The sequence below is a fragment of the Hordeum vulgare genome, chromosome 1H (assembly GCF_904849725.1).
Source record: "Hordeum vulgare subsp. vulgare chromosome 1H, MorexV3_pseudomolecules_assembly, whole genome shotgun sequence".
Classification (NCBI taxonomy): domain Eukaryota; kingdom Viridiplantae; phylum Streptophyta; class Magnoliopsida; order Poales; family Poaceae; genus Hordeum; species Hordeum vulgare.
Window position 1 is genome coordinate 515,356,661 of NC_058518.1, and position 72,089 is coordinate 515,428,749.

Consider the following 72,089-nt stretch of genomic DNA (forward strand, 5'->3'; position numbering starts at 1 on the left):
ATGGGTTTTCTTTTTTATCGAATGGAAACACTCGTACCCTACTAGCACATTATCAGTGATTAACCTGTGTGGTACAAAAGCACTCTTAGTGGGGGAAATTACCTTAGGTAGGATTTTATTCATTCTGTTGGCTAGCATCTTCGAAATTATTTTGTAAACCATGTTACATAAACTGATGGGTCTGAACTGAGTTATTACCTCCGGGCTCTCCACTTTTGGGATTAGCACCACTTTTGTGGAAGTCCGCCCATCCTGGATCTTCTTATTGTTGATTGCATCAAGCACTTCCTTTGTAAATTCATCCCATACAATATCCCAGAACCGTTTAAAGAAAATCGCATGGAGCCCGTCAGGTCCTGGGGCCTTCAAATCGCATATCTCGAAAAGAGCTTTCTTCACTTCATCCTTTGTATAAAGTGCAATCAACAATGTGTTCATTTGCGATGTAACCCCCGGCTTGATAGTGGATTGAAGAGACTCTAAACAACTAGTTAGCATGCCCCCGACAATCAACAATGCCTTCATCAATCATCCTTGTGTTAGAATTAAAGAGACTCTAAAAGTAATCAAAAATCAAGGGCTTGAGGTTATTACCCTCAACCCAATCATTATTATTATTTTTAAACTTCTTGATCAAGTTTCAGCGTCTACGGGCCGAGGCAAACTGGTTAAAAAAATTGGTGTTACGATCGCCATGACACAACTAGTTTGCATGACCGCACTGGGCCTAGTATCTCCTCATGCTGTAGGAGATTCTCTATCAACATCGAGATATCCTGCTGTTTTGCCTTCACCCCTGAACTATATGGCTCTCTCATGAGCGTATCTAGCTCCCGCTGAGCTGAACGTAACCTGTGTCGTGGTCCCTTCAAAAACCTTGCGATCCCACGTGTGAAGTTCTTTATGGACAACAACAAGTTTATCGCTGGTCGTAGGACAATGCCCACGAGTAACTGCCTTTAGCCATGCAGTTTTAACCACTTCCTCAACCGCTTCTTATGCTAGCCATCTTGCTTTGAACTTGCAACCGGCACTAGGGCTCGATGAAGCTACACCTGCCAAATACTCGGTATCCAAGAAGATAGGTTTGTGATCCAACTTGCCCATTTTCAAGTTACTCAAACCGCATAAAGGGTGAGCCATTCCCTTAGTCTTCCTCTGAAAAAGTGAACTTGTCACTATGGTAGCTGATGACGAGATGATATATATACTTATCGCTCCTCGTTGGTTACCCCAAGTGGAAGGTTGAGATGTAGTCAGCAGCAAGTTTTCCCTTACACGAAGACTGTAAGGTTTATCGAACCACGAGGACTCCTAGGATCAACAAGTAGGTGTCTCCCACCCTGGTGCTAGCAGAAGACGTGGACCTGCACACACACAAAAAACTTTGCTCCCAACGAGTAAAGAGAGGTTGTCAATCTCTCCGGCCTTGTAGTTTGCAAAGGATCGAAACACAAGCAGGAAAAGTAATAATGATTGCAACGGAAAAGTAAATGAAAACGGTAAATGATGGAGGTGTAAAAAATGATGGTGATATGGACCGGAGTCACATGATGTTCACTAGTGATGTCTCTCTCCCAAAAGACGATAAACAACTATGCTTGGGTAAACAAATTACAGCTTGGCAATTGACAGAATTATGAACGCACGACAATGCTAATTATGCTAGTAGAAAGTTAGAGGCTCAATAGTAATGGGCAGTACGCCAAGACAAGTAGACTGTTTATTCATCAACATCTACTTACTAATCATCCACCTTGAGATATCTATCCAGAACATCTCGCTGGTATTAAGTTGTGAGCCCCACCCAAAGTGTAAATTCAAAGCAACGGACAACTGCATTAACGAACTATGCGTAAGTTAAACAATCCTTGGAACTGTGGTCACAAGCACCGTTGTTTTCTCCCTGGTGGCAACAACACATCCCCTAGTCTCATGTTTCTGTCACTCAAGCTAGACATCGAGGGGCATGAACCCACAATCATGCATAACACTCTCTCTTGGAGTTACAATCTACTACTCGGCCAAAGCAATAAATAGCAATGGAGAACATGCATGAATCACTAAGGAACATAATATAAAAGGATAATAAAATATATAACTCATAACAATCTGAACATAATCTCATAATCCATCGAATCCCAACAAGCCGAGCATAGCAATAGCAAGAGAACTACATAGATGCCTTGATCATGTAGGGCAGCTCACAAGGACTAACCATTTAAGCATAAGATTGGAGAGAAGACATCACATAGCTACTGGTCATGGACCCATGGTCCAAGAAGGACTACTCACGGCACGTCCGGGAAACATCCATGGCGGTGGAGAAGCTCACGGAGGTCAATCCTCCCTCCGGCAGGGTGCCGGGAAGAGGTCTCCTGACGCTCCCAATCTCGGAAGCGCTGCGGCGGCGGAACGATGGAGAAATTCGCGATTCTGGATCCCCTATAGGGTTTTTCCTCGTCAAGGGGTAAATATAGGCGCAAGGAGGGCACCAGAGGGCGTGGGCCCCACCCAAGCGGCCTCTTGGCGCGACATAGGGGTGGGTCGGGCCCACAGGTCGCCTGGGCGGCCCCTGGCCCCCTTTCGTGCTTCGTGAAGCTTCTGGTGCGCTGATTTTTATATATTTTCTCGGGATTTTTGGGGCTTCGGAAAATTGGGTAAAAGCCAGTGCGAAAAAGACATCAGGAGATAGAAACTGGCACTGGGTGCACTAAGTTAATAGGTTAGTCCAAATATGTGTAAAAAGATATAAAAGTGTAGCAAAATATATAACAATGCCACTTAAAAGATCATGGAACAAGTAAAAATTATAGATACGTTTGAGACGTATGAGTAGCCAATATCCTCGAGGGAACAATTCCATGAGCTCATCCTGAAAAGCTTGCATCTGACTGTGTTGCCGAGGGGCTCCTCCCTCCTTTTTCACAAGAATAGAATCTCGTTAAAATCACCAATCTCCACACCCACGGGAGAGTGGACTGAGCATGGAGATCACGCAAGAGTTGGTATGCCCTCTCCTTGTTATCCCAGTTTGGTTCACCATACTCGCTTGTTAACCTCCACATTCTTCCACCACTTTCCTCCACCGACACATTAATGCAGCTAAAGGTAGTAGTCTGGGAGTAGATCCTCACCTCCTTCTTCTAGGCTAATAGAAAACCACCATTCCTACCATCGAGACATGGTGCCACAATCTTGTGATCCATTCCCATGCTCTTTATCGGAGCATCTGACTTATCCTCGTCCGGGTGCGTCTCAGACAGAAAAAACGCATTTGAATTATTTACCTCTGGATATCCAGAAGCGAGCGAACTGTCGGGGCACCGAGGAGGCCCCGACAATTCCAACTTAACGAGCTTCATTGTTTCCGGAACTAGTTGATTTAGCGAGCGAACAAACCTGTCGTAATCTGACTGATACGGAGGGACAGAAAACCGATCACAGCACCTTGCAAGGCAATGGAGTTGCGCCAGGACAGACTACTGGCTTGGCGAGACGCGCGCCGGGACAGAGAATCAGCTTCACCATACTATGCAAGCTACTAATCCTTCAAAGCAGCCATGTAGCAGACCGCAAGAAGAAACAACCAGGCTAACCCAACTCTTCTTCTTATTCTCTCATGAGAACAACACGCTCGCAATCAAAACAGCCCTGCGTCGTTAGACGATGGGCAGGTGCCTGAGCAAGCGGCACGTGCAAGCTTCTCTTTGGTTGTACACGAGGGCAGATGGAAAGCCCTAGATCGCTTGCTAATCACCCTCCAGAGAAAAAAAATGCTTCGACTTTTCTGTGAAGCCCTAGATTGCGTGCTATTCGATAGGGGTCGAATCCCAATTAATTGACGCAATTCTAATACAACTTCCCAGCATGTCTTGTTGGTTTTGCTTTTATGTATGATTTTGAGCATGTTAAAACATGTTGTACCACTGGGCTTGAAGCCTGGTAGGTTACACCCGGGAAGTATCGCAGCTTGAAGTTGCACAATCGTTATATACTTTGGTTTTGTACTAGTACATTGCTCGTGCGTTGCCATGGGGTATAAATATTCTAGTTGTCCAACTTCAATTGTATTCTAGTGGTCCAACTTCAATTATGTGAAATATATATGTCGTGGGTATAAGTCTGACAGTAGAAGTACGGGGTACGAAAGTATATGGGCAGAGACTTAGCTACGGCGAGGATGTAGGAGTTCTGGCCCCTCTACGGTGGAGGTAAAAGCCCTACGTCCCAGTGCTCTTGGGAGCTTTGTGTCGAGTGTATTAAGGGATTACAGCAAGTGCCAAACCCTGTACCGGTGGTGAAGGGCGACTTATATAGAGTGCACTGCCCTTCATAATGGTCCGGTGGATAGGGGTGGAGTAGTGGCGAGTAAACGCTGGCGTTACTGGTAACGTAAGCCTTAAATGCTAGTTATGGTGTATGAAAACGTATGACCGTTGCCCTCCTGGGAGGTTACGATGTACAGAGTGGATTCCAGTCAGTACGTTAGATATGCTCCGAGTGGATCGTCGCCGACTGGATGATGGGGGCGTCCTTAGTTCAGTCGGAACTGTCTAAGGGCCTTGTCCCCTATGAAGGGTAGTCCTTGGGTAGGACCTATAGGGCAGACCTATGACCCTACCCTCGGACTATAACCCCATCATTAGTCCCCGAATGGATCGGTGCTGGAACGATGAAGTGATGTCCGGAGTTTGGAGCCGACTGGTATTGAGGTGATCTTAGCGTTGTCTGCCTCGATCCATTTTATCTTTGCGGCTAGTGATCCGAGTGAATATGCAAGTGAAACGAACCGTGAGGGACCGATTGCTTCCGCGGAATCTTTCGACGTTACCGGTCATACTGACAGCGCCGGATTTTCCGGGATTCTCAAATTTCGGTTGCCGCGCGCTCAGCGGGGATGACGTCATCGCCATTGAGTAGATTTTGCCTCCTCGATTACTACGCCGCGATCTTCTCCACTAATCTTGCAGCGGCCGGTTGGGAGGATAAGATCTTGGGCCTGTTGGAATTATGCCCTAGAGGCAATAATAAATATAGTTATTATTATAATTCCTGTATCAAGATAATCGTTTATTATCCATGCTATAATTGTATTGAATGAAGACTTATATACATGTGTGGATACATAAACAAAACACTGTCCCTAGCAAGCCTCTAGTTGGCTAGCCAGTTGATCAAGGATAGTCAGGGTCTTCTGATTATGTACAAGGTGTTGTTGCTTGATAACTGGATCACGTCATTAGGAGAATCACGTGATGGACTAGACCCAAACTAATAGACGTAGCATGTTGATCGTGTCATTTTGTTGCTACTGTTTTCTGCGTGTCAAGTATTTGTTCCTATGACCATGAGATCATATAACTCACTGACACCGGAGGAATGCTTTGTGTGTATGAAACATCGCAACGTAACTGGGTGACTATAAAGATGCTCTACAGGTATATTTGAAGGTGTTCGTTGAGTTAGTATGGATCGAGACTGGGATTTGTTACTCCGTGTGACGGAGAGGTATCTCGGGGCCCACTCGGTAATACAACATCACACACAAGCCTTGCAAGCAATGTGACTTAGTGTAAGTTGCGGGATCTTGTATTACGGAACGAGTAAAGAGACTTGCCGGTAAACGAGATTGAAATAGGTATGCGGATACTGACGATCGAATCTCGGGCAAGTAACATACCAAAGGACAAAGGGAATGACATACGGGATTATATGAATCCTTGGCACTGAGGTTCAAATGATAAGATCTTCGTAGAATATGTGGGATCCAATATGGGCATCCAGGTCCCACTATTGGATATTGACCGAGGAGTCACTTGGGTCATGTGTGCATAGTTCTCGAACCCGCGGGGTCTGCACACTTAAGGTTCGACGTTGTTTTATACGTATTTGAGTTATATGGTTGGTTACCGAATGTTGTTCGGAGTCCCGGATGAGATCACGGACGTCACGAGGGTTTCCGGATTGGTCGGAAACGAAGATTGATATATAGGATGACCTCATTTGATTACCGGAAGGTTTTCGGAGTTACCGGGAATGTACCGGGAATGACGAATGGGTTCCGGGTGTTCACCGGGGGGGGGGGGGGGCAACCCACCCCAGGGAAGCCCATAGGCCTTGGGGGTGGCGCACCAGCCCTTGGTGGGCTGGTGGGACAGCCCAAGAAGGCCCTATGCGCCAAGGATAGAAAATCAAAGAGAAAGAAAAAAAAAGGAGGTGGGAAAGGAGAGAAGGACTCCACTTTCCAATCCTAGTTGGACTAGGATTGGAGGAGGACTCCTCCTCCCTTCGTGGCGCAGCCCTTGGGGCTCCTTGAGCCTCAAGGCAAGCCTCCCCTCCCTCCTCCTATATATATGGAGCAATTAGGGCTGATTTGAGACAACTTTTCAAAGGCAGCCCGACCACATACCTCCACGGTTTTACCTCTAGATCGCGTTTCTGCGGAGCTCGGGCGGAGCCCTGCCGAGATCAGATCACCACCAACCTCCGGAGCGCCACCACGCTGCCGGAGAACTCATCTACCTCCCCGTCTCTCTTGCTGGATCAAGAAGACCGAGATCATCGTCGAGCTGTACGTGTGCTGAACGCGGAGGTGCCGTCCGTTCGGCACTAGATCGTGGGACGGTTCGTGGGACGGTTCGTGGGACGGTTCGCGGGGCGGATCGAGGGATGTGAGGACGTTCCACTACATCAACCGCGTTCACTAACGCTTCTGCTGTGCGATCTACAAGGGTATGTAGATTGGAAATCCCCTCTCATAGATGGACATCACCATGATAGGTCTTCGTGCGCGTAGGAAATTTTTTGTTTCCCATGCGACGTTCCCCAACAGTGGTATCAGAGCTAGGTTCATGCGTAATTCAAAGAAGAGCGGAAAGCCTGTTGCAAATCCGACGAAGAAACCCAAAGATGGACCTAAGCCTGAAACAGAGTGCTACTATTGCAAGGGTATGGGTCACTGGAAGCGCAACTGCCCCAAGTATCTGGCTGATAAGAAGGCGGCCAAAGAAAAATCAGGTATATTTGATATACATGTTATTGATGTGTACTTAACCAGCTCTCGTAGTAGTGCCTGGGTATTCGATACCGGTTCTGTTGCTCATATTTGCAACTCGAAACAGGAACTGCGTAATAGGCGAAGGCTGGCGAAAGATGAAGTGACGATGCGCGTAGGAAATGGTTCCAAGGTTGATGCAATCGCCGTCGGCACAGTTTCACTTCAGTTACCATCAGGATTAGTTATGAACTTGAATAATTGTTATTTAGTGCATGCGTTGAGCATGAACATTATATCTGGATCTTGTTTATTGCGAGACGGTTACTCTTTAAGTCAGAGAATAATGGTTGTTCTATTTCTATGAGTAACATCTTTTATGGTCATGCACCCAATGTGAGAGGATTGTTCATATTGAATCTTGATAGTGATAATACACATATACATAACATTGAGACCAAAAGAGTTAGAGTAAACAATGATAGCGCCATATTTTTGTGGCACTGCCGCTTGGGTCATATTGGTGTAAAGCGCATGAAGAAACTCCATGCTGATGGACTTTTGGAGTCACTTGACTTTGATTCACTTGACACATGCGAACCATGCCTCATGGGCAAGATGACTAAGACTCCGTTCTCCGGAACAATGGAGCGTGCAAGTGACTTGTTAGAAATCATACATACGGATGTGTGTGGTCCAATGAGCGTAGAGGCACGCGGCGGATATCGTTATTTTCTCACCTTCACTGAAGATTTAAGTAGATATGGTTATGTCTACTTGATGAAGCACAAGTCTGAAACATTTGAAAAGTTCAAGCAATTTCAGAGTGAAGTGGAAAATCATCGTAACAAGAAGATCAAGTTCCTACGGTCTGATCGTGGGGGTGAATATCTGAGTTTCGAGTTTGGTGCTCACTTAAGACAATGTGGAATTGTTTCGCAGTTAACACCGCCTGGAACACCACAGCGTAATGGTGTGTCCGAACGTCGTAATCGTACTTTGTTAGAGATGGTGCGATCTATGATGTCTCTTACTGATTTGCCGTTATCATTTTGGGGTTATGCATTAGAAACAGCTGCATTCACTTTAAATAGGGCACCATCAAAATCCGTTGAGACGACACCATACGAACTGTGGTATGGCAAGAGGCCAAAGTTGTCATTTCTTAAAGTTTGGGGATCTGATGCTTATGTCAAAAAGCTTCAGCCTGAAAAGCTGGAACCCAAAGCGGAAAGGTGCGTCTTCATAGGTTACCCAAAAGAGACAGTTGGGTACACCTTCTGTCTCAAATCCGAGGGCAAAGTGTTTGTTGCTAAAAACGGAGCTTTTCTCGAGAAGGGGTTTCTCTCGAGAGAATTGAGTGGGAGGAAGATAGAACTTGACGAGGTTGTCGAACCTCTCATCCCTCTGGATGGTGGCGCAGGGCAAGGGGAAACCCCTGTCGTTGCGACGCCGGTTGAGGAGGAAGTTAATGATGATGATCATGTAACTCCGGTTCAAGTTCCTATCGAACCACGCAGGTCGACGAGACCACGTGCTGCTCCAGAGTGGTACGGTAATCCCGTTTTGTCAATCATGTTGTTAAACAACAATGAACCTGCAAATTATGAAGAAGCAATGGTGGGCCCAGATTCCAACAAATGGCTGGAGGCCATGAAGTCCGAGATAGGATCCATGTATGAAAACAAAGTGTGGACTTTGGAAGTACTACCTGAGGGCCGCAAGGCTATTCAGAACAAATGGATCTTTAAGAAGAAGACGGACGTTGACGGCAATGTGACCGTTTATAAAGCTCAACTTGTGGCAAAGGTTTTTCACAAGTTCAAGGAGTTGACTACGATGAGACATTCTCACCCGTAGCAATGCATAAGTCCGTCAGAATCATGTTAGCAATAGCTGCATTTTTCGGTTATGAAATCTGGCAGATGGATGTCAAAACGGCGTTCCTTAACGGTTTCCTTAAGGAAGAGTTGTATATGATGCAACCCGAAGGTTTTGTCGATCCTAAGAATGCTAACAAGGTATGCAAGCTCCAGCGATCCATTTATGGACTGGTGCAAGCATCTCGGAGTTGGAACAAACGCTTTGATGAGGTGATCAAAGCATTTGGGTTTATACAAGTGGTTGGAGAATCTTGTATTTACAAGAAAGTGAGTGGGAGCTCTGTGGCGTTTCTAATATTATATGTGGATGACATATTGCTGATTGGAAACAACGTAGAGTTTTTGGAGAGCATAAAGGATTACTTGAATAAAAGTTTCTCTATGAAGGACCTAGGAGAAGCTGCTTACATTGTAGGCATTAAGATCTACAGGGATAGATCGAAACGCCTGATAGGACTTTCACAAAGCACATACCTTGATAAAGTTTTGAAGAGGTTCAAAATGGAACAGTCTAAGAAAGGGTTCTTGCCGGTTTTACAAGGTACGAGATTGAGTAAGACTCAGTGCCCAGCAACTGATAAAGATAGAGAGCATATGAGCACCGTCCCCTATGCTTCAGCCATATGATCTATCATGTATGCAATGCCGTTCACTAGACCGGACGTTAGCCTAGCCATAAGTATGGCACGCAAGTTCCAGAGTAATCCAGGAGTGGATCACTGGACGGCGGTCAAGAATATCCTGAAGTACGTGAAAAGGACTAAGGAGATGTTTCTCGTGTATGGAGGTGACGAAGAGCTCGCCGTAAAGGGTTACGTCGATGCAAGCTTTGACATAGATCCGGACGACTCTAAGTCACAGACCGGATACGTATTTATTCTTAATGGGGGTGCGGTAAGCTGGTGCAGTTCCAAGCAAAGCGTCGTAGCAGATTCTACATGTGAAGCGGAGTACATGGCTGCCTCGGAGGCGGCTAAGGAGGGTGTCTGGATGAAGCAGTTCATGACGGATCTTGGAGTGGTGCCAAGCGCACTGAATCCAATAACCTTGTTCTGTGACAACACGGGTGCCATTGCCTTAGCAAAGGAACCACGGTTTCACAAGAAGACCAAACACATCAAACGACGCTTCAACCTCATCCGCGACTACGTCGAAGCGGAGCACGTAAATATATGCAAAGTGCACACGGATCTGAATGTAGCAGACCCGCTGACTAAACCTCTTCCACGGGCAAAGCATGATCAACACCAGAACTGTATGGGTGTTAGATTTATTACAATGTAATTCGCATGATGATGTGAGGGCTAGATTATTGACTCTAGTGCAAGTGGGAGACTGTTGGAATTATGCCCTAGAGGCAATAATAAATATAGTTATTATTATAATTCCTGTATCAAGATAATCGTTTATTATCCATGCTATAATTGTATTGAATGAAGACTTATATACATGTGTGGATACATAGACAAAACACTGTCCCTAGCAAGCCTCTAGTTGGCTAGCCAGTTGATCAAGGATAGTCAGGGTCTTCTGATTATGTACAAGGTGTTGTTGCTTGATAACTGGATCACGTCATTAGGAGAATCACGTGATGGACTAGACCCAAACTAATAGACGTAGCATGTTGATCGTGTCATTTTGTTGCTACTGTTTTCTGTGTGTCAAGTATTTGTTCCTATGACCATGAGATCATATAACTCACTGATACCGGAGGAACGCTTTGTGTGTATCAAACGTCGCAACGTAACTGGGTGACTATAAAGATGCTCTACAGCTATATCCGAAGGTGTTCGTTGAGTTAGTATGGATCGAGACTGGGATTTGTCACTCCGTGTGACGGAGAGGTGTCTCGGGGCCCACTTGGTAATACAACATCACACACAAGCCTTGCAAGCAATGTGACTTAGTGTAAGTTGCGGGATCTTGTATTACGGAACGAGTAAAGAGACTTGCCGGTAAACGAGATTGAAATAGGTATGCGGATACTGACGATCGAATCTCGGGCAAGTAACATACCGAAGGACAAAGGGAATGACATACGGGATTATATGAATCCTTGGCACTGAGGTTCAAACGATAAGATCTTCGTAGAATATGTGGGATCCAATATGGGCATCCAGGTCCCGCTATTGGATATTGACCGAGGAGTCACTCAGGTCATGTCTGCATAGTTCTCGAACCCGCAGGGTCTGCACACTTAAGGTTCGACGTTGTTTTATGCGTATTTGAGTTATATGGTTGGTTACCGAATGTTGTTCGGAGTCCCGGATGAGATCACGGACGTCATGAGGGTTTCTGAAATGGTCCGGAAACGAAGATTGATATATAGGATGACCTCATTTGATTACCGGAAGGTTTTCGGAGTTACCGGGAATGTACAGGGAATGACGAATGGGTTCCGGGTGTTCACCGGGGGGGGGGGGCAACCCACCCCGGGGAAGCCCATAGGCCTTGGGGGTGGCGCACCAGCCCTTGGTGGGCTGGTGGGACAGCCCAAGAAGGCCCTATGCGCCAAGGCTAGAAAATCAAAGAGAAAGAAAAAAAAGGAGGTGGGAAAGGAGAGAAGGACTCCACTTTCCAATCCTAGTTGGACTAGGATTGGAGGAGGACTCCTCCTCCCTTGGTGGCGCAGCCCTTGGGGCTCCTTGAGCCTCAAGGCAAGCCTCCCCTCCCTCCTCCTATATATATATGGAGCAATTAGGGCTGATTTGAGACAACTTTTCAAAGGCAGCCCGACCACATACCTCCACGGTTTTACCTCTAGATCGCGTTTCTGCAGAGCTCGGGCGGAGCCCTGCCGAGATCAGATCACCACCAACCTCCGGAGCACCGTCACGCTGCCGGAGAACACATCTACCTCTCCGTCTCTCTTGCTGGATCAAGAAGGCCGAGATCATCGTCGAGCTGTACGTGTGTTGAACGCGGAGGTGCCGTCCGTTTGGCACTAGATCGTGGGACGGATCGCGGGACGGTTCGTGGGACGGTTCGCGGGGCGGATCGAGGGACGTGAGGACGTTCCACTACATCAACCGCGTTCACTAACGCTTCTGTAGTGCGATCTACAAGGGTACATAGATCGGAAATCCCCTCTCGTAGATGGACATCACCATGATAGGTCTTCGTGCGCGTAGGAAATTTTTTGTTTCCCATGCGACGTTCCCCAACAGGGCCCACCTGTAGGTGACTCAGTCGGAGGCCTTTTAAAGCCTTCCTGGCGGACCTTCCTGTTGCGCTGCTCGTCTTCCTCCCATTGATCTCGCCCCCTCCCCCCCCCCCCCCCCGCAACTCCCTGCATACCTCTAGCCACCTCCTTCCCCTCCTCCTCTGTAGATCCGTCGCCCTCACCATGACGAAGGGGCAGACCAGCAAGCTCGAGGCGAAGAAGAAGAAGAAGGGGGCGGCCTCCAGTCAGCAGCGGAAGCGGGCATTTCCGGCGGGCTGGATCCAGGGGGACTTCCTCCCCTCCACGGTGAGGGAGACCGACGTGCTGGAGCTGGTGGAGCACGACATGGTCGTCAATAAGTCTTGGAGGCTGCTGGAAGGCGAGATGGAGCCGACGCTGAGGGAGGGGGAGCGTGTCCTGCTGCTCAGCCACGTGGCCAGAGGTTTCTCCCTGCCTCCCCTTCCTTTCTTTCGAGGTATTATGAACTACTTCGGGGCACAGCTCCATCACTTTCCGCCGAATGCGATAGCTCATCTTTCCGCATTCATCACCCTCTGCGAGTGTTTCATAGGATGTCCTCCCCACTGGGGGCTCTTCAAATATGTTTTCTCTGCTAGATCTCAAATGGTTAAGAAACTTAGTCAGTCTGATGATAAGACACACATCCTCCAGCTCTGCGGGGGTTTAGGATTTTAGAAGAAAACAAAAGGTAGTTATCCCTGCCTTCAGCTATCCGAGTCGGTTAGGAACTAGCAATCGTCGTGGTTCTATTGCCAGGACATTGCCTGCCCGAATGATCCGAGTGGGTTACCACCCTTTAGTTTAGACCGTCCGGACCCTCCGAGGAAGCTAGCGCTCTCTAAGGGAGAAAAAACCCAGATCCAGCCTTTGATCGACGCGCTGGTAACCGTCGTCCGGAACGGAGTCACCGGCATGGACCTGTTGGAGACTTTTCTGGGTCGACGCATCCAGCCGCTCCAGGCCCGAGACCACGCAATGTGGCATGACACGGGGCCTTCGGATACCACTCGGTCCCATCCTGAAGACGTGAGGGAGGAGACCGTGGGTGCGTGGGTCCGCAGCATCACGGGCACATGTGATAACCCCGTGGGAGCTCGGTGGGTGAAGGCCTTCCGTGCCCAAAATCCTCCTCCGAATGAGGTGAGTACATGTTGTCGAGTGCTTTTAACCTTCTCGGTTTTATTGCTTTTCTTGTCTTGCCGACTGACGTTGCCGACTGTGTTTTGTGCAGGAGTGGACGAACTGGCATTCTGCAGTCTCAGGTGGGGATCCGGTCGAGGAAGAAGAAGGCAGCATGGAGGGTAGCGCGGGTAGTGCCGTGTACGTCTCTGAAAGTAGGGAGACGGAGGAGGAAACTGAAGAGGAGGAGGAGGAGAGTGAAGAGCAGAGCTCGTCACCCTCAAAACCAGAACGCCGAACTAAGCACCGTCATGACCCCGCTGTTCCGCCGGCTCCTCCCGTGGCCCCGAGTGCTCGGAGTGTGAAGAGAACCAGGGGTTCTTCTACCGAGTCCGTGGATCAGCTGTGCAAGGTGGCTAAACCCAGCGGGTCTAAACCTTGGAAAGCTTTGCCCCGGACGAGGATCGCTGTTCGAGTCGCCTCAGCGTAAGTATCTTTGCTCTTCCATCTTCCTTTAGTATCTGATTGGACTCTTCTTTTTGGGAATTCATGTTTACCGTCGAATGGATTTCACTCAACAGAGCTGCTACCTCCGCCACCTCTCTGCCGCGTCAGGGTGACGATCCCATGGACACTGATAACGCCGCCACGTCCCAGCAAGGTACGTTGTCACGACTCCGAGAGCTGTATTACCGTTTCGCGAGTGCTGTCTTTGATCTTGATATTTTTCTGTATTTTTATTTTGTTCAGTCGGGCTTCCTTCGAAGGTGATCCATCTGGACGACGACGACCAAAGGGGGTCGGAACCAGCTTTGGCGCCTGTCCCTGGGGTTATCCAACCTGTTGCCAACCCCGTCATGAGTGTGCCGCCGACTGAGACGGTGGCCTTCACGGCGGAACCGACTGGAGCAGAGCTCGGGATGCCCAGGGAGCTCGGGATACCTAGGGCGCCCTCTGCCACGCCCGGTCCATCGACTGTTCACTATGCTGTCTGACGCATCCTAGAAGATAAAGTAGGAGCCGCCAAGGACGCCATGGTACAAGTGGAGCTGATGGTGGGCGAAGCCAAGGGAGCATATGACTCCGTTGCGTCCCTGTACAAGAAGAGCTTGGAGCTTCGGGATGATATCCGAGTAAGTGCGCTAGTAAGTGTTTACATTCCTCTTGGTACCCACTGGGTGTTTTGGCGAGTTACTCGGATACAGTAGGTTAATTTTCTAGTGGGTTCACTCCGAGTGAACCCAGTGGGTGTAGTCCCCGAGACTTCTGCCGAGTGTTTGCACCGGCAGTTGTCTTTATATGTATTTTCCATAATCTCTACAGATCAGAGTTGATCTGCCCGAATGGTACCAGTGGGGGCACGCCGAGTGCACCCACTGGGTATAGTCCCCGAGAGTAGTGTTACTCGGGTCGAGTAATAGTAGTCTCATAGTGTTGTTGGTTTGCTATGGAGCTCAACGGGACCGACCTGTTCGAGCTTCATACCAGTGGGGTCACTCTCAGTGAACCCACTGGGTGTAGTCCCCGAGACCGCTGTCGATTGCTTGCATCGGCAGGGGTCTGAAGAATCTTGAGTTTTGATTGTTTTGTCATATCTGTAGAGACTTTTTCCTTGTTGAATCTGGCTGATCTTCCCTTTGTGTTTCTTTGACAGAAGACTTGTGAAGTGGGATCGGCCTATACTGCTCTGATGGCTGAGAAGACTCAACTTGATGCGAATGATATGGCTGGCATGAAGAAGGCTCTCGCTGAAGGAGAAATATCTTTGGAGAAATCTCGGAGACTAACAAGGCACTGTTAGCCGAGTTAGAAAATATGAAGAAGGAGAGATCTGAATGGGTGGGCCAGCTGAAGTCAATGAACACTTGGTGCAAAGCGCAGGAGAAATACGTCGGCGACTGGGCGAAGAAGATGGTCGCACTGCTTGGTGGTAAGTTGCTTGCCGAGTGCTCTTTGACTTTGGAGTTCACTCCGCTCTTATTTTCTCTCTGTCTTTTCTTTGCAGATTTCTGTCGGGACGTTGAAACCGAGACCGCCAAAATTGAACCGGCACTTGGGCAACCGAATGTTCCACTCGGTGATGAAGCTAACCGGGACATGTTCCGACTGAATACCCGCCTTAACAAGGTGGGTCCTTTCGTTGGTCGCCTGAGAGAAGTTGTCGGCCGAATTGACAAAGAGTTGTGGCCTGAAGATGACTCCCGGAATGAGATAGAGGGGTTGATGACTCGACTGGAGGATGTTCCAAGCAGAGTGCAGGCATGGAAGAAGTCTGCCGCTCGGTTTAGCGCGGACGTGGCGCTGTCTGTGGTCCGAGTGCACTGTAAGGAAGCCCGTCAAGACAAGCTGAAGACGTTGCAGGTCGCCAACACCAAGAAGCTTCGATTTGAAGACTTCATGGATACCTTCCTCGACACGGCCACTCGGGTTGCAGATGGAATCGACCTCGACACCTTCGTGGAGCCTGCCAGCCCCGGCGATGCTTGATTGACTTTATTTTGGACGTGCATTTACCTCGGTATGCTGAGTGGAGTTTGTATTAAACTTTGGCCACTCCTGTTGGCCGGTACATTCGTGGCTTCGTGTGGATAAACTTGATTCACACCGAGCCGACTGATCGTTGAACTCAATTTGAATTTGAACCGGATCTTTTGCTCTTCTTTCACTGAGTTTTTTTGACATGATTTTGGCTCGTGGTTTTTGTTTAGGCGACTCAGCTAAGCCTCCGAGTGTAACTTGTGTGCCCACTCGGAGGAAGCTCTTTACTTAGGCAACTCTGGTTCGCAGCTAAGTCCTCGAGTGTGACTTGAAATGCACACTCGTAGCAAGTTGTTTGCTTAGGGGACGCTGGGCCGCAGCTAAGTCCCCGAGTGTGACTTTAAATGCACACTCGGAGCAAGTTGTTTACTTATGCGACTCTGAGTCGCAGCTAAGTCCCCGAGTGTGACTTTTGGTGCACACTCGGAGCAAGTTGTTTACATAGGCAACTCTGGGTCGCAGCTAAGTCCCCGAGTGTGACTTTTGGTGCACACTCGGAGTTAGTTTTTCACTTAGGCGACTCTGGGTCGCAGCCAAGTCCCCGAGTGTGACTTTTGGTGCACACTCCGAGCAAGTTGTTTACTTAGGCAACTCTGGGTCGCAGCTAAGTCCCCGAGTGTGACTTTTGGTGCACACTCGGAGTTAGTTGTTCACTTAGGCGACTCTGGGTCGCAGCTAAGTCTCCGAGTGTGACTTTGGGTGCACACTCGGAGCGAGTTGTTTACTTAGGCGACTCTGGGTCGCAGCTAAGTCCCCAAGTGTGACTTTTGGTGCACGCTCGGAGCAAGTTGTTTACTTAGGCGACTCCGGGTCGCACCTAAGTCCCCGAGTGTGACTTTTGGTGCACACTCGGAGTTAGTTTTTTTACTTAGGCGACTCTGGGTCGCAGCTAAGTCTCTGAGTGTGACTTTTGGTGCACACTCGGAGTTAGTTTTTTACTTAGGCGACTCTGGGTCGCAGCTAAGTCCCCGAGTGTGACTTTTGGTGCACACTCGGAGCAAGTTGTTTACTTAGGCGACTCTGGATCGCAGCTAAGTCCCCGAGTGTGACTTTTGGTGCACACTCGGAGTTAGTTTTTTACTTAGGCGACTCTGGGTCGCAGCTAAGTCTCCGAGTGTGACTTTTGGTGCACACTCGGAGCAAGTTGTTTACTTAGGCGACTCTGGGTCGCAGTTAAGTCTCCGAGTGTAACTTTTGGTGCACACTCGGAGTTAGTTATTTACTTAGGCGACTCTGGGTTGCAGCTAAGTCTCCGAGTGTGACTTTTGGTGCACACTCGGAGTTAGTTTTTTACTTAGGCGACTCTGGGTCGTAGCTAAGTCCCCGAGTGTGACTTTTGATGCACACTCGGAGCAATTTGTTTACTTAGGCGACTCTGGGTCGCAGCTAAGTCCCCGAGTGTGACTTATGGTGCACACTCGGAGTTAGTTTTTTTACTTAGGCGACTCTGGGTCACAGCTAAGTCTTCGAGTGTGACTTTTGGTGCACACTCGGAGCAAGTTGTTTACTTAGGCGACTCTGGGTCGCAGCTAAGCCCCCGAGTGTGACTTTTGGTGCACACTCGGAGCAAGTTGTTTACTTAGGCGACTCTGGGTCGCAGCTAAGTCCCCGAGTGTGAATTTTGGTGCACACTCGGAGCAAGTTGTTTACCTAGGCGACTCTGGGTCGCAGCTAAGTCCCCGAGTGTGACTTTTGGTGCACACTCGGAGTTAGTTTTTTAGACCGGAGTCTGCAAACGCGGAAGAATTTTGAATCGGCAAGAAATTAATCCGCTTTGTATTACTTCGATGACATTTGTTCTTTACATTGTCTCTGTCGGCGGTTATGTGTAGAAGCGCTTCAGTAGATCTCCATTCCATGCTCGCGGCTCGTTCGTCTCCCTGTTGAGGTTGTAGAGTCGATACGCTCTGTTGTTCAGCACGTTAAAATGATGAACGGTCCTTCCCAGGCGGGAGCCAACTTGTGTGGTCTCTGTTGATCCACTCGGAGCACCAGGTCGCCTGCTTGGAACATGCGGCTCGTGACGTGCCGCGCATGAAATCGCCGCAGATCTTGCTGATAAATTGTTGAAAGGATCAATGACATCTCACGCTCCTCTTCTAAAAGGTCTACTCCGTCTTGCCTGGCTTGCTCTGCTTCGGCTTCGGAGAAGAGTTCGACTCGTGGAGAGTTGTGAAGCAAGTCACTCGGAAGGACTGCCTGTGCTCCATAAACGAGGAAAAACGGGGATCGTCTTGTCGATCTATTCGGAGTTGTTCGGAGGCCCCACAGCACCGAAGGCAGCTCGGTGACCCATGCGCCGGCGGCATGTCCAACTTCCCGCAGGAGTCGAGGCTTCAACCCTTGAAGAATGAGTCCATTCGCCCGCTCCGCTTGTCCATTTGTTTGGAGGTGCGCAACGGATGCAAAATCCACTCGGATACCTTGGCCTGTGCAAAAACCATTGAACTCGTCCGAGTTAAAGTTTGTGCCGTTGTCGGTGATTATGCTGTGTGGAACCCCGTATCTGGCGATGATGTCTCTGATAAATTTGATGGCCGTAAGGGTGTCAAGCTTCTTGATTGGCTTGGCTTCAATCCACTTGGTAAACTTGTCGACTGCTACCAGCAGATGGGTGAATCCTCCTTGGCCTGTTCTGAATGGTCCGACTGTATCTAATCCCCACACGGCGAATGGCCAAGAAAGGGGAATTGTCTTCAGCACGGACGTTGGCTTGTGGGACTTGTTTGAATAGAGTTGACAACCTTCGCAATGGCCGACTATATCTTTTGCCATTTCATTCGCCTGCAACCAGAAGAAACCAGCTCTGAATGCCTTGGCGACGATTGCCCTTGAGGAGGCATGATGGCCACAGGTTCCCGAGTGAATTTCTTTCAAAATTAACCGACCCTCCTCAGGAGAGATACACTGCTGAAGGACGCCTGAAACACTTTCTCTGTATAACTGGTCATCAACGACGGTGAAGGACTTCGACCTGCGAACGATCTGCCTAGCTTGGACCTCGTCTTCCGGTAACTCTTGCCTCAGGATGTACGCAATGAATGGCACAGTCCATTCGGGAATGACAGCTAGAATCTCCATGACCAGGTCAACCACAGCGGGAACCTCGACTTCAGTCTGATCTGTTGAGCTCTTCGGTTGCACCGGTTCCTCTGTAAAAGAATATTCTTTTACCGAGGGGAGGTGTAGGTGCTCGAGGCAGACATCACTCCGGACAGGTCTCCGTGTGGATCCAAGTTTTGCCAATTCATCTGCTGCTTGGTTTTTCAGTCAGGGAACATGGTGAAGTTCCAGACCTTCGAACTTCTTTTCGAGCTTTCTTATTGCGTTGCAGTATGCAATCATGGTGGGGTTCCTTACATCCCACTCCATCATTACTTGATTAACCACTAGATCTGAGTCGCCATAGACCATCAGGCGACGGACGCCGAGTGTGATGGCCATGCGCAACCCGTAAAGGAGAGCTTCGTACTCTGCTTCGTTGTTGGAAGAATCAAAATGGATCTGCAACACATACTTGAGTTTATCACCTTTCGGGGATATGAGCACTACGCCGGCGCCGGAGCCATTCAACATCTTGGACCCATCGAAGAACATGGTCCAATGAGCCGAGTAGATGTGAGTCGGTTGCTGTTGTTCTACCCATTCTGCTATGAAGTCAGCAAGAGCTTGAGACTTTATAGCTTTCTTGGCTTCGAACTTGATGTCGCAGTATAGCATCTCCATTGCCCACTTTGCCACTCGGCCCGATGCGTCCCGATTGTGGAGAATTTCCGATAACAGAGCATCAGATATGACAGATACCGAGTGGTCTTGGAAATAATGAGCCACCTTCTTTGCAGTCATGTAGATCCCATAAATAAGCTTCTAATAATGGGGATACCTCTGCTTGGAAGGAGTCAGGACTTCGGAAACATAATATACTGGCCGCTGAACCTTGTACGCTCTACCTTCTTCTTCGCGTTCGACTGTCAGAACGGTGCTGACGACTTGATTTATAGCCGCGATGTACAGAAGAAGGGGTTCTTTACTGAGCGGGGCAGTAAGAACCGGCTGGGTGGAAAGCAGGGCTTTGAGGTCGTCGAATGCGGTTTGGGCTTCGTCTATCCACTCGAAGGTATCCAACTTCTTCATGAATCGGTACAGAGGTAACGCCTTCTCGCCGAGTCGAGCGATAAACCTGCTCAAAGCCGCTAGGCAACCTGTGAGCTTTTGTACGTCATGTACTCTTACCGGCTGCTCCATTCGAACAATGGTCCCGATCTTTTCGGGGTTGACATCGATCCCTCGTTCGGAAACAAAGAAACCGAGTAACTTCCCGCTGGGAACGCCGAATGAACACTTGGCTGGGTTGAGCTTGATATCGTACCTACGTAGGTTGGCGAATATTTCTGCGAAGTCAATCAGCAGGTCGGAACCTTTGCGTGACTTGACTACGATATCGTCCATATATGCCTCCACATTTCGACCAATCTGGTCTAGGAGGCATTTTTGGATCATTCGCATATAAGTTGCTCCTGGATTCTTCAAACCGAATGGCATAGTGATGTAACAGAAGCACCCGAATGGGGTGATGAAAGATGTTTTTAATTCATCTGGACCATACAGACGGATCTGATGATAGCCCGAATAGGCATCAAGGAAGGATAATCGCTTGCAACCCGCAGTGGAATCAACGATTTGATCAATGCGGGGAGCGGGAAGTGGTCTTTCGGACAGACCTTATTAAGGTGCTTGAAATCGATGCACATATGGAGAGACTTGTCCTTCTTGGGCACCATTACAACATTAGCGAGCCACTCGGAGTGGTGTACCTCGCGAATGAAGTTGGCTGCCAGAAGTTTAGCTACCTCCTCTCCGATTGCTTTTTTCTTGTGCGCGGCGGACCGACGCAGGCGTTCTCGGACGGGCCGAGCGGCAGGATCCACATGCAGTCGGTGCTCAGCCAACTCCCTGGGTACACCTGGCATGTCAGCAGGCTTCCATGCAAAAATGTCCCAGTTCTCACGGAGGAATTGGATGAGCTCGGCTTCCTATTTTGGATCAAGGGTGGTGGAGATGTTTGTTGGGGCGACGGTGGCATCCGTCGGGTGGATGCTTACTTTCTTCGTGTCTCCGGCCGACTGGAATGCGGACTCGGAAGCCGACTTCTTTGAACGCATCAGGTCGGCGGGGTCGGCAATCTTCTTGTACTCATCCAACTCGAGTACATCCATCTGATGGTGTGCAATTCTCGACCCCTGCTGCAGACACTCCTCGGCCCGCTGCCGATTGCGTGTGACAGTAATCACGCCTTTGGGACCAGGCATCTTCAACTTCAAATATACGTAACATGGACGGGCCATGAAACGTACATATGCCGGACGGCCCAGAATGGCATGGTATGCACTCTGGAAGTCTACCACCTCGAATGTTAACTTCTCTTTGCGGAAGTTCTTGTCAGAGCCGAAAACGACATCCAACGCAATCTGGCCGGGTGATTTGGCCTTTCTTCGTGGGACGACTCCATGAAATTGCATACTGCTCTCGCTAAGTCTCGACATCGGAATGTCCATTCCCTTACTTGCATGTCTTTTCATCTTTGCTTCTTTCCTTTTTTTCCCCCTTCCTCCTTTCTTTCTCCCCTTCAAAATGCGTGATTTTTTTAATCAAAATTCATTAATTTTTTCAAAAATCTGGTGAACTTGTTTTGATTTCTTTAATTTTTTCCCAAAAATGATGAAATTTTCTTCAAATTCTTGAACTTTTTATGAATCCATACACCTCTTTTAAAATCCACAAATTTTTTTCCAATAACTATGAACTACTTTCAAATCACGTGTTTTTTATCAAATATTTGAACCTTTTCTGAAATCGGTGATTTTCTTTTCTTCCAATCCATGAATTATTTTTAAAATTATAAGAAGTCTTTCTAGATTAATGAACATTTTTTCAAAATCATTTTTATTTTTTTAAATCTGTGATTTTTTTTCTTATCAAAATTGATGAACTTTTTTATAAATCCGCCTGTTTTTTTCAAATTCATGGAAAACGATTCTTAAAAAATGATGAGCTTTTTCCAATTTTATGAAATTTTTGAATTCTATTTTACGATGTTTCCCAATTTATGAACCTTTTCAAATATGGTACTGTTTTGAAATTATTTGTGAATTCTTTTCAGATTTACGTTTGCTAACTTTTATACACTTTTTCCAAAAGTCAAAGATAAAACTAATGTACCAGGGAGATGCATGCGAGCCCCAACTCAAACAAAGAAGAAGATGTGTACGAGCGAGCGAGCGAGACAGTTGAAACCGTCGTAGGTTACCCGCTATATCTTTGCTGGTCTCACCCACGTCAAGTTAGAAATTAATAGTTGGGGCGCAACCTACCTCAGCGGAAATGAGCCCGTTTACTCCTTTTCCTTTTCGTTTTTATTTTTATAGTTTTTATTATTTTGTTTTGTTTCTTTTTTATTCTCCTTTATATTTTTATTTTTTCTTCATTTAGTTATTTTTCTACATTTTTATCTTTTGTTTATTTTGTATATCTTTTGGTTTTCATTTTCTGGTTTTCTCTGGTTATTTTGGTTTTCCTTCTATATGTACTTCATATGTCAACAATAAATCTATGATACATGTTTAACATTTTTCCAATACAAAATTAATATTTTTAATACATTGCCGACATTTGTTCTATACATACTTCAACAATTTTCAAATTCCTGATTAACAGTTTTCAAATTCCTGATTAATATATTTTTAGTACATTATCAATATTTTTCATGTACATATTTTTAACACATTATCAATATTAACATTATTAATATTTTTCATGTAAACTGTTTTAAATTCTTGATTAACATGTTCGAAATACAAGATTAACATTTTGTAACAAATGGTCAACATTTCTTCTATCCACATTTAACATTTTTCAAATGCTTGATTAACATTTTTTATATGAAGTATTACAACATTTTGAACACATGGCGAACATTTTCTGTAAACACATTAAACATTTTCCAAATTTTTGATTAAAAAATTTGAAATACATTTTCAACATTTTTTCAAATGCTTTATTAACATTTTTATATACATGATACAAAAATCCATCATATTTTAATACATGGTCAACATCTTTTTATACACATTTCACATTTGTCAAATGCTTGATTAACATTTTCAAATACTTGTTCAACATTTTTGTAATGCTTGACTATTTGTTTTTACATATATGATAAAAAGATCATCATTCTTTAATACACGATCAACATATTTTCTATTTACATTTAAAACTTTCCGGCTGCTTGATTAAGAAAAGTAAAAAAGGAAAGTAAAAAACAAAAAACATGAAAGAAATGCAAAACAAAAAAGAGGCTGTTTTTCCCATGCCTGTTAGGCCCAACTCGTGCCTCCTTCAATGAGGGTTCGTACCCTCTCGCTGAACATGACCTATAGGGGCGCCCGGCCAACCCACGGTGATAGTGCTAATTAGGAGCACCTAGGAGGAGGTGGTCTCACCTTAACGGGCGTCTTACGTCGATACCATTGAGCCGACTTTTTTGTTTTTTCGTTTACTTTTGTTTCGAAGATTAACACTTAACAGTAGGTCCCCTAGGGCAAAAAATGATTGTTATATATGCCAAATTTATCTTATCCAGATTATTACTAAATATTGACCATATTGACATAGAATAGCCTAAATTAGGCCCCTCAACTCTCACAAACACTAATTTAACCACCTTTTATGTTGTGTTGAAGATTCGCCGCAGGTAAGATGGACGACACGTATGTAATATGATTAGGCCTCCGACCCCTATGATTATGTAACGGTTGGTTCATGTAAGGAATAAATAGGTCAGTTACATCACAAGTGTTTGAACTTGGCAAGAAAAGTTAGTTCGGTGCTAAAACTTACGGCATACATTGAACCGATGACAAAACTTGTCTTTGACGTGCATCTATGGTGCTAATCCCGTTTTTATACGGCCAGCATGCTAACGAGGTGTGCCATGTGGCATGGGACCCACTATCGGTGACTGGAAAAGTGGGGATGTGAGAACGGACGTGTGACTTAGGTTTTTATGAAAAACACCCTAGAATTTTTTTCCATCACAAAAAGGCCCTTGATATTTTTTTCTTAAAAAACCAATGAGGCCTACTAGTTAGAAAAACAGTACAAGGGAGGAAACATGCAAAAGCAGGGATTCAAACACACAGCCTCATCCATCCAGCCAGGTCAAGCTTGCTGTCTTGCTGGGATAGCTACTCCTAGCGACCCATATTTATCTCAAAAAAAATTTATGACCGAGATGGGGCTTAAATGAGCTATAGTGACCACGGCCCATATTTCCCATGATCGTGTTTTTAATTCATAAATATGTTTATAATTCATATTACTATTTAACTTATATAAATACCTTAATTTTTTTACATTATATAATTTTTTAAATAATGCTTATAATTATATTAGAATTACGTGAACAATATTAGAGAAATAATATTTCTCGGAAAGTAAGCACATGAATACTTACCTGAATGTATGAATACAGCCTAAAAATACATGAATATTTTTCTGAATACATTAATAATGCATGATATTTTTTATAATTTGCATAAATTATTATAATTCATAAATATTTCTAAAAGTAATTTAATATTTGATAGGATAAGACTGATGTTCTTTTAAATAATAATCTTTTGAAGAATTATTTGAATATTATTTGAGATAACAATGTTTTTAGAATTACATGAACATTAATTTAAATAATAATAATTTTTAGAATTATATGACCATTATTTAATATATTTTTAGAATTACATGAACATTATCAAAAATGTTTTTCTTATAGTTACAAGAACATTATCTCAAATAAGTTAATTTATTTGTATGTATAACATTTTTATGTAGTCTTACAAAACGCTATAAAAAAAGCTAACATGTGACTGTAGGTTGTTTTTAAGGCCTATGGGTGTGCTTGTCTATAGGTAATTACAGATAGAAATGCAATTTGTATAATACGTGATATTTGATGTAGTGGCCAGCCTGTGTGTGCACTGAGGTTTAAGTTCGTGTGTTCGAACGCGGGCAGTGTTTAATTTTGGGTCCTCATTTTCCTTTGTTGTATTGTGATCTAGCGGCTGCGACCTAATTGTCACAGTCTTCTTTTGGGAAAATTTAAAATATCCGGGTGTTTTAGCAAAAAAAAAAAGAAACAGTCCACACGCTTGTCCTCACCTTCCGGTCACTAACATTAGGTCCCATGTCATGTTGGTGTGCCTCATCAACACATTATATATGTATACAAAATGTGATTAAAACCGTAGATGCGTGACCAAGTTAAGTTTTATCATCGATTTAATGTATGCTATAAATTTTGGCATCAAACTGATTTTAGTTTTTGCCAAATTCAAAGTCGTAATTGACTCGGAATAAATCCTCTCGATATTGCCTCGAAGAAATGAAAAGGAGGTGTGCCGGTGCGTGCGTACGTCTTTTCACTTTGGGGACTGGTCTGCGCCGGCGCGTCGGCCCAAACTTTCGGCCGGCCGCGCGCGAGCCGCAGGATCCACCAACCCCGCGTCGTCCGCACCCTTGGATCCGCATGCAACATTTTCCCCCTATGCAGCAAAATTTCGATGCGATGCAGCAATTTTTTCAACTGTTCCAAAAAAAACAAAATTTGTAGCCAAAAAAATATCTACGTGATCGTAGAAAAAAAAACGAAGCTGATGATGCGTGGTAGCAAAAGTCAAACGCTGGTTGTAGCAAATATTTACGTGACGTGTATGCAATTTTTTTAGTGAACGGTTGCAGCAAAACATGATGCCGGTTGTAGCAAAAATTAACACGGTTGTTGCAAAAGTAAAAAAACATCGATTGTAACAAAAAATCCGACAAATTGAAGTTGCAACCAAACGTATATACAGTTTTTTTACCGGAACAAAAATATAGTAAAAAAATGCTTGCAGCAAAAATGACGCTGGTTGCAATAAATTTACACGAAAAATGTTGCATCCACTAACCAGAGAAGCGCGCGGATGGGAAAAATGTTGCATGGCCCGCACGCGCGAGGGGGCTACGGGCGCGTTGGTTCGGCTGACGCGTGGGTGGGAAACAATTCCCTTTCACTTTTGTATAATGAAAGCTAAAACTAGATGGCTACTAAATCATTGACCTATCTATCACTCGCTTCGATTATCGCTAAAATCTTCACTTTTAATCAAGGTAAGCAATTGCAATCTACGGCAAGCGCGCGTTGACATGTACGTATATGTATATATGTATATGCTCTAGCCGGTTTCTTTGTTCTCTGACTTTTTACGCATGCCAAGCATATCATTTTACAAAAGGAGAAAGAAAAAAAAAATCTTTGACTTGTACTCCCTTCGTTCCAAAATTCTTGTCTTAAGTTTGTCTAGAAATGGATGTACCTAAATACTAAACGTGACTAGATACATTCATATCTACACAAATTTAAGACAAGAATTTTTAAACGGAGGGAGTACATCGTCATATATATAGTGAGTATGTACATAGACAAACGAATGTGGATTTTTTTTAAACTAGTACAAAATTTATAATAAATTTGAAAAGCATCGATGCGTTTTTAAAAATGTCAAAAATAATACCCGTCATCCTATGGGTGGCCGATGGGGGACCTGTCGACCTCTGGGTGGCCGATGGGGGACCTGTCGGCCTGTGGGTGGCCGATCGAAGCTCTCTTCCTCCATCCTCCTCTTTTCTTCAATTATTTTGAAATTTTCTTCACCCAGCTTTAGATTATCTCTGATTTTGTCCTCGTTTTCTTTGTCATGCATGCTTCACGATTGACCTATGCAAAACTGCATAGCAACTAACCACTCAGGGTCTATCCACTTCAGATAACAATACTTTTCTTTTGCCTAAAATTCAAAACAATTTCAATGATTAACATACATGAAATTGAATGAAGCAGAAAACTAACTAAGATTAACTAATTACAGTGCATCATACCTTCTCCTTTGCACAAGCAAGAAAACGTCGTCCAATGTCAGTAGATTGAAATACAAATTGCCTGAGGCAAGACTCTAGATACATACGGCGAGAAGATAGTTCAGGAGGAATGCCACTCCATTCATAGCATGAGATAGTCCTAGGAACCTAAAAATAGAAGACACCGAACTGTTATGACATCCTGAAATAAAGAATGGTAAACCTACTCGTAAATGTTAGAAACCCGAAATTAACGTACCTGACTAGTCACACTATCGTCATTCGAAGAAGAGCTTGATCCCTCGCTCCAAGAAACAATAGAAGATTAATTGGCAGAACTAAATCTATCAAAGAACCTAAATATATTTAAACAAGTTAACTAGCAGACTTAAATATATCTATATTAAAAACCTAAAAATATTTAAACAAATTAACTATATCTACAGAAGAACCTAAAATATATCTACCGGACAGACATAAATATATCTACCGGAGAACCTAAAATATATTTAAACTAATTAATTGACAGACCTAAAATATATCCAAATCTACCGAACAACCTAAAAATATTTAAACTACTTAAGTGAGTCACCTAAATATATCCAAATCTACCGAAGCATACGAGAACGATTGTTGAATTTACCCTTGAAGCGTGCGAAGAAACGACGAACGACCACCACCACCTTTACCCATAAAATGAGACTGTAGGCTGGTGAAGATGGGTAGGATCTATTGATTTCATGGATTGGATAGGAAAAACGGGTGGAGAATGGAGGAGATCGGAGGAGGGCAAAATGGAGAAACAAAAACGAGAGAGAGAAGAGAAACCAAAAAATGAGGAGGAATGAGGAGGAAGAAGGGGTCGACACGGGTTATCCAGGGGCTCTTCGGCCTCGTGAAGGCCGACGGACCCTCTTCGGCTACCTTTGGGCCGACAGGTGGCACTTCGGTCACCCGCAGGCCGACAGGCCCCCATCGACCACCCAGAGGCCGACCGGTCCCCCATCGACCGCCCACAGGGCGACAGGATGCTACTTTTGAAACTTTTAAATATGTGTACATGCTTTTCAAATTTATTATAAATTATGCACTAGTTTGAAAACAAAATCGACGTATGTGCATCCCCGCACAAAAGGAGAAAAAGTTCAACTCAATTTCAATCGGTTCTCCTGTCCCGTCCCGTGAGTATGACAAAAAGATCCAAATATAGCCAGCCGCCACGAGAAAAGAGGAGATCCAAATTAATCAATTTCAGCTGCATGTACGTACGTATATACCCGGGCGACCCGTGGTGCAAACTAATGAGGATATCACGAGCAAAGCATCTCCTATCTACCACCCTATCGAATATCCATGCAACCACCTAATGGCTTTATAGGCCGGGTTCTGCCAACCATGCAGCTTTTTTTTTCTACCACAAGGACTCCAGACACTAAGATCCGCATCCACTAGAGCATCCATGTGTCGTGCCCGCATATTTCTACCACCTAATGTGTCATGCCCGCATATTTCTAGACTCCATGGTTTTATCGTTTAATGCGGTTTTGTATCAATCTGTCGAACGGTTCTGAATTTTTTTTTACAAACTAAAAGCGGACTATGTGAGGGAAGAGGGTTTTGCTGGAGTTCGGACAACATCTACATAGGACTCTCACACCCCGACCCAACCCACTGAATTCCCCCTCCCATTTTTTCCAATCCACCCCTTCTTCCCCTTGCTTTGCATCTTCACCTTCCTCATTCGTTGTTGTCATTGTACCTCTCCGACCGCCACACATTCATCGCCGAACCTCCGCAACCAGCACCAACCCGCCCGTTTGTCTTTTACGACGTCATCGTCCATCCATGAACTGTCTATAGCCACGTACACTCCTTCTCCCATGTCGATGATGTCCATGGCGGACACCATGTCCGATAGGTATTCGGTCAAATGCCTTTGAGTGATTTTTCGAACATCATTTCATTTTTTTAGATTAGGAAGGATGGCGGGATACTCGAGCATGTAAAATGAGTTGTTCTGTGATGTGTGATTGGTCGTATCCACGGATTTCGTAGGCGGACAGGGAAGGGGGGCATGATTCATTTCACGGGCAAAAGCACATTCCTCCTACGACATCTAATGTTGGAAATATGTCCTAGAGGAAATAATAAAATAGTTATTATTATATTTTCAAGATAATCGTTTGTTATCCATGCTAGAATTGTATTGAATGGAAACACAAATACATGTGTGGATACATAGACAAAACATTGACGCTAGTAAGCCTCTAGTTGACTAGCTCGTTGATCAAAGATGGTTAAGGTTTCCTAGCCATAGATAAGTGTTGTCACTTGATAACGGGATCACATCATTAGGAGAATGATGTGATGGACAAGACCCAAACTATAAAGGTAACATGTGATCATGTTATTTTGTTGCTACTCTTTTCTGCACGTCAAGTATACATTCCTATGACCATGAGATCATGTGACTCACTGACACGGGAATAATGTCTTGTGTGTATCAAATGTCGCAACGTAACTGGGTGACTATAAAGTTGCTCTACATGTATCTACGAAGGTGTCCGTTGAGTTAGCATGGATCAAGACTGGGATTTGTCATTCCGTATGACGGAGAGGTATCTCAGGGCCCACTCGGTAATACAACATCACAAACAAGCCTTGCAAGCAATGTGACTAAGTTAGCCAAGGGATCTTGTATTACATAAGGAGTAAAGAGACTTGCCGGTAACGAGATTGAAATAGGTATGGAGATATCGATGATCGTATATCGGGCAAGTAACATACCGAAGGACAAAGGAAATGTTATACGGGATTAACTGAATCCTTGACATAGAGGTTCAACCGATAGAGATCTTCGTAGAATATGTAGGATCCAATGGCCATCCAGGTCCCGCTATTGGATATTGACCGGAGAGTGTCTCGGTCATGTCTACTTAGTTCTCGAACCCGCAGGTTCTGCACACTTAAGGTTCGGTGATGTTTCGGTATAGTTGAATTATTGATGTTGGTAACCAAAGGTTGTTCGGGGTCCCAGATGAAATCTCGGACGTCACAAGGGTTTCCAGAATGGTCTGGAGACGAAGATTGATATAGAGGAAGTATCCATTTGGCTTCCGGAAGGTTTTTGGGCATTACCGGTAAAGTACGAGGAGTGACGAATGGGTTCTGGAGTTCTACCGGGAAGGGCCACCCACTCGAGAGAGAATAAAGAGGCCCAAGGGTGACGCACCAGCCCTTAGTGGCTGGTGGCCAGCCCAAGGAAGCCTATTTAGGCCAAGGAGAAAACAAAAGGAAGGGTGGGCCAAAACCGAATTGGGACGGAGGACTCCTTCCAAGTTGTATTGGAGGAGTACTCCTTTGCCACCTCTTGGCTCGGTCGAATCCTAGGGATTTTCCCTAGGACACTACCCCTCCCATCCCTCCTATATATAGTGGAGGTGAGAGAGGCTTTTGGCACCTCAAGCCAAGGTGCAACCCTCTCACTCTCCACCACTTCATGACAACCTGTAGCTAGTTCGTTACGGTAGGACCAAGCCCTGCCGGAGTAGCTCCATCACCATCACCGCCACGCCGTCGTCCTGTCGAAGAATTCATCTACCTCTTTGTCTAGAGGGATGTCTAGCATGTACATACATGGCCTCGGGTGCAAAACAGTTGCACATGCGAAACACTTGGGGTTAAAACTTGACGAGCCAAGCATGTACAGACATGGCCTCGGAACACAAGAGACCGAAAGGTCGAGCATGAGTCATATAGCGGATATGATCAACATGGATATGTTCTGAAGGTAAACTCAACTCATGTGATGATCGGACTTGAGGTAGTGAATTTGGATCATACGACACTGGAATGACTAGAGGGATGTCAATTTGAGTGGGAGTCTATTAGTAATATGGTTAGCTAAACTCAATTATCTTGAACATATTCTAAGTAATCTTTGCAAAATTTTATGTTATAGATCAATGGCTCACACAGTAGAAACCCTGAATTTTAATGTGTTCCTAGAGAAAGCTAAGCTGAAAGATGATGGAAGCAACTTTGATGACTCGGCTCGTAATCTGAGGCTTGTCCTTGAGGCTTCCCAAAAGTCATATGTCCTTGATGCACTTCTAGGTGATGAACCACCCCAACCAGCGTTGCCAGAAGTTATGAAGATCTGGCAGACGTGCAAGGATGACCACTCGTTAGTTCAATGTGTAGTTTTGTATGGCTTAGAACGGGACTTCAAAGACATTTTGAACGTCAGAGCATATGAGATGCTCAAGGAGTTGAAGTTTATATTTGAGAAGAATGCCCGTATCGAGAGGTATGAGACCTCTGATAAGTTCTATGCTTGCAAAATGGAGGAGAACGGGTCTATCAGTGAACATGTGCTCGGAATGTCTGCGTACTCTAACCGTCTGGCTAAGATGGGAATTGCTCTCCCACCAGAGGCTATCACTGATAGAGTTCTTCAATCACTGTCACCTAGCTACAAAGTCTTTGTGTTGAACTATAACATGCAAGGGATGAATAAGCCACTCGTCGAGCTGTTTGCGATGCTGAAAGTCGCAGATTCAGAAATCCAGAAAGATCATCAAGTGTTGATAGCCAATAAGACCACCAGTTTTAAGAAAAAATGGCAAGGGAAAGAAGAGTAACTGCAAGAAGAGTGGCAAAGTTGTTGCCCCTCCGACGAAGAAACCCAAGTCTAGACCCAAGCCGGAGACTGAGTGTTATCATTGCAAGGGGACTGGTCAGTGGAAGCAGAACTGCCCCAAGTATCTAGCCGATAAGAAGGCGATTGTAGGATCAAAAGTATGTCTAGAGGGAGGGGGGGTGATTAGACTACTTGACAAGATATTTTTTTTGCCTTTTTCCCAATTCTACTGTTGGGGAACATAGCATGGGAAACAAAAAATTTCCTACGCGCACGAAGTCCTATCATGGTGATGTCCATCTACGAGAGGGGGTTTCCGATCTACGTACCCTTGTAGATCACACAGCAGAAGCGTTAAGAAACGCGGTTGATGTAGTGGAACATCCTCACGTCCCTCGATCCGCCCCACGAACCGTCGCACGAACCGTCCCGCGATCCGTCCCACGTTCCGCTCCGATCTAGTGCCGAACGGACGGCACCTCCGCGTTCAGCACACGTACAGCTCGACGATGATCTCGGCCTTCTTGATCCAGCAAGAGAGACGGAGAGGTAGATGAGTTCTCCGGCAGCGTGACGGCGCTCCGGAGGTTGGTGGTGATCTAATCTCAGCAGGGCTCCGCCCGAGCTCCACAGAAACGCGATCTAGAGGTAAAACCGTGGAGGTATGTGGTCGGGCTGCCGTGGCAAAAGTTGTCTCAAATCAGCCCTAATAGCTCCATATATATAGGAGGAGGGGAGGGGAGGCTCGCCTTCAGGCTCAAGGAGCCCCAAGGGCTGCGCCACCAAGGGGAGGAGGAGTCCTCCTCCAATCCTAGTCCAACTAGGATTGGAAGGTGGAGTCCTTCTCTCCTTGCCCACCTTTCCTTTTTTTCTCTTCTTTTGGTTTTTCTTTCTCTCTTGCGCAATACAGCCTTGGGCTGACCCCACCTACTTGGTGCGCCACCCCCAAGGTCCTTGGGCCCTCCCGGGTGGGTGGTCCCCCCTCCCGGTGAAGATCCGGAACCCATTCGTCATTCCTCGTACATTACCGGTAATGCCCGAAAACCTTCCAGTAACCAAATGAAGTCATCCTATATATCAATCTTCGTTTCCGGACCATTCTGGAAACCCTCGTGACGTCTGTGATCTCATCCGGGACTCCGAACAACATTCGGTAACCAACCATATAACTCAAATACGCATAAAACAACGTCGAACCTTAAGTGTGCAGACCCTGCGGGCTCGAGAACTATGTAGACATGACCCGAGTGACTCCTCGGTCAATATCCAATAGCGGGACCTGGATGCCCATATTGGATCCTACATATTCTACGAAGATCTTATCGTTTCAACCTCAGTGCCAAGGATTCATATAATCCCGTATGTCATTTCCTTTGTCCTTCGGTATGTTACTTGCGTGAGATTCGATCGTTAGTATCCGCATACCTATTTCAATCTCGTTTACCGGCAAGTCTCTTTACTCGTTCCGTGATAAAAGATCCCGCAACTTACACTAAGTCACAATGCTTGCAAGGCTTGTGTGTGATGTTGTATTACCGAGTGGGCCCCGAGATACCTTTCCGTCACACGGAGTGACAAATCCTAGTCTCGATCCATACTAACTCAACGAACACCATCGGAGATACCTGTAGAGCATCTTTATAGTCACCCAATTACGTTGCGACGTTTGACACACACAAAGCATTCCTCCGGTGTCAGTGAGTTATATGATGTCATGGTCATAGGAACAAATACTTGACACGCAGAAAACAGTAGCAACAAAATGACACAATCAACATGCTACGTCTATTAGTTTGGGTCTAGCCCATCGCATGATTCTCCTAATGATGTGATCCCGTTATCAAGTGACAACACTTGCCTATGGTCAGGAAACCTTGACCATCTTTGATCAACGAGCTAGTCAACTAGAGGCTTACTAGGGACAATGTTTTGTCTATGTATCCACACATGCACTGTGTTTCCAATCAATACAATTATAGCATGGATAATAAACGATTATCATGAACAAAGAAATATAATAATAACTAATTTATTATTGCCTCTAGGGAATATTTCCAACAGTCTCCCACTTGCACTAGAGTCAATAATCTAGTTCACATCACCATGTGATTCCAACGAATCCAACACCCATATAGTTATGGGGTCTGATCACGTCTTGCTTGTGAGAGAGGCTTTAGTCAACGGTTCTGAAACTTTCAGATCCGTGTGTTCTTTTACAAATCTTTATGTCATCTTATAGATGCTGCTACTATGTGCTATTCGGAAATACTCCAAATATCTACTCTACTATACGAATCCGTTTCACTACTCATAGTTATTCGGATTAGTGTCAAAGCTTGCATCGACGTAACCCTTTACGACGAACTTTTTTAACCACCTCCAGAATCGAGAAAACTTCCTTAGTCCATCGGTTACTAAGGATAAATTTTGACCGCTGCTAGTGATTCAATCATGGATCACTCTCTGTACCTCTCAACAGACTTTGATTCAAGGCACACATCAGGTGCGATACCCAGCATGGCATACTTCAGATTCTACGACCAAGGTATAGAAGACGACCTTCGTCTATTCTCTTTATTCTGCCGGGGTCGGGTTTTGAGTCTTACTCAAATTCACACCTCACAACGCAACCAAGAACTCCTTCTTTGTTGATCTATTTTGAACTGCTTCAAAAACTTGTCAAGGCATGCATCTTGTTGAAACTTCTATTAAGCGCTTTCGATCTATCTCCATAGATCTTTGATGCTCAACGTTCAAGTAGCGCAATCCAGGTACTCCTTTGAAAACTCCTTTCAAACAACCTTGTATGCTTTACAGAAATTCTACATTACTTCTGTTCCACAATATGTAAACCACATATACTTATCAGAAATTCTATAGTGCTCCCACTCACTTCTTTGGAAATACAAGTTTCTCATAAACCTTGTACAAACCCAAAATCTTTGATCATCTCATCAAAGTGTATATTCCAACTCCGAGATGCTTGCACCAGTCCATTGAAGGATTGCTGGACCTTGCATACTTGCTAGTATCTTTAGGATCGACAAAACCTCCTGGTTGTATCACATACAATGTTTGCTCAAGGAAACCGTCGAGGAAACAATGTTTTGACATCCTATGTGCAATATTTCATAAATAATACAGCAACTACTAACATAATTCTAACGGACTTTTAGCATCGCTACGAGTGAGAAAGTCTCATCATAGTCAACTGTTTGATCTTGTCGGAAACATCTTTGCGACAAGTCGAGCTTTTCTAAATAGTGACGTATCACCATCATCGTCTGTCTTCCTTTTAAAGATCCATCTTTACTCGATAGTCCTATGACCATCAAGTAGTTCTTCCAAAGTCTACACTTTGTTTTCATACATGGATCCTCTCTCGGATTTCATGGCCTCCAGCCATTTGTCGGAATCCGGGCCCACCATTGGTTTCTCCATAACTCGTAGGTTCATTGTTGCTCAACAACATGACCTCCAAGACAAGGTTACCGTACCACTCTGCAGTAGTACGCGACCTTGTCAACCTACGAGGCTTGTAGTAACTTGATCCGATGCTCGATGATCACCATCATCAGCTTTCACTTCAATTGGTGTAGGCGCCACAAGAACAACTTCTTGCGCCCTGCTACACACTGGTTGAACTGATGGTTCAATAACCTCATCAAGTTCTACCACCCTCCCACTCAATTATTTCGAGAGAAACCTTTCCTCGAGAAAGGATCCGTAACACTTTGCTTTCGGATCTGAGATAGGAGATGTACCCAACTGTTTTGGATATCCTATGAAGATGCATTTATCCGCTTTGGGTTCGAGCTTATCAGACTGAAACTTTTTTCATTAAGTCTTGAAGCCCCAAACTTTCAAGAAACGACAGTTTAGATTTCTCTAAACCTCAGTCTATACTGTGTCATCTCAACGGAAATACGCGGTGCCCTATTTAAAGTGAATGCGGTTGTCTCTAATGCATAACCCATAAACGATAGTGGTAATTCGATTAGAGACATCATAGCATGCACCATACCAAATAGTGCGTGGCTATGACGTTCAGACACATCATTACACTATGATGCTCCACGTGGCATGAACTGCGAAACAATTTCCACATTGTCTTAAGTGCGTACCAAAACTCGTAACTCAGATATTCATTTCTATGATCATATCGTAGAAAGTTTATCCTCTTGTTACGACGAACTTCACTCCTGAAACAGAATTGAACCTTTCAATATTTCAGACTTGTGATTCATTAAGTAAATACTCTTGTATTTGCTCAAATCGTCATTGAAGTAAGAACATAATGATATCCACTGCGTGTCTCAGCACCCATTGGACTGCATACATCAAAATGTATCACTTCCAACAAGTTACTATCTTGTTTCATCTCAATGAAAACAAGGCCTTTCTCATGTGGTATGATTTTTATGTCACTAGTGATTCAAAATCAAGTGAGTATAAAGATCCATCAACATGGAGCCTCTTCATGCAATTTATACCAACATGACTCAAGCAGCAGTGCCACAAGTAAGTGGTACTATCATCATTACCTCGTATCTTTTGGCACCAATATCATGAACATGTGTAACACTACGATCGAGATTCAATAAACCATTGAAGGTGATTATTCAAGAAAATAGAGTAACCATTATTCTATTTAAATGAATAATCGTATTGTTATAAACACGATCCAATCATGTTCATGCTTAACGCAAGCACCAAATAACAATTATTTAGGTTTAACACCAATCCCGATGGTAGAGGGAGTGTGCGATGTTTGATCTTATCAACCTTGGAAACACTTCCAACACGTATCGTCACCTCGCCTTTAGCTAGTATCCATTTATGTCGTAGCTTTCATTTCGTGTTACTAATCACTTAGCAACCGAACTGGTATCCAATACCCTCGTGCTACTAGGAGTACTAGTAAAGTACACATCAACATCATGTATATCAAATATACTTCTTTCGACTTTTGCCAGCCTTCTTATCTACCAAGTATCTAGAGTTGCTCCGCCTCAGTGGCCGTTCCCCTCATAACAGAAGCACTTAGTCCCGGGCTTGGGTTTAATGTGGGGTCTCTTCATTAGTGCAGCAACTGCTTTGCCGTTTCACGAAGTATCCCTTCTAGCCCTTGCCTTTCTCAAAACTTAGTGGTTTTACTAACCATCAACTATTGATGCTCCTTCTTGATTTCTACTTTCGCAGTGTCAAACATCGCGAGTCGGTCAAGGATCATTGTATCTATCCTTGATATGTTATAGTTCATCCCGAAGCTCTCACAGCTTGGTGGCAATGACTTTGGAGAACCATCACTATCTTATCTGGAAGATCAACTCCCACTTGATTCAAGCGATTGCCGTACTCAGATAATCTGAGCACACGCTCAACGATTGAGCGTTTCTCCTTTAATTCATGGACAAAGAATCTTGTCGGAGGTCTCATACCTCTTAACAAAGGCACAAGCATGAAATCACAATTTCATCTCTTTAGAACATCTCTTATGTTCCGTGACGTTTCAAAACGTCTTCGACGCCTTGCTTCTAAGCCATTAAGTATTTTGTACTGAACTATCGTGTAGTCATCAGAAACGTGTATGTTGGATGTTCACAACATCTATAGACGACGCTCGAGGTGCAGCACACCGAGTGTGCATTAAGGACATAAGCCTTCTGCGCAGCAACGAGGACAATCCTCGGTTTTACAGACTCAGTCTGCAAAGTTTGCTACTTTCAACTTTCAACTAAATTTTCTCTAGGAACATATAAAAACAGTAGAGCTATAGCGCAAGCTACATCGTAATTCGCAAAGACCATTAGACTATGTTCATGACAATTAGTTCAGTTAATATATTACTTAATAACTCCCACTCAAAAAGTACATCTCTCTAGTCATTTGAGTGGTACATGATCCAAATCCACTATCTCAAGTCCGATCATCACGTGAGTCGAGAATAGTTTCAGTGGTAAGCATCTCTATGCTAATCATATCAACTATACGATTCATGCTCGACCTTTCGGTCTCATGTGTTCCGAGGCCATGTCTGCACATGCTAGGCTCGTCAAGCTTAACCCGAGTGTTCCGCGTGTGCAACTGTTTTGCACCCGTTGTATGTGAACGTTGAGTCTATCACACCCGATCATCACGTGGTGTCTCGAAACGAAGAACTGTCGCAACGGTGCACAGTCGGGGAGAACACAATTTCGTCTTGAAATTTTAGTGAGAGATCACCTCATAATGCTACCGTCGTTCTAAGCAAGATAAGGTGCATAAAGGATTAACATCACATGCAATTCATAAGTGACATGATATGGCCATCATCATGCGCTTCTTGATCTCCATCACCAAAGCACCGGCACGATATTCTTGTCACCGGCGTCACACCATGATCTCCATCATCATGATCTCCATCAACGTGTCGCCATCGGGGTTGTCGTGCTACTCATGCTATTACTACTAAAGCTACGTCTTAGCAATATAGTAAACGCATCTGCAAGCACAAATGTTAGTTTAAAGACAACCCTATGGCTCCTGCCGGTTGTCGTACCATCGACGTGCAAGTCGATATTAACTATTACAACATGATCATCTCATACATCCAATATATCACATCACATCGTTGGCCATATCACATCACAAGCATACCCTGCAAAAACAAGTTAGACGTCCTCTAATTGTTGTTGCATGTTTTACGTGGTGACCATGGGTATCTAGTAGGATCGCATCTTACTTACGCAAACACCACAACGGAGATGTATGAATTGCTATTTAACCTCATCCAAGGACCTCCTCGGTCAAATCCGATTCAACTAAAGTTGGAGAAACCGACACTCGCCGGTCATCTTTGAGCAACGGAGTTACTCGTAGCGATGAGACCAGTCTCTCGTAAGCATACGAGTAATGTCGGTCCGAGCCGCTTCGATCCAACAATGCCGCGGAATCAAGAAAAGCCTAAGGAGGGCAGCAAAACTCACATCACCGCCCACAAAAACTTTTGTGTTCTACTCGAGAAGACATCTACGCATGAACCTAGCTCATGATGCCACTGTTGGGGAACGTAGCATGGGAAACAAAAAATTTCCTACGCGCACGAAGTCCTATCATGGTGATGTCCATCTACGAGAGGGGGTTTCCGATCTACGTACCCTTGTAGATCGCACAACAAAAGCGTTAAGAAACACGGTTGATAGAGTGGAACGTCCTCACGTCCCTCGATCCGCCCTGCGAACCGTCCCACGAACCGTCCCGCGATCCGTCCCACGATCCACTCCGATCTAGTGCCGAACGGACGGCACCTCCGCCTTCAGCACACGTACAGCTCGACGATGATCTCGGCCTTCTTGATCCAGCAAGAGAGACGGAGAGGTAGATGAGTTCTCCGGCAGCGTGACGGTGCTCCGGAGGTTGGTGGTGATCTAATCTCAGCAGGGCTCCGCCCGAGCTCCGCAGAAACACGATCTAGAGGTAAAACCGTGGAGGTATGTGGTCGGGCTGCCGTGGCAAAAGTTGTCTCAAATCAGCCCTAATAGCTCCATATATATAGGAGGAGGGGAGGGGAGGCTTTCCTTGAGGCTCAAGGAGCCCCAAGGGCTGCGCCACCAAGGGGAGGCGGAGTCCTCCTCCAATCCTAGTCCAACTAGGATTGGAAGGTGGAGTCCTTCTCTCCTTTCCCACCTTTCCTTTTTTTTTCTCTTCTTTTGGTTTTTCTTTCTCTCTTGCGCAAGACAGCCTTGGGCTGACCCCACCTACTTGGCGCGCCACCCCCAAGGTCCTTGGGCCCTCCCGGGCGGGTGGTCCACCCTCCCGGTGAAGATCCGGAACCCATTCGTCATTCCCGGTACATTACCGGTATTGCCCGAAAACCTTCCGGTAACCAAATGAAGTCATCCTATATATCAATCTTCGTATCCGGACCATTCCGGAAACCCTCGTGATGTCCGTGATCTCATCCGGGACTCCGAACAACATTCGGTAACCAACCATATAACTCAAATACGCATAAAACAACGTCGAACCTTAAGTGTGCAGACCCTGCGGGCTCGAGAACTATGTAGACATGACCCAAGTGACTCCTCGGTCAATATCCAATAGCGGGACCTGGATACCAATATTGGATCCTACATATTCTACGAAGATCTTATCATTTGAACCTCGGTGCCAAGGATTCATATAATCCCGTATGTCATTCTCTTTGTCCTTCGGTATGTTACTTGCCTGAGATTCGATCGTCAGTATCCGCATACCTATTTCAATCTCGTTTACCGGCAAGTCTCTTTACTCGTTCCGTGATACAAGATCCCGCAACTTACACTAAGTCACAATGCTTGCAAGGCTTGTGTGTGATGTTGTATTACCGAGTGGGCCCCGAGATACCTCTGCGTCACACGGAGTGACAAATCCCAGTCTCGATCCATACTAACTCAACGAACACCTTCGGAGATACCTGTAGAGCATCTTTATAATCACCCAGTTACGTTGCGACGTTTGACACACACAAAGCATTCCTCCGGTGTCAGTGAGTTATATGATCTCATGGTCATAGGAACAAATACTTGACACGCAGAAAACAGTAGCAACAAAATGACACGATCAACATGCTACGTCTATTAGTTTGGGTCTAGCCCATCACATGATTCTCCTAATGATGTGATCCCGTTACCAAGTGACAACACTTGCCTATGGTCAGGAAACCTTGACCATCTTTGATCAACGAGCTAGTCAACTAGAGGCTTACTAGGGACAGTGTTTTGTCTATGTATCCACACATGCATTGTGTTTCCAATCAATACAATTATAGCATGGATAATAAACGATTATCATGAACAAAGAAATATAATAATAACTAATTTATTATTGCCTCTAGGGTATATTTCCAACATCTACTTGAGAAACAATTATGACAGTTATAACAGGTCAAGTACACCCTACACATGCAATTCTAATAGTATAGCAGCGGAAAGTAAAACATGCAAGTGAGAAGTAGAGGAGTAAGGTAGGGAGATCAAATGCATGAGGTTGACACGGCGACTTTTGGCATGGTTCCGATAGGTGACGCTATCGTACGTCCATGTTTGTGGAGACTTCAACCCACAGAGGGTAACGGCTGCGAGAGTCCATGGAGGGCTCCACCCACAGAGGGTCCACAAAGAAGCGGCCTTGTCTATTCGACCACGGCTTCCATCCACGGAGGACTAGCCTTACTCATGGTAGATCTTCACAAAGTAGGTGATCTCCTTGCCCTTACAAACATCTTGGTTCAACTCCACAACACGAAGTAGGGGGCTCCCAAGCGACACCTAACCAATCTAGGAGGCACCACCCTCCAAAAGGTAATATATGTGGTAGATGAATGAACTCCTTTCTCTTGTGCTTCTAAAGATAGTCTCCGCACCACAAATGACTCTCTCACAGAATATGCATGGGTAGGAGAGGTTGATTTGGTGGAAAGCAGTTTGGGGAGGCTAGAGGTCAAGTTTCAGATGATGGGATTGGAATATCTTGGTCTCAACAGATGAGTAGGTGGTTCTCTCTCAGAAAATGGATCTGGCAATGAAGTGTGTGTTCTGAGTGCTTCTCCCACGAATGAGAGGTGGGTGAAAGGACATATATAGGCAGCAGCCAAAATCCAACCGTTACACACAAAAGGGCAAACTCGGTGACACTGAAGTTGAAAACTCGGTGGTACCGATTAGCACAAGGTGTGAACTTTTGAATCTCGGTGAGACCGATGTATGAAATTCGGTGGCACCGAAAAGGTGACTAACGGTCACATGACCAAACTTAGTGGCACCGATAGTCAAACTCAAAAATTCCGATTTTGTGTATCTTGTCAACAGAATTTTGGTCACACTGAAATCGGTAACATCGACTGTTGGGGAACGTCGCATGGGAAACAAAAAATTTCCTACGCGCACGAAGACCTATGATGGTGATGTCCATCTATGAGAGGAGATTTGGATCTACGTACCCTTGTAGATCGCACAACAAGAAGTGTTAAGAAACGCGGTTGATGTAGTGGAACGTCCTCACGTCCCTCGATCCGCCCCGCGAACCGTCCCACGAACCGTCCCGCGATCCGCTCCGATCTAGTGCCGAACGTACGACACCTCTGTGTTCAGCACACGTACAACTCGATGATGATCTCGGCCTTGTTGATCCTGCAAGCAAGACGGAGAAGTAGATGAGTTCTCCGGCAGCGTGACGGCGCTCTGGTGGTGGTGAAGGATCTACTCCTACAGGGATCCGCCCGAGCTCCGTAGAAATACGATCTAGAGGAAAAACCGTGATGTTTTGTGGTCGGGCTGCCGTGGCAAAGTTGTGTCAAATCAGTCCTAGACCTTCACAATATATAGGAGGAGGGGTGGGGAGGCTTGCCTTGGGGTCCAAGACCCCAAGGGTCCGCCGGCCAAGGAGGTGGAGGAGTCCACCTCCAATCCTAGTCCAACTAGGATTGGAAGGTGGAGTCCTTCCCTTCCTTCCCACCTCTTTTTTTCTCTCTGATTTTCTATCTCCTGCGCATAGGGCCCTTTTGGGCTGCCCACCTGTTGGGGAATGTCGCATGGGAAACAAAAAATTTCCTACGCGCACGAAAACCTATCATGGTGATGTTCATCTATGAGGGGGATTTCAGATCTACGTACCCTTGTAGATCGCACAACAGAAGCGTTAATAAACGCGGTTGATGTAGTGGAACGTCCTCACGTCCCTCGATCCGCCCCGCGAACCGTCCCAGAACCGTCCCGCGATCCGTCCCACGATCCGCTCCGATCTAGTGCTGAACGGACGGCACCTCCGCTTTCAGCACATGTACAACTCGACGAGGATCTCGACCTTCTTGATCCAGCAAGAGAGACGGAGAGGTAGATGAGTTCTCCGGCAGCGTGACGACGCTCCGGAGGTTGGTGGTGATCTAAGCTCAGCAGGACTCCGCCCGAGCTCCGCAGAAACGCGATCTAGAGGAAAAACCATGGAGGTATGTGGTCGGGCTGCCGTGAAAAAGTTGTCTCAAATCAGCCCTAAAACCTCCGTATATATAGGGGGGAGGGGAGGGGCTTTGCCTTGGGGCTCAAGGAGCCCCAAGGGGTTCGGCCGATGGGGGGAGGAGGAGTCCTCCTGCAATCCTAGTCCAACTAGGATTGGAAGGTGGAGTCCTTCCCTTCCTTCCCACTTCCCCTTTTTTCTCCTTTGATTTTCTATCTCCCTGCGCAGGGGCCTCTCTGGGCTTGCCCACCAGCCCACTAAGGGCTGGTGCGGCACCCCTAAGGCCTATGGGCTTCATCGGGGTGGGCTGCCCCCCCGGTGAACATCCGGAACCCATTCGTCATTCCCGGTAATTCCAAAAACCTCCCGTAATCAAATGAGGTCATCCTATATAACAATCTTTGTCTCCGGATCATTCCGGAAACCCTCGTGACGTCCGTGATCTCATTCAGGACTCCGGACAACATTCAGTAACCAACCGTATAACTCAAATACGCATAAAACAATGTCGAACCTTAAGTGTGCAGACCCTGCGGGTTCGAGAACTATGCAGACATGACCCGAGGGACTCCTCGGTCAATATCCAATAGCGGGACCTGGATGCCCATATTGGATCCTACATATTCTACGAAGATCTTATCGTTTGAACCTCAGTGCGAAGGATTCATATAATCCCGCATGGCATTCCCTTTGTCCATCGGTATGTTACTTGCGAGAGATTCGACCGTTAGTATTCGCATACCTATTTCAATCTCGTTTACTAGCAAGTCTCTTTACTCGTTCCGTAATACAAGATCCCGCAACTTACACTAAGTCACATTGCTTGCAAGGCTTATGTGTGATGTTGTATTACCGAGTGGGCCCCGAGATACCTCTCCGTCACACGGAGTGACAAATCCCAGTCTTGATCCATACTAACAAAAAGAACACCTTCAGAGATACCTGTAGAGCATCTTAATAGCCACCCGGTTACGTTGTGACGTTTGATACACACAAAGCATTTCTCCGGTGTCAGTGAGTTATATGATCTCATGGTCATAGGAATAAATACTTGACACGCAAAAAACAGTAGCAACAAAATGACACGATCAACATGCTACGTCTATTAGTTTGGGTCTAATCCATCACATGATTCTCCCAATGATGTGATCCACTTATCAAACAACAACACCTTGTACATAGTCAGAAGACCCTGACTATCCTTGATCAACTCGCTAGCCAACTAGAGGCTTGCTAGGGACAGTGTTTTGTCTATGTATCCACACATGTATCTAAGTCTTCATTCAATACACGATTATCTTGACACATGAATTATAATAATAACTTATTTATCATTGCCTCTAGGGCATAATTCCAACACCATCAGCCCAATAAGGGCTGGTGCGGCTCTCCTAAGGCCTATGGGCTTCCCCGGGTGGGCTAGCCCCTCCCGGTGAACATCCGGAACCTATTCGTCACTCCCGGTACATTCTCGGTAATGCCCAAAACTTTCCGGTAACCAAATGAGGTCATCCTATATATCAATCTTCGTCTGTGGACCATTCCGGAAACCCTCGTGACGTCCTGATCTCATACGGGACTCCGAACAACATTCGGTAACCACACATATAACTCAACTATACTAAAACATCGCCGAACCTTAAGTGTGCAGATCCTGCAGGTTCGAGAACTACGCAGACATGACCCAAGGTACTCCTCGGTCAATATCCAATAGCGGGACCTGGATGCCCCTATTGGATCCTACATATTCTCTGAATAACTTATCGGTTGAACCTCAGTGTCAAGGATTCAGGCAATCCCGTATATCATTCCCTTTGTCCTTCGGTATGTTACTTGCTCGAGATTTGATCGTCGGTATCCGCATACCTATTTCAATCTAGTTACCGGCAAGTCTCTTTTCTCGTTCAGTAATAAAAGATCCCGTGACTTACACTTAGTCACATTGCTTGCAAGGCTTGTGTGTGATGTTGTATTACCGAGTGGGCCCCGAGATACCTCTCCGTCACACGGAGTGACAAATCCCAGTCTTGATCCATACTAACCCAACGGACACCTTCGGAGATACCTATAGAGCACCTTTTGTTGGGGAACGTCGCATGGGAAACAAAAATTTTCCTACGCACACGAAGACCTATCATGGTGATGTCCATCTACGAGAGGGGATTTCCGATCTACGTACCCTTGTAGATCGCACAGCAGAAGCGTTAAGAAACACGGTTGATGTAGTGGAACGTCCTCACGTCCCTCGATCCGCCCAGCGAACCTTCCCACGAACCGTCCCGCGATCCGTCCCACGATCCGCTCCGATCTAGTGCCGAACGGGCGGCACCTCCGCATTCAGCACATGTACAGCTCGGCGATGATCTCAGCCTTCTTGATCCAGCATGAGAGACGGAGAGGTAGATGAGTTCTCCGGCAGCATGACGGCGCTCCGGAGGTTGGTGGTGATCTAATCTCAACACGGCTCCGCCCGAGCTCCGTAGAAACGCGATCTAGAGGTCAAACCGTGGAGGTATGTGGTCGGGCTGCCGTGGCAAATTTTTTCTCAAATCAGCCCTAAAACTTCACTATATATAGGAGGGAGGGAGGGGAGGAGGCAGCCTCAAAACCTAAAGGTTTGGCCGAAATTGGAGGTGGAGGAGTCCTACTCCAATCCTACTTGGAGTAGGATTCCACCTTCCCACTTGGAAACTCTTTCCACCTTGTGTTTTTTCCTTCTCAAACCTTATGGGCCTTAGTGGGAACTTATTCCATCCCACTAGGGCTGGTTTATCTCTTCCCATAGCCCATGAGACCCCTTGGGGCGTGACACCCCTCCTGATGGTCCCCGGCACCCCTCCCGGCACTCCCGGTACACTACCGATGAGCCCGAAACTTTTCCGGTGACCAAAACAGGACTTCCTATATATCAATCTTTACCTCCGGACCATTCTGGAGCTCCTTCTGACGTCCTGGATCTCATCCGGGACTCCGAACAACATTCGGTAACCAACCATATAACTCAAATACGCATAAAACAATGTCGAACCTTAAGTGTGCAGACCCTGCGGGTTCGAGAACTATGTAGACATGACCCGAGTGACTCCTCGGTCAATATCCAATAGCGGGACCTGGATGCCCATATTGGATCCCACATATTCTACGAAGATCTTATCGTTTGAACCTCAGTGCCAAGGATTCATATAATCCCGTATGTCATTCCCTTTGTCCTTCGGTATGTTACTTGCCCGAGATTCGATCGTGAGTATCCGCATACCTATTTCAATCTCGTTTACAAGCAATTCTCTTTACTCGTTCCGTAATACAAGATCCCGCAACTTACACTAAGTCACTTTGCTTGCAAGGCTTCGGTGTGATGTTGTATTACCGAGTGGGCCCCGAGATACCTCTCCGTCACACGGAGTGACAAATCCCATTCTCGATCCATACTAACTCAAAGAACACCTTCGGAGATACATGTAGAGCATCTTTATAGTCACCCAGTTACGTTGCGATGTTTGATACACACAAAGCATTCCTCCGGTGTTAGTGAGTTATATGATCTCATAGTGAGTTATATGATCTCATGGTCATAGGAACAAATACTTGACACACAGAAAACAGTAGCAACAAAATGACACGATCAACATGCTACGTCTATTAGTTTGGGTCTAGTCCATCACATGATTCTCCTAATGATGTGATCCCGTTATCAAGTGACAACACTTGCCTATGGTCAGGAAACCTTGACCATCTTTGATCAACGAGCTAGTCAACTAGAGGCTTACTAGGGACAATCTTTTGTGTATGTATCCACACATGCACTGTGTTTCCAATCAATACAATTATAGCATGGATAATAAACGATTACCATGAGCAAAGAAATATAATAATAACTAATTTATTATTGCCTCTAGGGCATATTTCCAACACTTTCCCACTTGCACTAGAGTCAATAATCTAGTTCACATCACCATGTGATTCCAACGAATCCAACACCCATATAGTTATGGGGTCTGATCACGTCTTGCTCGTGAGAGAGGTTTTAGTCAACGGTTCTAAGACTTTCAGATCCGTGTGTTCTTTACAAATCTTTATGTCATCTTATAGATGCTGCTACTATGTGCTATTCGGAAATACTCCAAATATCTACTCTACTATACGAATCCGTTTCACTACTCATAGTTATTCGGATTAGTGTCAAAGCTTGCATCAACGTAACACTTTACGACGAACTCTTTAACCACCTCCATAATAGAGAAAAATTCCTTAGTCCATCAGTTACTAAGGATAAATTTTGACCGCTGCTAGTGATTCAATCATGGATCACTCTCTGTACCTCTCAACATACTTTGAGTCAAGGCACACATCAGGTGCGGTACCCAGCAAGGCATACTTTAGAGTCTATGGCTAAGGCATAGAAGACGACCTTCGTCTATTCTCTTTATTCTGCCGGGGTCGGGTTTTGAGTCTTACTCAAATTCACAGCTCACAACGCAACCAAGAACTCCTTCTTTGCTGATCTATTTTGAACTCCTTCAAAAACTTGTCGAGGCATGCATCTTGTTGAAACTTCTATCAAGCGCTTTCGATCTATCTCTATAGATCTTTGATGCTCAACGTTCAAGTAGCGCAATCCAGGTATTCCTTTGAAAAATCCTTTCAAACAACCTTGTATGCTTTACAAAAATTCTACATTACTTCTGATCCACAATATGTCAACGAGATATACTTATCAGAAATCCTATAGTGCTCCCACTCACTTCTTTGGAAATACAAGTTTCTCATAAACCTTGTACAAACCCAAAATCTTTGATCATCTCATCAAAGTGTATATTCCAACTCCGAGATGCTTGCACCAGTCCATTGAAGGATCGCTGGAGCTTGCATGCTTGCTAGTATCTTTAGGATCGACAAAACCTCATGGTTGTATCTCATACAATGTTTGCTCAAGGTAACCGTCGAGGAAACACTGTTTTGACATCCTACATGCAATATTTCATAAATAATGCAGCAACTACTAACATAATTCTAACACACTTTTAGCATCGCTACGAGTGAGAAAGTCTCAGCATAGTCAACTGTTTGATCTTGTCGGAAACCTCTTTGCGACAAGTCGAGCTTTTCTTAATAGTGACTTATCACTATCATCGTCTGTCTTCCTTTTAAAGATCCATCTTTACCCAATAGTCCTATGACCATCAAGTAGTTCTTCCAAAGTCTACACTTTTTTTTCATACATGGATCCTCTCTCGGATTTCATGGCTTCCAGCCATTTGTCGGTATCCGGGCCCACCATTGCTTTCTCCATAACTCGTAGGTTCACTGTTGCTCTACAACATGACCTCCAAGACAGGGTTACCGTACCACTCTATAGTAGTACGCGACCTTGTCAACCTACGAGGCTTGTAGTAACTTGATCCGATGCTCGATGATCACCATCATCAGCTTTCACTTCAATTGGTGTAAGCGCCATAGGAACAACTTCCTGCGCCCTGTTACACATTGGTCGAAGTGATGGTTCAATAACCTCATCAAGTTCTACCACCTTCCCACTCAATTCTTTCGAGAGAAACCTTTCCTCGAGAAAGGATCCGTTTCTAGAAACAAACACTTTGCTTTCGGATCTGAGATAGGAGATGTACCCAACTGTTTTGGATATCCTATGAAGATGCATTTATCCGCTTTGGGTTCGAGTTTATCAGACTAAAACTTTTTCACATAAGTGTCGAAACCCCAAACTTTCAAGAAACGACAGTTTAGATTTCTCTAAACCTCAGTCTATACTGTGTCATCTCAACGGAAATACGTGGTGCCCTATTTAAAGTGAATGCAGTTGTCTCTAATGCTTAACCCATAAACCATAGTGGTAATTCGATAAGAGACATTATAGCATGCACCATACCAAATAGTGCGTGGCTATGACGTTCAGACACATCATCACACTATGATGTTCTAGGTGGCATGAACCGCGAAACAATTTCCACATTGTCTTAACTGCGTACCAAAACTCGTAACTCAGATATTCATTTCTATGATCATATCGTAGACAGTTTATCCTCTTGTTACGACGAACTTCACTCCAAAACAGAATTGAACTTTTCAATAATTTAGACTTGTGACTCATTAAGCAAATACTCTAGTATCTACTCAAATCGTCATTGAAGTAAGAACATAATGATATCCACTGCGTGCCTCAGCATCCATTGGACTGCATACATCAAAATGTATCACTTCCAACAAGTTACTATCTTATTTCATCTCAATGAAAACAAGGCCTTGCTCATGTGGTATGATTTGCATGTCACTAGTGATTCAAAATCAAGTGAGTATAAAGATCCATCAGCATGGAGCCTCTTCATGCAATTTATACCAACATGACTCAAGCGGCAGTGCCACAAGTAAGTGGTACTATCATCATTACCTCGTATCTTTTGGCACCAATATCATGAACATGTGTAACACTACGACCGAGATTCAATAAACCATTGAAGGTGATTATTCAAGAAAATAGAGTAACCATTATTCTCTTTAAATGAATAATCGTATTGCAATAAACACGATCCAATCATGTTCATGCTTAATGCAAGCACCAAATAACTATTATTTAGGTTTAACACCAATCCCGATGGTAGAGGGAGCGTGCGACGTTTGATCATATCAACCTTGGAAACACTTCCAACACGTATCGTCACCTTGCCTTTAGCTAGTCTCCGTTTATGCCGTAGCTTTCATTTCGTGTTACTAATCACTTAGCAACCGAACCGGTATCCAATACCCTCATGCTACTAGGAGTACTAGTAAAGTACACATCAACATCATGTATATCAAATATACTTCTTTCGACTTTTGCCAGCCTTCTTATCTACCAAGTATCTAGAGTTGCTCCGCCTCAGTGACTGTTCCCCTCATTACAAAAGCACTTAGTCTCGGGTTTGGGTTTAATCTTGGGTCTCTTCATTAGTGCAGCAACTGTTTTGCCGTTTCACGAAGTATCCCTTCTAGCCCTTGCCTTTCTTGAAACTTAGTGGTTTTACAAACCATCAACTATTGATGCTCCTTCTTGATTTCTACTTTCGCAGTGTTAAACATCGCGAATCTCTCAAGGATCATTGTATCTATCCTTGATATGTTATAGTTCATCACGAAGCTCTCACAGCTTGGTGGCAGTGACTTTGGAGAACCATCACTATCTCATCTGGAAGATTAACTCCCACTTGATTCAAGTGATTGTTGTACTCAGACAATCTGAGCACACGCTCAACAATTGAGCTTTTCTCCTTTACTTTGTGGATAAAGAATCTTGTCGGAGGTCTCGTACCTCTCAACAAGGGCATGAGCATGAAATCACAATTTCATCTCTTTAGAATATCACTTATGTTCCGTGACGTTTCAAAACTTCTTCGGTGCCTTGCTTTTAAGCCATTAAGTATTTTGCACTGAACTATCGTGTAGTCATCAGAAACGTGTATGTCGGATGTTCATAGCATCCACAGATGACGCTCGAGGTGCAGGACACCGAGTGGTGCATTAAGGACATAAGCCTTCTGCGCAGCAACGAGGACAATCCTCTTCAAAGTTTGCTACTATCAACTTTCAACTAAATTTTCTCTAGGAACATATAAAAACAGTAGAGCTATAGCGCAAGCTACATCGTAATTCGCAAAGACCATTAGACTATGTTCATGACAATTAGTTCAATTAATCATATTACTTAAGAACTCCCACTCAAAAAGTACATCTCTCTAGTCATTTGAGTGGTACATGATCCAAATCCACTATCTCAAGTCCGATCATCACGTGAGTCGAGAATAGTTTCAGTGGTAAGCATCTCTATGCTCATCATATCAACTATACGATTCATGCTCGACCTTTCGGTCTCATGTGTTCCGAGGCCATGTCTGCACATGCTAGGCTCGTCAAGCTTAACCCGAGTGTTCCGCGTGTGCAACTGATTTGCACCCGTTGTATGTGAACGTTGAGTCTATCACACCCGATCATCACGTGGTGTCTCGAAACGAAGAACTGTCGCAACGGTGCACAGTCGGGGAGAACACAATTTCGTCTTGAAATTTTAGTGAGAGATCACCTCATAATGCTACCGTCGTTCTAAGCAAGATAAGGTGCATAAAGGATTAACATCACATGCAATTCATAAGTGACATGATATGGCCATCATCATGCGCTTCTTGATCTCCATCACCAAAGCACCGGCACGATATTCTTGTCACCGGCGTCACACCATGATCTCCATCATCATGATCTCCATCAACGTGTCGCCATCGGGGTTGTCGTGCTACTCATGCTATTACTACTAAAGCTACGTCTTAGCAATATAGTAAACGCATCTGCAAGCACAAATGTTAGTTTAAAGACAACCCTATGGCTCCTGCCGGTTGCCGTACCATCGACGTGCAAGTCGATATTATCTATTACAACATGATCATCTCATACATCCAATATATCACATCACATCGTTGGCCATATCACATCACAAGCATACCCTGCAAAAACAAGTTAGACGTCCTCTAATTTTGTTGTTGCATGTTTTACGTGGTGACCATGGGTATCTAGTGGGATCGCATCTTACTTACGCAAACACCACAACGGATATATATGAATTGCTATTTAACCTTATACAAGGACCTCCTCGGTCAAATCCGATTCAACTAAAGTTGGAGAAACCGACACTTGCCAGTCATCTTTGAGCAAAGGGGGGTTACTCGTAGCGATGAAACCAGTCTCTCGTAAGCGTACGAGTAATGTCGGTCCAAGCCGCTTCAATCCAACAATACCGCGGAATCAAGAAAAGACTAAGGAGGGCAGCAAAACGCACATCACCGCCCACAAAAACTTTTGTGTTCTACTCGAGAAGACATCTACGCATGAACCTAGCTCATGATGCCACTGTAGGGGAACGTCGCATGGGAAACAAAAAATTTCCTACGCGCACGAAGACCTATCATGGTGATGTCCATCTACGAGAGGGGATTTCTGATCTACGTACCCTTGTAGATCGCACAGCAGAAGCGTTAAGAAACACGGTTGATGTAGTGGAACGTCCTCACGTCCCTCGACCCGCCCCACGAACCGTCCCACGAACCGTCCCGCGATCCGTCCCACGATCCGCTCCGATCTAGTGCCTAACGGACGGCACCTCCGCGTTCAGCACACGTACAGCTCGACGATGATCTCGGCCTTCTTGATCTAGCAAGAGAGACGGAGTGGTAGATGAGTTCTCCGGCAGCATGACGGCGCTCCGGAGGTTGGTGGTGATCTAATCTCAGCACGGCTCCGCCCGAGCTCCGCAGAAACGCGATCTAGAGGTAAAACCGTGGAGGTATGTGGTCGGGCTGCCGTGGCAAAAGTTTTCTCAAATCAGCCCTAAAACCCCACTATATATAGGAGGGAGGGAGGGGAGGAGGCAGCCTCAAAACCTAAAGGTTTGGCCGAAATTGGAGGTGGAGGAGTCCTACTCCAATCCTACTTGGAGTAGGATTCCACCTTCCCACTTGGAAACTCTTTCCACCTTTTGTTTTTTCATTTTCAAACCTTATGGGCCTTAGTGGGAACTTATTCCAGCCCACTAGGGGCTGGTTTATCTCTTCCCATAGCCCATGAGACCCCTTGGGGCGTGACACCCCTCCTGATGGTCCCCGGCACTCCCGGTACACTACCGATGAGCCCAAAACTTTTCCGGTGACCAAAACAGGACTTCCTATATATCAATCTTTACCTCCGGACCATTCCGGAGCTCCTCGTGATGTCCTGGATCTCATCCGGGACTCCGTACAACATTCGGTAACCAACCATATAACTCAAATACGCATAAAACAACGTCGAACCTTAATTGTGCAGACCCTGCGGGTTCGAGAACTATGTAGACATGACCCGACTGACTCCTCGGTCAATATCCAATAGTGGGACCTGGATGCCCATATTGGATCCCACATATTCTACGAAGATCTTATCGTTTGAACCTCAGTGCCAAGGATTCATATATTCCCGTATGTCATTCCCTTTGTCCTTCGGTATGTTACTTGCCCGAGATTCGATCGTCAGTATCCGCATACCTATTTCAATCTCGTTTACCGGCAAGTCTCTTTACTCATTCCATAATACAAGATCCCGCAACTTACACTATGTCACTTTGCTTGCAAGGCTTCGGTGTGATGTTGTATTACCGAGTGAGCCCCGAGATACCTCTCCGTCACACGGAGTGACAAATCCCAGTCTCGATCCATACTAACTCAACGAACACCTTCGGAGATACATGTAGAGCATCTTTATAGTCACCCAGTTACGTAGCGACATTTGATACACACAAAGCATTCCTCCGGTGTCAGTGAGTTATATGATCTCATGGTCATAGGAACAAATACTTGACACGCAGAAAACAGTAGCAACAAAATGACACGATCAACATGCTACGTCTATTAGTTGGGGTCTACTCCATCACATGATTCTCCTAATGATGTGATCCCGTTATCAAGTGACAACACTTGCTTATGGTCAGGAAACCTTGACCATCTTTGATCAACGAGCTAGTCAACTAGAGGCTTACTAGGGACAATGTTTTGTCTATGTATCCACACCTGCACTGTGTTTCCAATCAATACAATTATAGCATGGATAATAAACGATTACCATGAACAAAGAAATATAATAATAACTAATTTGTTATTGCCTCTAGGGCATATTTCCAACACCTTTATAGTCACCCAGTTATGTTGTGACGTTTGATGCACACAAGGCATCCCTCCGGTGCCAGTGGGTTATATGATCTCATGGTCATAGGAACAAATACTTGACACGCAGAAAACAATAGCAATAAAATGACACGATCAATATGCTACGTTTATAGTTTGGGTCTAGTCCATCACATGATTCCCTTAATGATGTGATCCAGTTATCAAGCAACAACTCTTTGCACATAGTCAGAAAACCTTGACTATCCTTGATCAACTGGCTAGCCAACTAGAGGCTTGCTAGGGACATTGTTATGTTTATTTATCCACACATGTATCTATGTTTTCATTCAATACAATTATAGCATGGATAATAAACGATTATATTTAAACAGGAAATATAATAATAACTATTTATCATTGCCTCTAAGGCATATTTTGTTGGGGAACGTCGCATGGGAAACAAAAGTTTTCCTACGCGCACGAAGACCTATCATGGTGATGTCCATCTATGAGAGGGGATATTCGATCTACGTACCCTTGTAGATCGCACAGCAGAAGCGTTAGTGAACGAGGTTGATGTAGTGGAACGTCCTCACGTCCCTCGATCCGCCCCGCGAACCGTCCCGCGATCCGTCCCACGATCTAGTGCCGAACGGACGGCACCTCCACGTTCAGCACATGTACAACTCGACGATGATCTCGGCCTTCTTGATCCAGCAAGAGATACGGAGAGGTAGATGAGTTCTCCGGCAGCGTGACGGCGCTCCGGAGGTTGGTGGTGATCTAATCTCAGCAGGGCTCCGCCCGAGCTCCGCAAAAACGCGATCTAGAGGAAAAACCGTGGGGGTATGTGGTCGGGCTGCCGTGGCAAAGTTGTCTCAAATCAGCCCTAAAACCTCCGTATATATAGGTGGGAGAGGGGGGCGTTGCCTTGAGGCTCAAGGAGCCCCAAGGGGGTCGGCCGAGCCAAGGGGGGAGTCCTACCCTTCCAAACCGAATCCAACTAGGTTTGGAAGGTGGAGTCCTTCCCCTTTTTCCCACCTCCTCTTTTTTTTTCTCTTTGATTTTCTTCCTATGGCGCATAGGGCCTTCTTGGGCTGTCCCACCTGTTGGGTAACGTAGCATAAACTCAACATTTTCCTACGCATATTCAGATCTTCCTAAGGAGAGACCAGCAACGAGAGAGGGGTAAGAGCATCTTCATACCTTTGAAGATCGCTAAGCGGAAGCGTTGCTAGAACGCGGTTGACGGAGTCGTACTCGCAGCGATTCCAATCTAGTGCCGAACAACGGCACCTCCGCGTTCAACACACGTGCAGCCGGTGACGTCTCCCGCACCTTGATCCAGCAAGGAGGAGGGAGAGGTTGGGGAAGAACTCCAGAACACGACGGCGTGGTGTCGATGGAGAGACGAGGTCTCTCGGCAGGGCTTCGCCAAGCACCGGCGGAGAGGAGGAGGAAGAAGAGCAGGGCTGTGTCGAGAGAGAGGGAAAAACCGTGTGTCTCAATGGCCAAAAGTGTCCGATATATATAGGGGGAGGGGAGAGGGGGTGCCACCCCCAGGGTTCCCACCCTAGGGGGTGAGGAAGCCCCCCCAGATGGGAGGTGCGGCGGCCAGAGGGGGAGGAGGGGGTGGCGCACCATCTGGTGGGCCTTTGGCCCACCTGGCCTAGGGTTTGCCCCCCCTTTTCTCTCCCTTGCGCAATGGGCTGAGTGGGGAGGCGCACCAGCCCACCTAGGGGCTGGTTCCCACCCCCACTTGGCCCACCTTATCTCCCTGGGTCGTTGCCCCCCTTCGATGGTCCCTCGGGGCCACCTCCGGTGGTCCCGGTGGTCCTGGTACGTTACCGGTGATGCCCGAAACACTTCTGGTATCCGAAACCATCCGTCCTATATATCAATCTTTACCTCCGGACCATTCCGGAGCTCCTCGTGACGTCCGGGATCTCATCCGGGACTCCGAACAACTTTCGGTAACCTCGTATAACAATTCCCTATAACCCTAGCGTCATCGAACCTTAAGTGTGTAGACCCTACGGGTTCGGGAGACAGGCAGACATGACCGAGACACCTCTCTGGCCAATAACCATCAGCGGGGTCTGGATACCCATGGTGGCTCCCACTTGCTCCACGATGATCTCATCGGATGAACCAGGATGTCAAGGATTCAATCAATCCCTTACACGATTCCCTTTGTCTGTCGGTATAGAACTTGCCCGAGATTCGATCGTCGGTATACCTATACCTTGTTCAATCTCGTTACCGGTAAGTCTCTTTACTCGTTCCGTTGCACGTCATCGTGTGACTAACTCCTTAGTCACATTGAGCTCATGATGATGTTCTACCGAGTGGGCCCATAGATACCTCTTCGTCACACGGAGTGACAAATCCCGATCTCGATTCGTACCAACCCAACAGACACTTTCGGAGGTACCCGTAGTGCACCTTTATAGTCACCCAGTTACGTTGTGACGTTTGATACACCCAAAGCACTCCTACGGTATCCGGGAGTTGCACAATCTCACGGTCGAAGGAAAAGATACTTGACATTAGAAAAGCATTAGCATACGAACAATACGATCTAGTGCTAGGCTTAGGATTGGGTCTTGTCCATCACATCATTCTCCCAATGATGTGATCCCGTTATCAATGACATCTAATGCCCATGATCAGGAAACCATGATCATCTATTGACTAACGAGCTAGCCAACTAGAGGCTTGCTAGGGACACATTGTGATCTATTTATTCACACATATATTACTGTTTCTTGTTAATACAACTATAGCATGAACAATAGACGATTATCATGCACAAGGAAATATGATAATAACCATTTTATTATTGCCTCTAGGGCATATTTCCAACACCACCAGCCCACCAAGGGCTGGTGCGCCACCCCTAAGGCCTATGGGCTTCCCCGGGGTGGGTTGCCCCCCCGGTGAACACCCGGAACCTATTCGTCATTCCCGGTACATTACCGGTAACTGCGAAAACCTTCCGGTAATCAAATGAGGTCATCCTATATATCAATCTTCATTTCCGGACCATTCCGGAAACCCTCGCGACGTCCGTGATCTCATCCGGGACTCCGAACAACATTCGGTAACCAACCATATAACTCAAATACTCATAAAACAACGTCGAACCTTAAGTGTGCAGACCCTGCGGGTTCAAGAACTATGCAGACATGACCCGAGTGACTCCTCGGTCAATATCCAATAGCGGGACCTGGATGCCCATATTGGATCCCACATATTCTACGAAGATCTTATCGTTTGAACCTGAGTGCCAAGGATTCATATAATCCCGTATGTCATTCCCTTTGTCCTTCGGTATGTTACTTGCCCGAGATTCGATCGTCAGTATCCGCATACCTATTTCAATCTCATTTACCGGCAAGTCTCTTTACTCGTTCCTTAATACAAGATCCCGCAACTTACACTAAGTCACATTGCTTGCAAGGCTTGTGTGTGATGTTGTATTACCGAGTGGGCCCTAAGATACCTCTCCGTCACACGGAGTGACAAATCCCAGTCTCGATCCATACTAACTCAACGAACACCTTCGGAGATACCTGTAGAGCATCTTTATAGTCACCCAGTTATGTTGCGACGTTTGATACACACAAAGCATTCCTCCGGTGTCAGTGAGTTATATGTTCTCATGGTCATAGGAACAAATACTTGACACGCAGAAAACAGTAGCAACAAAATGACACGTTCAACATGCTACGTCTATTAGTTTGGGTCTAGTCCATCACATGATTCTCCTAATGATGTGATCCCGTTATCAAGTGACAACACTTGCCTATGGTTAGGAAACCTTGACCATCTTTGATCAACGAGCTAGTCAACTAGAGGCTTACTAGGGACAGTGTTTTGTCTATGTATCCACACATGCACTGTGTTTCCAATCAATACAATTATAGCATGGATAATAAACGATTATCATGAACAAAGAAATATAATAATAACTAATTTATTATTGCCTCTAGGGCATATTTCCAACATTTTTCCAACACCGACTTGGTTTCGGTTGCACCGATTTGGTGGGAATGGCTAGGGTTTCTGTGTGAGGTCAAACTCAGTGGGTCCGATATGGGAATGTTGGTGACACCGAATTTGTGTATGTGAATCTTGAGAGAGTGGATATGTGGGGAAAATGGATGAGTGTTTTGGTGGCTAAATTTGAGCATTTGAGCAATCAATTCATTTTACTATCTCATCCCCTTTTAATAGTATTGGCTTTCCTATGGACTCAAAAGTGATTTATCACAAATATAAAATGAAGAGTCTTCTAGCTTGAAGCTTGAGCCAATATTATTCCTTTCTTGCATCAAGGGGCATCTTCACATAAACCTTAAGCCATAACATATTTTGAACTTTTTATGAAATATACTTGGAAAACATGTTAGTCCAATGATGCATATGTTGTGATCAATTATCAAAACCACTCTAGGGAGCAATTGTGCTTTCAGCGGCCAACGCCAAACAAGGTATATTTGATATACATGTTATTGATGTGTACCTCACGAGATCTCGTAGTAGTGCCTAGGTATTTGATACCGGTACTGTTGCTCACATTTGCAACTCGAAACAGGAACTGCGGAATAAATGAAGGCTGACGAAGGATAAAGTGACGATGCATGTGGTAAATGGTTCCAAGGTTAATGTGATCGCCATCGGCACAATCTCACTTCAGTTACCATCGATATTAGTGATGAACCTGAATAAATGTGATTTAGTGCCTGCTTTAAGCATGAACATTATATTTGGATCTTGTTCTATTTATATGAGTAATATATTTTATGGTCATGCAACCAATGTGAGGGTTTTATTCATGTTGAATCTCTATAGTGATGATAACATATACAAAACATTGAGACCAAAAGATGTAGAGTTGATAATGATAGCGCCACTTTCTTGTGGCACTGCCGCTTAGGTCATATTGGTGTAAAACACATGAAGAAACTATTGGAAATATGCCCTAGAGGCAATAATAAATTGGTTATTATTATATTTCCTTATTCATGATAATCGTTTATTATCCATGCTAGAATTGTATTGACTGGAAACTCAAATACATGTGTGGATGCATAGACAACACAGTGTCCCTAGTGAGCCTCTAGTTGACTAGCTCGTTAATCAAGGATGGTCAAGGTTTCCTCGCCATAGGCAAGTGTTGTCACTTGATAACGGGATACATTATTAGGAGAATGATGTGATGGACAAAACCCAAACTATAAACATAGCATATGATCGTGTGAGTTTATTGCTACTGTTTTTCTGCATGTCAATGTATCTGTTCCTATGACCATGAGATCATGCAACTCCCGGACACGAGAGGAATACCTTGTGTGTATCAAACATCGCAACGTTATTGGGTGACTATAAAGGTGCTCTACAGGTATCTCCAAAGGTCTCTGTTGGGTTGGCATGGATCAAGACTGGGATTTGTCACTCCATGTGACGGAGAGGTATCTCGGGGCCCACTCGGTAATACAACATCACAACAAGCCTTGCAAGCAATGTGGCTAAGAAGTTAGTTACGGGATCTTGTATTACGGAACGAGTAAAGAGACTTGTAAGTAACGAGATTGAACTAGGTATGGACATACCGACGATCTAATCTCGGGCAAGTAACATACCGAAGGACAAATGGAACTCATACATGATTAACTGAATCCTTGGCATAGAGGTTCAAGCGATAGAGATCTTTGTAGAATATGTAGGGGCCAATTTGGACATCCAGGTCCCGTTATTGCTTATTGACCGGAGAATGTCTGAGGTCATGTCTGCATAGTTCTCGAACCCGCAGGGTCTGCACACTTAAGGTTCGGTGACATTTCAGTATACTTGAGTTATATGTGTTGGTAATAAAAAGTTGTTCGGAGTCCCGGATGAGATCCAGGACATCATGAGGATCTACGGAATGGTCCGCAGGTAAAGATTGATATATAGGAAGTCCTGTTTTGGTTATCGGAAACGTTTCAGGCTCATCGGTAGTGTACGAGGAGTGCTGGAAGGGGTGCTGGGGACCATCGGGAGGGGTGTCACGCCCCAAGGGGCCTCATGGGCTGTGGGAAGAGATAAACTAGCCCCTAGTGGGCTGGAATAAGTTCCCACTAAGGCCCATAATGTTGGAGAAGGAAAAAACACAAGGTGGAAAGAGTTTCCAAGTGGGAAGGAGGAATCCTACTCCGAATAGGATTGGAGCAGGACTCCACCTCTCTCCCTTGCGCAAGGGAAGAGAAGGCAGCCCTAGGGCGCAACCCTCTCCCTACTCTCCTCCTATATATACTAAGGGTTTTGAGGGTTTTTGGCACAATAGAAAACAGCCACGTGCTGCCCTCTCTATGTCTAAATATGTTTCTCCTCTAGTTTCAGCGGTGCTTAGGCGAAGCCCTGATGGAATAGCACCACCACCACCACCACCACGCCGCCGTGCTGGAGAACTCATCTACCTCTCCGCCCCTTTTGCTGGATCAAGAAGGTGGAGATCGTTATCGAGTTGTACATGTGCTGAACACTGATGTGCCGTCCGTTTGACACTAGATCGGGAAGGATCGTGATGAAGACCACGGGACGGATCATGATGAGATCGCGCGATAGATCGTGATGATATCGCAGGATGGATCGTGATGATATCGCGGGACAACGGCGATTTGAATCGCGGAAACGTTCCACTACATCAACCGCGTTATATACGCTTCCGCTTAGCGATCTGCAAGGGTATGTAGATTCACTCTCCCCTCACGTAGATGATCATCACCATGGATAGGTATTACGTGTGCGTAGGAATTTTTTTTGTTTCCCATGGTACGTTCCCCAACAGAAACTCCATGATGGTGGACTTTTGGAGTCACTTGAATTTGAATCACTTGACACATGTGAACCATGCCTCATGGGCAAGATGACTATGACTCTGTTCTCCGGAACAACAGAGCGTGCAAGCGACTTGTTGGAGATCATACATACTAATGTGTGTGGACCAATGAGTATAAAGGCACGCGATGGATATCGTTATTTTCTCACCTTCACTGATGATTTGAGTAGATATGGTTATATTTACTTGATGAAGCACAAGTCTGAAACGTTTAAAAAGTTCAAGCAATTTCAGAGTGAAGTTGAAAATCATCGTAACAACAAAATCAAATTCCTACGATCTGATCGAGGAGGTGAGTATCTGAGTTAAGAGTTTGGTGCTCACTTAAGACAATGTGGAATTGTGGTATTGGAGACAACTGCATTCACTTTAAATAGGGCACCATCAAAATCCATTGAGACGATACCATATGAATTGTGGTATGACAAGAAGCCAAAGTTGTCGTTTTTTAAAGTTTGGGGATGTGATGCGTATGTCAAAAAGCTTCAGCCTGAAAAGCTGGAACCCAAAGCAGAAAAGTACATCTTCATAGGTTACCCAAAAGAGACAGTTGGGTACACCTTCTATCTCAGATCCGAGCGCAAAGTGTTTGTCGCTAAGAATGGAGCTTTTCTTGAGAAAGAGTTTCTCTCGAAAGAATTGAGTGGGAGGAAGATGGAACTTGATGAGGTTGTAGAACCTTTGCTTCAGCCATATGGTGGCGCGGGACAGAAAGAAGTTTCTGTCGAGGCAACACTAGTTGAATAGGAAGCTAATGATAATGATCATGAAACTTCAGATCAAGTTGCTATCGGACCTCGTAGGTCAAAAAGGGCTCGTACTGCTCCTGAGTGGTACGGGAATCCTGTCTTATCAATCATGTTGTTAGACAATAATGAACCCGTGAACTATAAAGAAGCAATGATGGGCCCGGATTCCAACAAATGGTTAGAGGCCATGAAATCCTTGATAGGATCTATGTATGAAAACAAAGTATGGACTTTGGAAGTATTACTTGAAGGACGAAAGGCTATTCAGAACAAATGGATCTTTAAGAAGAAGATGGACGCGGATGGTAATGTGACTGTCTATAAAGCTCGACTTGTGGCAAAGGGTTTTTCACAAGTTCAAGGAGTTGACTACGATGATACATTCTCACCCGTAGCGATGCTTAAGTCCGTCCGAATCATGTTAGCAATAGCTACATTTTTCGATTATAAAATCTGGCAGATGGATGTCAAAAGATCATTCCTTAACGGGTTTCTTAAGGAAGAGTTGTATATGATGCAACCAAAAGGTTTTTTCAATCCAAAGAATGCTAACAAAGTATGCAAGCTCCAGCGATCCATTTATGGACTGGTGCAAGCATCTCAGAGTTGGAATCAACGCTTTGATGGGGTGATCAATGCATTTGGTTTATACAAGTTTTTGGAGAAGCTTGTATTTACAAGAAAGCGAGTGGGAGCTCTATAGCGTTTCTAATATTATATGTGGATGACGTATTGCTGATTGCAAACAATATATATTTTTTGGGAAGCACGAAGAATTACTTGAATAAAAGTTTTTCAATGAAGGACCTCGGAGAAGCTGCTTACATATTAGGCATCGAGATCTATATTGATAGATCAAGGCTCCTGATAGGACTTTCACAAAGCACATACCTTGATAAGATTTTGAAGAAGTTCAAAATGGAACAATCCAAGAAGGGGTTCTTGCCTGTGTTACAAGGTATAAAGTTGAGTAAGACTCAATGCCCAGTGACTGCAGAAGATAGAGAGACAATGAGTGTCGTCCCCTATGCTTCAGCCATAGGGTCTATAATGCATGCAATGCCGTGCACAAGACCGGATGTCAGCCTTGCCATAAGTATGACACACATGTTTCAAAGTAATAGAGGAATGGAGCACTGGACAGCGGTCAAGAATATTCTGAAGTACATGAAAAGGAGTAAGGAAATGTTTCTCGTTTTATGGAGGTGATGAAGATCTTCTCGTATAGGGTTACGTCGATGCAAGCTTTGACACTGATCCGGATGTCTCTAAGTCACAAACCGGATACATATTTATTCTCAATGAGGGTGCGGTAAGTGATACGTCTCCAACGTATCTATAATTTTTGATGGTTCCATGCTATTATCTTGTCAAACTTTGGATGTTTTGTATGCCTTTTATATCTTTTTTGGGACTAACTTATTAACTCAGTGTCAAGTGTGATTTCCTATTTTTTCCGTGTTTTTGACCCTTTTCAGAGGAGAATATTAAACGGAGTCCAAACGAAATAAAACCTCTGAAAAGATTTTTTCCGGAACAGAAGATACGCACGGAGCGTGAGAACAAAGGCAGAGGCCACCAGGGGAGGCCACAAGCCCCTAGGCGCGTCTAGGGGGGCGCGCCTAGCAGGCTTGTGGGCCCCCTGTGGCTCGTCTGCCCTATTTCTTCTGCCTATAAATCCCTGAAAAATCCAAAACCATGGGAGAGATCCATGAAAATACTTTTCCGCCGCTGCAAGCTTCTGTATCCGCAAGATCCCATCTGGGGCACGTTCTGGTGCCCTGCCGGAGGGGGGATTCGGACACAGAGGGCTTCTTCATCAACACCATTGCCTCTCTGATGATTCGTGAGTAGTTCACCATAGACCTTCGAGTCCATAGCTAGTAGCTAGATGGCTTCTTCTCTCTCTCTTGGATCTTTAATACAAAGTTCTCCATGATCTTCATGGAGATCTATCAGATGTAATCTTCTTTTGCGGTGTGTTTGTCGAGATCCGATGAATTGTGGATTTATGATCAGATTATCTATGAATCTTATTTGAGTTTCTTCTGATCTCTTATATGCATGATTTCATATCCTTGTAATTCTCTTCGAGTTGTGGGTTTTGTTTGGCCAACTTGATCTATGATTCTTGCAATATGAGAAGTGCTTGGTTTTGGGTTCATACCGTGCGGTGACCTCACCCAGTGACAGAAGGGGTAGAGAGGCACGCATCGTGTTGTTGCCATCAAGGGTAAAAAGATGGGGTTTATATCTATTGCATGAATATATCCCTCTACATCATGTCATCTTGCTTAAGGCGTTACTCTGTTTGTCATAAACTCAATACACTAGATGCATGCTGGATAGCGGTCGATGTGTGGAGTAATAGTAGTAGATGCAGAAAGTATCGGTCTACTTGTCTCGGACGTGATGCTTATATGTATGATCATTGACTTAGATATCGTCATGACTTTGTGCGGTTCTATCAATTGCTCGACAGTAATTCGTTCACCCACCGTAATATTTGCTATTTTGAGAGAAGCCTCTAGTAAACACTATGGCCCCCGGGTCTACTTCACATCATATTTTGAGCCATACACTCACTACTAGAAAAAAGACTGATAGTGGCGCACCTATTTTGCCTATTAATGGCGTACTGTAGGTGCGCCACTATTATCACGCCATTAGTAGATAGTAATGGCGCATCCATAGTGCGTCATTACTATGTCCAACAGTGCGCCATTACTATCTGACTTAGTAATGGCACACCTAATGGCACACCACCACATAGAAGTGTGCCATTACTAACAATTTTTTTCAAAACAAAATTTCACATTTTTTTTCAATTTTTTTATTAATTTGGGGTCACTATGGCTTAATCTCGGGTCAATAAATCTTCAACGGGGTTCCATCATTTGTAAATTCCACAGAGATTTTGCAAATAAAGTCGAAATTCATATTTGTAAATTTTCCCAACAACTAGACCACATATCACATGGAAAACTTATTTTCTTTCATTTTTTGACATTTCCATTATTTTCTTTTATTTTTTTAAACTGAAAAGGCGGTCCACAGGGGGGTTGCATTTAGTAATGGTGCACCTATACAAAGTGTGCCATTACTATGTGTATGATTGGTCAAACCTTGGTCAAAGTTAGTAATGACGCACTTTGTATAGGTGTGCCATTACTAAGTTGACATAGTAATGGCGCACCTTTACAAAGTGCGTCATTACTAAGTTTGACCAAGGTTTGTCCGTCCTACACATAGTAATGGCGCATTTTCTGAAGGTGCGCCATTACTATGTCAACTTAGTAATGACGTACCTATGCAAAGTGCGCCATTACTATGTGTATGACTGGGTCAAACCTTGTTCAAACTTAGTAATGGCGCACTTTTCACCTGGTGCGCCATTACTGTTTTGGTTACTATAATGGCGCACCTACACATGGTGCGCCATTATTATTTAGTAATGGCGCACCACATGTATAGTGCGCCATTAGTGTCCATATTGGCTATAGCTGTTTTCCTAGTAGTGACTTTTACTTTGTTGCACTTTCCGCCTTCAGATCTCACATTGCAATCAATCGTGAAGGGATTGACAACCCCTTTATAGCGTTGGGTGTAAGTTTGCTGTTTTTGCGCAGGTACATCGGTGCTTCATCTTGATACTCCTACTGGATTGATACCTTGGTTCTCAAAACTGAGGGAAATACTTACTGCTACTATGCTGCATCACCCTTTCCTCTTTAAGGGAAAAAACCAACGCAAGCTCAAGAGGTAGCAAGAAGAATTTCTGGCGCCGTTGCCGGGGAGCATCAAGTGAAGCTTATCCAAGTAAGTGTGGCAAACTCATCTCTTGCATTTACTTTTTTGCCTCTCGTTTTCCTCTCCCCCACTTCTGAAAAACAAAAAATTACAAAAATATTTGTGTTTTTCGTTCGCCCTTTTCTTTGGCTTGCTTTCTGTTCGCTTGTGTGCTTGTGTGCTTGCTGAAGTCACCATGACTGAAAACACCAAACTTTGTGACTTCTCGAATACTAATAATAATGATTTTATTAGTACTCCGATTGCTCCCGCCACTAGTGCGGAATCATATGAAATCAATGCTGCTTTGTTGAATCTTGTTATGAAAGAGAAATTCTCCGGCCTACCTAGTGAAGATGCTACATCCCATCTTAATACCTTCATTGAGCTTTCCGATATGAAAAAGAAGAAAGATGTGGATAATGATGTGATTAAATTGAAGCTATTTCCGTTCTCATTGCGAGATCGAGCAAAAACTTGCTTTTCATCTTTGCCCAGAAATAGTATTGATTCTTGCAATAAGTGCAAAGATGCTTATATATCCAAGTATTTTTCGCCTGCTAAGATTATCTCTCTCCGTAATGATATCATGAATTTTAAGTAACTTGATCATGAACATGTTGCACAATCTTGGAAGAGAATGAAATTGATGATTAGAAATTGTCCCGCTCAAGGCTTGAGTCTTTGGATGATTATATAAATATTCTACGCTCGCTTGAATTTTGCTTCTAGAAATATCTTGGACTCCGCCTCCGGTGGAACCTTCATGGAAATCACATTAGGAGAAGCCACAAAATTCCTAGACAATATCATGACAAACTATTCTCAGTGGCACACTGAAAGGTCACCTGCTAGTAAGAAAGGTACACGCTATAGAAGAAATTAACTCGTTGAGTGCTAAGATGGATAAGTTAATGAAATTGTTTGATAGTAAAGGTGCTCCTTTAGATCCAAATGATATGCCCTTGTCTTCCTTGATTGAGAGTAGCAATGAGAGCTTGGACGTTAATTTTGTTGCTAGGAATTTTGGCAACAACAATGCTTTTAGAGGAAACTATATTCCTATGCCTTTTCCTAGTAATCCCTCTAATAACTTTGGCAACTCCTACAACAATGCTCATGGAAATTACAATAAATTACCCTCTTATCTAGAGAGTTATATTAAAGAGTTTATCAACTCGCAAAAGATTTTCAATGCGTCCATAGAGGAAAGACTACTCAAAATTGATGATTTGGCTAGGAGCGTTGATAGAATGTCTATTGATATTGATGCTTTAAAAGTTAGATGTGCTCCTCCCAAGATCAATATGGATGAAACTTTGAAAGCTAGGGCCTATCTTGTTTTATGATATTGTACCTAAGAGAGGGTAGAGTAGGTCCAATGAGAGAGGAGTGGGTCCTAGGTACAATGTGTTATTATGTGCTACAATGTGTTAGAGTTGACGATGATGAAGAGGAGGAGTTATGATTATGACTAGTGACCAACTTGTTATATGATGTCTCATTGACGAAAATGATGATTAAATAGTGTTGGTGGTAATGACTATGATGATTATTAGCTATACTGATGCAAGAGTTTTTATATTAATATGATCATGATTATCATGATGATTTTTTATTATGATCATGACTGGTTATTATATCATTGGAGGAAGTAAAGCGGATTAGATTCATGTCTATGGATCAAAAGTGACCAAAAGTTGAATTTGTAGGATCGTCATCCTACTAATTCAACCTTTTATCACTTTTGATTCATTTGGATGAATAAAATCCATGTTTCTTCCTCACAATGATATAATAATTGATCATGAAGATAATGATATAACAACCTCTTAATTGATACTGAATCAAAATTTGTATAACGACATATAAATACACTGAAAATTAAAAATAATGAAAAACAGATTACTAGTAGCGCGGGTTTGCAAGAACGCTACTAATAGTTGTCTTATCAGTAGCGCTGGTATGATACACGCTACAGCTATATTTCTTAGCAGTATCGCGTCTTACACGCGCTGCTGGTAAGTAATAGTTGCACTGCCCTACACTAAACCCGCGCTACTACTAGGCTTTTCCCTAGTAGTGGACACTTCTCTCTATTAGGTAGTTAACACAATATGAAATCATTAAATTAACCTTTCAAACGCCCTCAACCCTCCCCCCTCATTAAAAAAAAAGCTCAGCTCTCGCCAGATGCTGACGCGTGGATGCCATTTGGTCCCGTTGGTGTGATCAACCGGGATTAAAATTCCTCCTGCCTCCCCGCAACGGCCACGGGGAGCTTCTTTGGGCCCGTTCATAACCCAACCGGGACTAAAGGTTTGGTCCTTTAGTCCCGACCCTTTAGTCCCGGTTCAACAACCGGGGCTAATGGACCTGTGGAACCGGGGCAAATAAGTCTTTTTCTATTAGTGCTAGCCAAGGTCGATAGGGACTAGTTGGTCTTGGCTAGGCCGATAGGATCATATTCTTGAATTTTTTTTACAATAACGCAATGTTTTACAAAATCAATTAAAAAACATTATTTAAAAAACATTAGCCCATCCATTACCGTCTTAGCTTAGCTACTTCACCTGCAACTGCTGGGTGGCTCATCGTCATCAACTGCTGGGCGGCTTCGTCATCCGGCCGGAGAATCGGGAGAGAGGGATGGACGTTTCTCGTCTACATTATATATGATGTGTTCGTACCAGACTTGCTATTTATGTGAGTTGCACAATAATAATCCTATCTAGAATTACCAAAGAGAATATGTATGAAATTTTTCAAAATTTGACTATTGATTTTCTGTGAATTTATATTTTCAAATATACAAGTATGTAGAGAGAGGATTCAGGACACGCAAGTGCAGGAACACATAGGTCCCTCGCGCGCGCGTGTGCTTTTTCTCGTGGCATTGGATTTTCAAACTTTCATATCTTATAACTAAGAAGTCTAAACTAAGTTCTATTTTCATATTCGTGTTTCTCGCAACTAGGACTTCCAAACAATACCCATTTTGAATACGTTTTTATGAATTTTGAAAATAGATACTATGAAGTTTTAACTCTTAAACCTAATACAAACTACCAATACAGTTACGATATTTGTGCCTTATTTGAGCGAGTAAAAAATGTCTTAAAATTTCATCTATGAAACTTGGTAAGAGAAAGTGAAAAAACCACAAATTTCAGATAAAAAATTGTGTGTTCCGACGACTGAAACCTAAAACTTATGGTGCGTCTACTGTGCCCTTGTGCAAGATATAACTGCATCATGAACCGCGAGGCAATCCAGCGGTCGGGCAAAGTTGGACATATGCGTGCTTCGCACCTTCGTGCCACTGTGAGTTTCCGTAAGCAAGTATGGATCTGTACTTAGATTGTTGTCCAGCTACTATAAGAAGTGTTGCCCGACTTCAGCAAGGACGAGGTGATGATGGCAGTACGTCTTCAACACGCTTAAGTACTTGTATAGTTGTCGGCTCATCGCTAGGTGATGTATAAATCTGAAACTAAATTTTATTATTTTTATGTTTTTTGTACTGTCATGATGAATGATGAATAGATTAAAAGTTTTTATAAAAAACAAACTTGTGTGTAGAATTTCATAGTGAAATAAGTTTCGACGTAAGCTGTAAAAGTATATATGTATTTTTACATGAAATGGTACGGGTGCTAGAAATACATATTTTTACCCCTAAAAGAAATACACGGTTTTGTTATTTCTTTTGCAAGTAGCTCGCACAAAAAAGAAAAAAAATAGCTGATCTGCACGTTTTAAGATACAATGTTGTTGATAGCTAGTATATCCTTTTTCCTAGATAATTATATCTATATCTATATATCTAATAATAAAGATGCTATTGCTTTCGTCGGAAAGCCCACCACGGTATTTTTATAAAAAAATCCTGTAATTTTTGTTATTCAACCCACGCTCCATCATTTATTATCTGGAACATAAAAGGAAAAAACGATTCGCTGCAAAAATTATACCCGTATGCATCGCCTCCTCCCGTCGACCCTGGGCCACCCTGGCCTGTGCCCAGGCCGCCGCCGCCGACCTCAACCGCCACTGTTGTCGATCTCAACCCACCCGCCCCCGCGGCCGTACCTCTGCCCGCATGCTGCCCCCGTTTCGGCGCTCGAGCACAGCTTCTGGATCAAATCAACGCGACAGCTACAGTGACTGGGATTATGCGTCTGCTCGATGCAGAATGGCGGTGGCGCGCGGATAAGGCGCGGCGGAGCGAAATACTTGCAGGTGGAGGCGGGCCTCCATGGCTCACACGGGGAACTCCGAGGTTATGGCGCGGCAACGACGACTCCTTATGGCCAGATAGCGGCGCCTAACCCTTGCTCCCCTCATCGTATCCCCTCCTCCAGCAGGAACTCATCATCTGGTGAGATCCCCTCTCCATGCCTCCAACCGTGTGTCAAGCACCGGCAAGAAATTTTGTTTTGTGGGAATTTGTTTGCTGATTAATAAATGTATTGAATGTAAGATTGTATTGTTGTAGAGACAGAGAATGGAACACCATCTTCAGTTTGTCATCTGATCCCACATTCTCTACCCCATGAGTGAAATAAGATAACAGTCCATTGATCAATTCACGTAGCCTCTTTGTTTTGTTTGTCCCGCTCAATTTATCATCATCGTGAAATTAACAATGGACGAGATAGGCCTGACTACATTAGTTAGTTAGCTTATTATTTTAATAAATTAAAACGATTATAAAAAGATTAAAATCGTGTAGTATTTTTTCTTCTGTTGCAACGCACGGACCCTTTTGCTAGTATATAATAATTAATATAAAAGTAGCTTTGTCTGTCTCTCTCTCGGTCTCTGCGTTAGAACATGGCATTGACCGGCCAGTGGGCATAGGCCAGCTGATTGAACGTGATATATTTCAGTAATTTTGAACATGGGTTGGACCGACGTACGTGATGGATGTAACGCCCAGCGCGCGTCTGGACGGTGTCCGGTAGTGATGGTAATGGCAATTTTGGTGCGACAAGTAAGCGAAGAAGGCGATGGGTGGATGGATAAGTACGTACACGAGCGGTGTCATCTCATGGCTCATCGATCCTTCGTTATCTTATACTCCCTCCGTTTCTAAATATATACTCCCTCCGTTTCTAAATATAAATCTTTTAAGCGATTTCACTATAAGTCTACATACGGAACAAAATGATTGAACGTACACTTTAAAATATGTCTATATACATCTGTATGTAGTCCATTAATAAAATCTCTGAAAAACTTATATTTAGGAACGGAGGGAGTAGTATTCATCTAGTGAAATCTCTTTAAAATTTTATATTTAAAAACGGAGGAAGTATATTAACTGAAGAAGAAAACGTCGTCGGTCTCATGTATGGCTCTACCATGCACACATAGGAGTATTCCTACTGTATATATTATGGTCGGCGTCCACCGATCAAAGTCGACGAGTTAATCAGCTGCGACAAGTGACCGTGCATGCCTGCGTGGCCCAACGCTTGCTATCTTCCTAACGCTCGGTCGGTCATTCCGACCAACATAATTTGTAAGTTTGTTACGTGTGTGTGTGCGTGGCCTCATCCACTCCTAGCTACTGTACTTTTCTCTCTAGCTAGCTCAGCATAATTTCACCGACCATGCAAGTTATAGTCTGTTTTCTTGTTTCTTTCTGCCTTTGCTTTTCAGGTTGGCCGGGTAATTAACAAAGTTACTCAAGTCAAGGCCTATCCCTTAACCCACACACGCCCACGCCCACGCCCACGTGCTATTGCTGCGTGCGTACGAGCGACCTAGCTAGCTAGTAGTTGCGTTGACCCACTCCATCAATTTTCTTTCTCTTAGACCTTCATTAGTACTTCCTCTAGCCGAAATTATACTTATCAAACAAATATATAAAAATAGATGTAACTCAAACTAAAACACATCTAAATAAACTCATTTTTATGACAAATATTTCTGGATGGAGACACTAGTATAAACTCGCTGATGCACCACCTCAATTTTACTGGATGGCATCCCGCATTTTGCCACGGAATTGTTTTGCAATATATTTTTGGTGAGATTTGGTTGTATGAAAAACATATACTCCCTCCGTTCCTAAATATACATCTTTCTAGAAATTTCACTACGGACTAATTACGAAAGTATATAGACATAATATAAAATATAAATTCATTTCATTCTTTTTGCTCGTATGTAGTCTTTAGTAGAATCTCTAGAAAGACTTATATTTAAAAACGGAGGGATTAATTTGTTGTGCTGTAGTTGTAAAATGTTTATTTAATATAAATGACTAATATAAGGGCATGGCGTTTCAGCACCCGGGTGCAGGCTCACAAAAAAAAAAGAAATACTAAAAAAATTAAAAAAAACTCGAAAAAAAATTCCGTGCAATTGAAACGTTGCCATATGATTTTTTCCATTTAGCATATGAACCACATACTAACTCGGAACCCACATTAGTTCACTAGTAGAAAACATGACATTTGTCCCGGTTTGTGGCTAGAACCGGGACCAAATGGTGTCCTTTATGTTGGAAATATGCCCTAGAGGCGATAATAAATTGGTTATTATTATATTCTTTTATTCATGATAATCGTTTATTATCCATGTTGGAATTGTATTGATTGGAAACTCAAATACATGTGTGGATACATAGACAACACACTATATCTAGTGAGCCTCTAGTTGACTAGCTCGCTGATCAAAGACGGTCAAGGTTTCCTCACCATAGACAAGTGTTGTCACTTGATAACGGGATCACATCATTGGGAGAATGATGTGATAGACAAGTCCCAAAACTATGAACGTAGTATATGATCGTGTTAGTTTGTTGCTACTGTTTTCTGCATGTCAATGTATATGTTCCTATGACCATGAGATCATGCAACTCCCGGACACCGGAGAAATACCTTGTGGGTTATCAAACGTCGCAACATAACTGGGTGACTATAAAGGTGCTCTACAGGTATCTCCAAAGGTGTCTGTTGGGTTGGCATGGATCAAGACTAGGATTTGTCACTCCGTGTGACGGAGAGGTATCTCGGGGCCCACTCGGTAATACAACATCACAATAAGCCTTGCAAGCAATGTGACTAAGGAGTTAGCCACAAGATCTTGTATTACGGAACGAGTAAAAAAACTTGCCAGTAACGGGACTGAACTAGGTATGGAGATACCGTCGACCAAATCTCGGGCAAGTAACATACCGAAGGACAAAGGGAACATCATACAAGATTAACTTAATCCTTGACATAGAGATTCAACCGATAGAGATCTTCGTAGAATACGTGGGAGACAATATGGACATTCAGGTCCTGCTATTGGTTATTGACCGGAGACTGTCTCAGGTCATGTCTGCATAGTTCTCGAACCCGCAGGGTCTGCACTCTTAAGATTCGGTGACGTTTATGTATATTTGAGTTATAGGTGCTGATGACCGAAGTTTTGTTCGGAGTCCCGAATGAGATTCCGGACGTCACGAGGGTTTCCGGAATGGTCTGGAAACAAAGATTGATATATAGGAAGTTGGTATTTGGATTCCGAAAGGTTTTCGGGCATTACCGGCAGTGTACCGGCAGTGACGAATGGGTTCCGGCGGCTCACCTAGTGGGCCCACCACCCCCAAGGGGTCCACATGAGTTTATTGGATGCGCAATAAGGCTTAATGGGCTGACAAGTCATCCAAGGAAAGCCCATGAGGAAAAAGGTGGAAAATCCAAAA